Source organism: Triticum urartu, chromosome 7A (assembly GCF_056163025.1).
Source record: "Triticum urartu cultivar PI428250 chromosome 7A, HENAU_Tu73, whole genome shotgun sequence".
NCBI lineage: Eukaryota > Viridiplantae > Streptophyta > Magnoliopsida > Poales > Poaceae > Triticum > Triticum urartu.
Window position 1 is genome coordinate 128,546,730 of NC_141879.1, and position 72,089 is coordinate 128,618,818.

The 72,089-nt window shown below is 44.2% G+C and overlaps 1 protein-coding gene, 2 long non-coding RNA genes and 1 pseudogene across 5 annotated transcripts; 1 reads left to right on the forward strand and 3 right to left on the reverse strand.

The window, feature by feature from the left end:
- The first annotated feature begins 6,949 nt into the window (after nt 1-6,949).
- LOC147958493 (uncharacterized) lies at nt 6,950-7,873 on the forward strand (annotated as a pseudogene).
- A 15,258-nt stretch (nt 7,874-23,131) lies between these two features.
- LOC125522010 (uncharacterized) lies at nt 23,132-26,202 on the reverse strand. Its single transcript, XR_015611945.1, has 5 exons — nt 25,863-26,202; nt 25,589-25,778; nt 24,484-24,599; nt 23,771-23,864; nt 23,132-23,475 (listed from the first exon to the last, which is right to left on the reverse strand). It is a non-coding gene; the product is annotated as an uncharacterized LOC125522010 (long non-coding RNA).
- Nucleotides 26,203-35,656: 9,454 nt separating this feature from the next.
- On the reverse strand, nt 35,657-39,085 carry LOC125521143 (uncharacterized). Of its 3 annotated transcripts, none has more exons than XR_007289069.2 (4): nt 38,659-39,085; nt 37,325-38,547; nt 36,111-36,632; nt 35,657-36,001 (listed from the first exon to the last, which is right to left on the reverse strand). It is a non-coding gene; the product is annotated as an uncharacterized LOC125521143 (long non-coding RNA). The 3 variants fall into 3 exon arrangements; XR_007289068.2 differs by having other exon boundaries at nt 35,657-36,632; nt 37,325-37,502; nt 37,722-38,547; nt 38,659-39,082; XR_007289067.2 differs by having other exon boundaries at nt 35,657-36,632; nt 38,659-39,084.
- Nucleotides 39,086-46,881: 7,796 nt separating this feature from the next.
- On the reverse strand, nt 46,882-47,802 carry LOC147958494 (uncharacterized). Its single transcript, XM_087532164.1, has one exon. The coding sequence runs from the start codon at nt 47,800-47,802 to the stop codon at nt 46,882-46,884; it is 921 nt and encodes a 306-aa protein (XP_087388290.1).
- Nucleotides 47,803-72,089: the final 24,287 nt, after the last annotated feature.

Sequence of the window (72,089 nt, forward strand, 5' to 3'; positions counted from 1 at the left end):
TGTTCTAGAAAATGGTTGAAGTATGTCTTATAGAAATTTGTGTGGACATTTATAAATATATTTGTAACATAGATTGAAATAATGAAAATTCACTCATATAATAGAAAAACATTTAATAAAAAATGAATTTGAAGCTCACTACAATAATTGAATAGATATACATAGAATGATATCAAACTCTTTGAAACTTTTGTGAGCAGTATCATGTGGAACTTTTGGTCTGTCAATACCGAAAGCAAAATGCAGAACACAAAGAGACAGGTAGAAGTACATAATGGTAGCGTGTCGTGATTGGTTCAGACACTCCGCCACCTAGCAGCTTTGTTAGAATTCCTTTTTTGTTTCACTCGCAAAACAAAAGAAAATCCTTTTCTGTCGTGGGTCATTACTCATTAGCCATCTTTGGATGTTTCATGTTATGGTGAGCTGGCTGATCCATATTGTCTTGGTATAGCATGCTCCAAAAGACAAGTAGTAAAAGCAACGAGGAAATAAACATCTAAATATGGGAGTATTATTAGTACTCACCCTCCCCTCCCACTCCGTAATATAATGTCTATAGATTTGTCCAATGTCAAATTGTACAAACTTTGATCAAGTTTATAGTGAAAAATATACAGCTTAAAATACCAAATGCATATCATTAAATACATCATGAGGTATATTTTCATACCGTACATGTTTGACATTGTAGATATAAATATATTTTTAATAAAAGATCAAAGATTACTAAGTTTGCCTTCAAAATAATCTACATGCACTATATTATGGAACAGATGAAGTATTGTGATTCTTTCTTCTGTTCCTTTTCTTTCCTTTTTTTTCTACTTGATTTTGTTTTCGTTTTTTCTTTTTCTTTTTAGGTATTTTTTCCTTTTCTTTTTTTATACATTCCCCCCCTAGAGACGACTACGGAGAAATGCAGAAGACTGGGGCCAACTCAGTCTACAAATCCATTCACTCTCCAGAAACGTAGAAGACGAGTACGACAACGACGACATTGCTAGACACGACTTTGCGTTGTGTGCAATGGAGCACATGAACAGCACACTTGCTGGCAAAAGAAAAAAGAAAAAAAAAAACAGCACACTTGTGTGCAATGCAGGTGCGGTGCTGCTGCTGTCAGTTGCAACTGGGAAATGTTATTGGTAACTGCGATTTGACCCCGAAGCCGCGGAGATTCTCGATCGGATGCTCTACCGGTCGGTACGTACGTACGTCACTGTATAGTGCACCGTGCTGTACTATCGTTGACAAAGCCTATTCTATCCAGATCCTACTCTGTCTTGTGTGAGTAAATTAAAATAATCCTACACGCTTGTTTCTTTTTCTGGATATAAGTAATTCGGACAGTAATCCTACACTGAACCGACGACCGTGTACGTGTGGAGTTCTCTTTTGTCGTGTACAGTATGTGTTGAGTTGTGGATGCACGTTATGCCTTTGATTTTATTTTTCACAGCACCAACTGCAACTCTATGTCAATTTGCCTCAAGATTTGCCGATGTGCTCTCAAAGAATCAAATCATGGTGTGCACCTATGGATAATGAGCGGCTCGTGCACCTTTGAAGAAGCTGAGGTGGGTCAAAGTTATCAAATTTGAAAACTTGATCGGTCAGCTTGTCTCGAAAGAGGAGAGATCAAGCACACACTTTGCATTTAGTTGAGGGACGAGACATGTATTGTTGTTTATGAGCGACGAACCCAACCCACTAGGCCAAGGTGGACCAACAGTGGCAATGGTTCATATAAAACTTGTTTTTTTTAAAAAAAAAGCATTGCAACGAAGGGTGGCTCAATCCCATGGTGGACCGTGGCCCGCCCTGTTCACTCTCTCAATCCGCCATTAGACTCCATGTTATAGGAGAAGGAGCAAGCTTGCCACGGAAGAGAGAGGAAAAGGAGCAAGAAGAAAATGTTATGCGTGGGAGAGGAAAAAGGTGACACACCATGCAAATCACCAACTCAGGTATAGGAGTATAAGGGGATCTGCAACACCGACCCTCAAACAGTTCGTATATGTTCGGACCGCTTTGCCATCCAACACGTGTGTGTTGGTGGAGGGGAGGGGGGGGGGGGGGATTTACGGGCGTCCGAACCGCTTCCACGCTTGCTTCTGACCATCCTGGCCCACCCAAAATCCTTCCCCCTCGCCCACGTGCGTTCCCTCCCAACGCCAGCTCCCCACATTCATGCCGATGTAGAGCGACCGCTCTGTATCGACGCCGGCCCAGAGCGGACGTGACCGCTCACTGGCTCCAGCATTGAAGTGGCGCGCCGGTTGAGGGCACTGCCCGCGACGCGCCCCCGGTGTCTGCGCCTGTTCAAGGCCGAAGACGTATTACTGGACAAGACGGGACTGATATCAACCACATCTGTTCAATGCCACATTCGTTCGTATGCCACCATTAAACATGCTCGCCGGCTGATAAACCCACTCCGGCGCCGCGCATTGACACACCTGGACGCATGGCCTCGCCAGAGTCCGCTATTTAAAGGCGTCCACACTTGGCAACTCCATGCCGCCGCTCAACACCCACCACTCTTGTACCACATCCACCATGACTGCGAGCGGCAATGCTCTGTGGAAGAGTCTATCCATGGAGGTGAAGCACAAGGTGGCCGCCCTTGCGGCCGCCTGGCAGAGCCATCGTGCCAGGCGGATTGAGGCCGACATGCCGGCCAGCTCGCTCAAGGTCTCCGACGACGACGACACCACTATGGACACGGGCTTCACCGAGACCGCACCAATACCGGAGCCCGCACATGTGCATGCTGACTTCACCATGGAGCAGGCGCATGCGCACTTCACAGCCGCCATGGCGGAGGAGCAGCCCGCGTCGGCGCATATGTCGGCGTTCCAGCAGGTGTAGGGGGAACAACAGTACAATATGTTCCTCCTCGAGTAGCACCGGCAGGCGGAGAGCTAAATCGACGGCGAGCGCGCGAGCGAGGATGCTGTGGTGGCCATGGCCGCCGCAAACCCCAACTTTGTTGCGGAGCACCGTGCGCTCTACAAGGCCACCCGCGCTCAAGCCGCCGTTCGCCACGTACTATTAGGCGTGCTAACTGCGCAGGCGATCGCGAACGAGAACAACGCCAGTTGTGCGTACTATGCACCGCCGACAAACTTTTGGGCAGGCCGGTGGGGGGGGGGGGATTTACGGGCGTCCGAACCGCTCCCACGCTTGCTTCTGACCATCCTGACCCACCCAAAATCCTTCCCCCTCGCCCACGTGCGTTCCCTCCCAACGCTAGCTCCCCACATTCATGCCGATGTAGAGCGACCGCTCTGTATCGAGGCCGGCCTAGAGCGGACGTAACTGCTCACTGGCTCCAGCATTGAAGTGGCGCGCCGGTTGAGGGCACTGCCCGCGACGTGCCCCCGGTGTCTGCGCCTGTTCAAGGCCGAAGACGTGTTACTGGACAAGACGGGACTGATATCAACCACATCTGTTCAATGCCCCATTCGTTCGTATGCCACCATTAAACATGCTCGCCGGCTGATAAACCCACTCCGGCGCCGCGCATTGACACACCTGGACGCATGGCCTCGCCGGAGTCCGCTATTTAAAGGCGTCCACACTTGGCAACTCCACGCCGCCACTCAACACCCACCACTCTTGTACCACATCCACCATGACTGCGAGCGGCAATGCTCTGTGGAAGAGTCTATCCACGGAGATGAAGCACAAGGTGGCCGCCCTTGCGGCCGCCTGGCAGAGCCATCGTGCCAGGCGGATTGAGGCCGACATGCCGGCCAGCTCGCTCGAGGTCTCCGATGACGACGACACCACTATGGACACGGGCTTCACCGAGACCGCACCAATACCGGAGCCCGCACATGTGCATGCTGACTTCACCATGGAGCAGGTGCAGGCGCACTTCGCAGCCGCCATGGCGGAGGAGCAGCCCGTGTTGGCGCATATGTCGGCGTTCCAGCAGGTGTAGGGGGAACAACAGTACAACATGTTCCTCCTCGAGTAGCACCGGCAGGCGGAGAGCTAAATCGACGGCGAGCGCGCGAGCGAGGATGCTGTGGTGGCCATGGCCGCGGCAAACCCCAACTTTGTTGCGGAGCACCATGCGCTCTACAAGGCCGCCCGTGCTCAAGCCGCCGTTCGCCACGTACTATTAGGCATGCTAACTGCGCAGGCGATCGTGAACGAGAACAACGCCAGTTGTGCGTACTATGCACCGCCGACAAACTTTTGGGCAGGCCGGTGGTGTGTCGACAGCGCCGGCGCCTCCATTTCCATCGTGGACCTTACGTCCACTAGCGACGGGCATGGCACGACTCCTCCAAGGATGAGTAGGGCATGGGAGGCTGCGGGGCCTGTTGTCCCATGTGGGCTAGCCCGTCTTCCATGGCCTACTATTCTTTGTCGGCGACCAAACCTACACTGCCCGAGTCTTATCGCCGGCGCTCATTGAGACGGTAGATGAAGAACGTGGTCGTCGATGTGGAATACAAAGAAAGTGGACGACGGGCGCCGTAGGATAGATTTAGGTCAGACCGTTTTTGTTTAACGAAAAAATATCCGAATTGTAATGAATGTGCTTCGGTTTGTATGAATAGTTTGAAAAATTGAAAAGTTGTTGAAATATATGCGGGCAGCATTAGATAGCGGCCTTCGACATCATGTCCGTGGACTGATCGGATGCGCGACAAAATTTATGGATCACCGCTAGAGATGCGTTAGGAGAATAAGGTGTTTTATCTTCAAAGTGGAGCGTAAGCCTATTGAGATAGAGAGGGGCAAAAATGTGATGCCCATTCAGAAAGAAGATAAATTAGAAAATACATGTACTGCATGACAAAGATACATAAGTATGTGTCCTTGATGTCGGTGGGAGATTTCTCTGTATTGACGATCATATCTTTAAATGTTTGACCCGAGCAAATTCTAAAACAATGAGAGTGTACACCTATATAATACAGTATATAATGAGTTGTACAAAAATGGAAACATCGAATTTGAACCTGAACGCGCAGAGACGGGAACTCATCGATGGCCACACCCGACAGATGGCCCGAACATCCATTCGCTCCTTCGTTTACTCGCAGCGGCATGTCGCTGTTGCTAATGAGCTTTCTGAATTTTGATTCGTAGCGTGCGTGGCACAGATTGACTTGTTAATTAAAAGTCGTCTTCTCCCCGTACTTTTGTGAGCCAGCTCGACACAGGGACGAGGGACGACTCTGTTAAGTAACAATATAGGGCAGCGACGCTGTCAGTGTTCCTTGCTCGCTTGGTGTTTCTTCCGGGTCTCGAATCATCCGACTTGTACGTATTACGTTGTCCGAGCTGTTGTCGACGGAAAAGACATCATGCCGGTTTCTATTAATTTAGAGTAATAGCTAGTACATCATACAGAAGGATAGAAAAACTCTGGGTCCACTCTGCCACACAACATTGTGGTTCCTCTTAATATGTTTAGCAAGTTCACGAGCTGCCTTATTAGCTTCCTAGGGGCATGACTAAAGGTTACATGAGCAAAGTTACGACAGAGGAACGAACATTCTTCGTAGATCGTTGTGCACTTTCTAAACACTTTTTCTAGAGAAAAAACCGAGCTCATTTATTCATTGATGATAGAAAGTTTTTACATAGCCAGGGTGCTCTGGAAGGCAGGTATGCCGGCCTGGTAGTAGTTGAGGAGAGTTTCTAGCAATACTATGGGCATCTATGTTATCCTATCTTCGTTCATAACAAAACACTGTTTCCTAGCTCCTGTTGCATCCTGCTGATCTACTTGATGTCGATCACACTTGCTCCTCTGCTTCCTTTATCATAGCTTGACAACTTCTAACAGTCTGAAGCGACCACCGCCTTCCGCAGGTTAAGATCCCGAGCAAGACACAACGATTCCTGACAAGCCAAAGCTTCTACACACGAAGGATCGGTAATGCCCCCAAGAAAACATCTCCTTCATTAGGTTAAGATCCCGAGCAAGATACAACGATTCCTGACAAGCCAAAGCTTCTACACACGAAGGATCGGTAATGCCCCCAAGAAAACATCTCCTTCATTTCTATAAATCGCTGCCACCGAGCACCTTCCATTTACACTTGAGACCGCGCCTTCTACATTGCACTTAGAGCATCTCCAGCCGCGCCTCCAACAGGCCTCCTCAAGCCATTTTTTTTACGCCGGCGTCGAAAAAACGGCCCAGTCACGCCCCCAGGACGCCGAAAATCGCCGGTTCGACCCTTTTTTCCGCCCGGCGGTCACAGGCCGAACCCGACGCACTGGGTAGCAGTTGGGGGCTCCGGCGCAAGGGAAAGCGTGGCTGGCCCACACCGTCAGGGGAAAAGTCAAGGTATTCTTCCCCGACTCGCCTCCCACCCCCCCGCGCCCTCGGCCACCAGTAGCTATATCCCGACGCCGCCCGCCGCCCTACACCGCTAGATAGCCATTCCCCGCCGGAAAAATAGCAGTGCTTCGCCGCGGCAGCCCCTCCAACAGCAGCTGGGCGTTTCCGGCCGCGGAGGCGCGGTTTAGCGGTGGGTACACGCCCACCGAGCGCAAGGTGTTCGGCGATTTGCCTGCCTCGGCGATGGACTCGGATGACGAGGAAGCGCTCGCCGCGCTGCTGGAGGAGGAAGCCGAGGCCGGCGTCCAGGAAGAAGAGCATCTCATGGTGCTCGCCGCCCTCGCCCAGCTGATGGCGAGTAATGAAAAGCCGCGGTGAGGTGGCTCGGCGCCTAGGCGGGTGAAAGCAAAGAACCGGTATCGTCTCGAAGGCTACTGCATGCTCTACTCCGACTACTTCGCCGATGCTCCACTTCACGGCGAGAAAACATTTCGGCACCGTTATCGGATGAGCCGAAAGCTCTTCCTCAGGATTGTGAATTCCATCCGGGAGTTCGACAACTACTTCAAGTGCAAGATGGATTGCACCGGCGCTCTTGGATTCACCTCCATCCAGAAGTGCACGACAGCGATGAGGATGCTTGCATACGGAGCTCCCGGTGATTCACTCGACGACTATGGGCGCATGGCCGAGTCCACCAGTATGGAGTGTTTCTACAAGTTCTGTCGGGCAGTGGTGGCAGTGTTTGGACCGCAATACTTGAGAACACCCAATGCGGAAGACACTGCTCGGATCCTAGCACAGAATGCAGCAAGAGTATTTCCTGGGATACTTGGAAGCATCGACTACATGCATTGAAAATGAAAGAATTGCCCATTTGCTTGGCAGGGGGTGTACAAAGGCGCCAAAGGCGGTTGCAGTGTGGTGCTTGAGGCGGTGGCCACACAGGACCTCTGGATTTGGCACTCCTTCTTTGGTATGCCAGGAACTCACAATGATATCAACGTGCTGCAGTGCTCTCCTGTCTTTGCCAAGCTTGTTGAAGGTCATTCTCCTCCGGTGAACTTCGAGATCAATGGGCGGCACTACAATAAGGGGTACTATCTAGCTGATGGCATCTATCCGAGATGGTCGACATTTGTGAAGACGATCTCAAACCCTGTGCCAGGAGGCAAGAACGTTTGGTTTGCGAAGGTTCAGGAGGCTTGCAGGAAGGATGTCGAGCGGGCATTTGGTGTGCTCCAATCTCGATTTGCTGTTGTCCGGTACCCCGCTCAGACCTGGTCGAAAGATCAAATGTGGGAGATTATGACTTGTTGTGTCATCTTGCACAACATGATCATCAAGAGCGAGCAAGAAGACCCAGTGTTTGACACTGAACCATACTACAGGCAGGGTCCTCTAGCCGAAATTGATCATCAGCTACCGGCAACCTGGACTGCCTATCTCAGTATGCGTCAGGAGATCCGAGACCCATAGGTGCATCATCAACTACAGCAAGATCTGATAGAGCATCTATGGAGGCTGAAGGGCGACGCCGGGCGCGACGTGTGATGAAATATGAGTTTTATTTGTTGAACTATATAATTTGTATTGAACTATTTGTTGTTGTACTATTTTATTGAAGTATTTGATATTTTTGTGATAAAATATGTGATAAAAAAATTATGTGCATAATTGAACGTCGAACAAGGGCGAACCACGTCGAATATGGGCCTATTGTCACCCATATGGACTCTTTATTCGCCGAAATGGGGCTGAAAAGTGGACGAATTTCGGCACCTAGGACGACGACTGGGCGCGAAATCGCCCCAGCGCCGATTGCATCGCCGGCTCGCCCCCAGGGGCACTTTTTATGCGTCTTGGGGGCCGAACGGCTGAAGATGCTCTTAGCTACACCATCAGGCAGCAGTACCCATATACACCGGCGGAGCTTCGTAAGGGCAAAAGCGTGCCATAACCCGCCCAGCCGCTAAGGTAAAAATATAACTATATACGTGCAGCCCAGCACACGACAGCCTCGCTCGCATGCTGTCCCGGCCTCGTCAGGCTTCTCTCCTTCGCATCCAGCCTTGGTCGCCCTCGATCATAGGGCACGAGCTACGCGGACAGGGAGAGGTGGGACGGAGCCGAAAAGGTCCAGCTGCCGGTCGCAGCGAGTAGCAGCGCAGAGCGGTGCGGACTGAGGATGCTGGAGGGCGACCCATGCCGCGGTGGCTTGGCCATGCCCCAGGCGGCAGCTAGCAGCGACTGCGCCCAGCCGGGGGACGGCAAGTGCAGACCTAGGCGACGAGCGCTGCTGCACTAGCACATGCCACAGGCACATGCGCACCCCGCAAACTCTCATCTCCCAGGCAGTCTAATTTTCCCATAAAATGTACTAGGCTATAGCACTCTGAAATTTAGTGAATTGATAATACACATCCTAATTTGGGTATACTAGGCTAATCAACGCAAAATCGATTTGGTTTTCAAGTGAAAAAGGGATATACGTTACAGATAAGTTGAGGAAGACTTTTCAGCAGCAGCTCATTATCCTTTCCTTGGGTTGAACTTTTTCGTGTTTTTTTAGATTGGTCCGCCCAGGCTTTTCTTTGTAGCTCCGCCACTGCCCATATAGATGGAACCGAAGTTCTTGTGTGTGGTAGTTCCCTCGGCGTCTAGAGGATAAAACATCTTTCCTGCCCTTCCATATTTCGCACATAGTAATGATCGTCATGCCATATCTTTCTTCTGACAAAACGCCTTCCATCTAAAAAAATCCAATTGTTTGCATGCGGCTCCTCACACTGTCTCACTTCTTTTTTTGAAAAAGAAGGATAAAACTCCTGGACTCTTTATTAATTATTCAATAAAGATCTGATAAGAACATACATCAAGCTACCCGAAACCATCACTCACACCTACAAACTCGATAATGTGGAGTGCTCTCACTCACCATATCTAAAATCGGTGTCGTTGCCGATTCATCCACATAACGTATCGGAACCTACAGCCGGTACAACAAATCTAAAGCGTACATCACATGCACACATTTTAAAAGCCGTCATCATTATCGAACCGCCGACCCATTTTCAGGACAGAGATCCACATCATCTTTGCCAGTCTAGCCATCCGTCGACGCCCAACGACACCACCCCCCGCACGCAAACTGTTGAGCATGTTGCGGTCACCGCCGGTACACCCACACCGTCTCACTTGATCATACAACTCCTTGTCAACTAAAACCCATACACTTCTGGCCATCCAACAAAGAATGTCTCCACGATTCCTCCCTGAATCCATGGATCGTGCATGTACTCTCGACAACCTTGTTTAGATGATGAGCTACGTCTACCACGGGGTGGCTTTGATGAGCCAGCCTCGCGCAAACACCTTTACTTTTGCTGGTACTTTGTGCTTCCATAGTTTAGTCCATGCTCCTCACTTATTGGATTGGAACTTCCCAATCGTACTTCTAGCCCCGTTTCTCGCCTGTTGTGGGTATGGATTAACATGGCGTATGCAAGTCTTGCCGTAAAGTCACAATATTTCTGCCAAAAGCAAGCCCAACAATCATCTAGTTTCATTGCTGGCAATGGAATCTTAGAAATGACATCTAAATCCAACAGCATAAAATCCTCCTCCAAGGTATGCTCATTCCATGCCATCACCGCCGGGTCAATTTAACTCAGAAACCAGTTCTGGCATATTATTTGTTGTGGTGCAATGCGCCTCATCAGGCTCTTCCTCGAAAGCCAATTCTCATTCCAAATATGAGTTGAATGTCCATCCCCAATCCTCTTAATCAAGCCTTGTTTCAGAACCTCCTGGCCATCCAAAATGGACCTATGCATTGCTAATCAATTATCATAATGGGACTACATTGGGCAGTCCAAACGAAATCAGGAAACGGGAAAGGTAAGAAACGAGTTTAACGGACCACCGGGAAACCCATTGCATGTGCTCGCCATCGGAACACGTGCTATGGGACGAAACCTGGCGGCACCAACATAACTATCATACTCAACAAATTGTAAAAACCCAGACATGGGCAACTCGAAAACAAGACAAGAATGTTTTGAGCACCCAGCTGCGCTCATAAAGGGGGGAACCACGCCATCTTCAACCAAAAACCATCAGATGAGGTAGACCACCATCTTCCATCAAAGCACTACCAGTGAGACAAGCCCCAGCTACTACACAACTCAACACAACACAACACAACAAAACGATTGCTTTCAGCTGGGGGTTGAATCACCATCTTATCAGGCAGTACAAATCCTCATCAGTGCTTGAACATGATATGAATCGGCTCTTGTGCACCTTAGATCCCCGTTGCATCCCAATCCTATACATGGTTCGCTAGATCTAACATGTCGGTAGAGATTAAAACTAAGGCGATGCCATTGCAAACATAGTAAGCAACTGTGATCTATAGATACGCTCATCAAGTTCAGTTGCATTCCAAGGTATGCATCACTAGAAACCGAAGCCTATGATAGAATCTCTTGGTTATCTGATACTAGCACATACACTGCAATTTATAGAGTTGCATCAATACATGTGTTGATGCATACAGAGGTGCGTAGAGTGATTGCTACCACTATCTAAAGAACGGTTACTTCTTACCTATTTTATGTACTTCAACTTTAAGCAGGCTCTCATTCATCAGCGTATAATTTCTCTGACACTGTTGTAGATGTAGATTTTGGTACTTGCAATATCAGTTCGGATCAAAGAGTGGGGCAGTGGGCATGCTTTCATTAGCTAGTATTGTTGCTTCAATGTTCAATATATGTCCTAGTATACCCAACTAAGATTCGAGGCTTTTATATATCACTTGCATTATCTTGTGAAAAGAGCATGGACTTATATTTAGGGCCGCTTTGGATTGTAGGATTTTCATAGGAATATTGGAGGATTTAAATGCTAAGAATTTTTTTGATTGTCTTCCTAGCCTTGTTCGTCTAAGCACTTTTTGTTTAAATCTCGAGTATAAGTCTCAGCTCAACTGCCTTTTCTTTCTTTCTACTCCCTCCGTTTCTAAATATTTGTCTTTTTAGAGATTTCAAATACTATATACGGATGTATATAGACATAAGTGTAGATTTACTCATTTTGCTTCATAATATGTAGTTGAAAATCTCTAGAAAAACAAATATTTAGGAACAGAGGGAGTATAAAAGAACTCAATTGCATGTCCAGCAGTCGAGAGAACTCCAGATCATTCATGTACGCCTGCTCCACTTCCAGCCCAACCCATTCCCTTGAAGTAGCGCACGCTCGAAATCACATGGATCGAAACTTCGCCGGAAAACAAATGATGGATAGGGATCCGATCGTTTACTCTGGACTACGGTGTGTGTGTGTGTGTGTGTGTGTGTGTGTGTGTGTGTGTGTGTGTGTGTGTGTGTGTGTGTGTTTTGCGGGGGGCCTTGTGGTTTTCTAGCCAACTGGCTCACACAAACTGGCTTGCTCTGACAGCAACGAAACGTCTCGTCTCTTGTCTAATCCTCCAATTTTTTTCTAGTCCTATGGTTGTTGACAGATCGTCAGGGGCGAAGCTTATTAGTTTGGGCCTAACGAGCACGCACACAGCCAGTTTCTCTTTTTAAAATGTTTTTCTTTTGGATATTTGAGTATCAGTTGTTGTTACTTATATATATCAATCGAGAGTAAATTGGCAAGCACTTATCAGGATTTTGTAGGTAGACTTGTTAGATTAGCTTCTTGTGTGCGGTCTTGTTCAAGTAAGCTCACGATTTGTGAGATTAACCTCTTCTACCATATGAGCAGGGAACTCCAATTCGGCTACATAGGCGCCCGAACTCTTCTACCATGCGCGTGTTGTTTTTTATTTCTTTTTAAAAGTAATTCAGGATTCCAAATATTTCAAGTTCTAAATAACTGTGATTTTTGAATAACAATGTTCAAGAAATCATAAAATAATTGTGAATTCCGAAAAAAACGATCATGATTTTCTGAAAATGTTCACGCATTAAAACAATATTTGTGATTTTTAAAAAATATTCTCATATTCAAAAAATATTCATGATTTTGAAAAACGTTCGTGTATTAAAAAAATGTCCGTGAATTTGAACATAATTTTGTGAATTCAAATAATATTCCTCTTTTTAAAATTTTCATAAAAAATTCAAAATGTTCGTGAATTTAAAAAAACAATCCCAGAAAGTAAATAAAAAAGCATCAGTTCAAAAAATATTCGCTGATTAATAAACTGTTCATGAATTTGAAAAATGTTCACACATTTCATAAAAAGATGTTCATGAATTTCAAAATTTGTTCCAAAATTTCAAAAAATATCCACTGACTCAAAAAATGTGGACGAGTTTCAATAAATGTTTACAATTTCAAACTAGTCCACAAATTGAAAGAAGTTCATCATTTAAAATATGTTCATGAATTTGTAAAAAATGGTCACAAATTAGAAAATGTTCATAAAATTCGGAAAATATTCATGATTAAAAAATATTCATAAATTTGAAATGTGTTCGCAAAAATGAGAAAGAAAATTAAAAGAAAGTATAAAAAATAAAAAAGAAAGGAAATTAAGAAAAGAAAGTGAAAAACAGAAAAGAAGAACAAAAGAAAAAACGTAAAATAAAAATAAAAATAGGTTCAGGGAAGGTTCTAGAACCTTCCCAAAATCGGTGGGGAATAAAGCCTAAATGGGCTGGACCAAAAATTGGCTGGGGCGTTGGAAGGGTGCGCGCTAGGTCGCTCGCGCGACCTACGCGCCAAATAGGGATCGCCATATTAGCAAAGCTTTGATGTTCTTCATGGGCCACCTGCTGGGCTAGACAAGTGGCACCAGCCACCCAACCTCTCCTTTCGAATTTTGCCTGTGCGTTGCAATGGGAAATTGTTTCTAGCGTGTATTAAAACTTATATAATAAAGATATGCACTTCAAAGTACGGTAAACTGCGTCATTCAAGTAAAAGTGTAATTTTGAATTCCAAGTGTTGTAATTTATTAATTATTTCAGTTAGCAAGTATTTCCTCTGTAAACAAATATAAGACCTTTTAGATCACTAACTGTGGAGGGACTACTTGATAGAGAATAAAACCTACCAGCGCATGGATCTAACAACTTGTTGATGTGCATCTAGTCATCTACTATCTGTATCATCAAAGAAAGATAACTTCTAAAATTACAAACAATTTCTATAAGGCATGTATAAAAATTACACGAGCATTAAAAAATGTACACATCTTAATAAGATTACAAAAAAAGCATGAAAACTCTTTAAATTACATAATTATATTTTCCAAAAGGAACAAACACTTTTGAAATATTTATGAATATGTTTTGCTAATACATCAACAATTTTCCTTTTGTTAAACTAATTTTATAAGAGCATTGAAATGTATAAGTGATGTAAAATCAGGACCATGCGATAATAGAGCTGAATGGATTAAATAGATGATTAACTGATATTCATATGGTCAATGAAACCTTGAACAGTGGTAACTATGATTTTGACGCAGGCGAGGCTATCCAATTGACTAAGTGAGTGAGACGTGTTCGTGGCGGTGGAGACGCCGGAGACGATGTTCCAGCGGCGGTCGTATCCTTCCATGATATTTGCCACATCTTTAGATTGCCAAAGCGGATCCAATCATAGAAGCAGCCACAACCATCCATGATATTGTCCTCCATATGGATGGTGCTGGAGCAGATAAGCGCAGAGCCCGTCTAGAATGAAATGGCCTCCACTGATTGACCCTGCCGACATATTTGCTCTGCAAGCTCAATTTCAAACTCTTCTGTTGGCTTTCCATGCAACTCCTGCGCGCTTGTTGCCATGTGCCTTGGCGTTGCCACTGACGCCTCCTTGGTAGTATCCTTGTCGTCTTCGGTCGTAGCACTAGCACTCGTATGTTCATGTGTGGCTGCTTAGTTCATTGAAATCAAGGAGCTGCTCATTCGTCATAACGGTGATGTTGGTGACCCATTGCATCCAAGGGATGAAGGGCGGCCAATGTTATTCCTCCCCTTGATGCCACATGGGAGGCAGTGGAGCTCCAGTACAGAGTCCATGGTGTCTTTCCATGGAGAACTCGTTCAGTTAGCCTAGTCCCCGGTGCCGACGATCTTAGTTACGTAGGAGGATCTCTTTTGGATCCAATTGTGATTTGTAATCAAATGCTGGTGTCCTCCTTTCAAATGTCAGGGACCTATGTGCAATTTTTGTTCTTCCTTGTATCCCGATGTAATGTGTTCTGTACCACACTTAGTAGTTAATGGAGCATTTGGGGCCTTTGCGCCCTTTCCTAGTGTTAAAAAAACTAGGTAATCCTGTCCCATCATCTGAGTTGAACATGCAAAATATTCCCTCCTATCAAGTTGGTTACCACGATAGTATTATGTTTCTCCTGTGTTCCCACCAACCAAGTTAATAGTAAAACTATTTTTACATTTCACCATTTAGTAGATCATCGATCATATGTTTAATCTCAAGTCAATATTAACTAATGATTAGAAATTTCAACCATCCTAGTACATACAAAAATGTTTCTTGTTTGTTTAACATATTACGATGACAAGAAAACTCAATCCAAATTCGAGCATAAGTCAAACTTTTACAGCTTTGGTTAAATTTTGATCAAATTCAGTGTGGAATTTTTAACATGGACTTGACTGGAGTAATGGTCGGATTGAAAAGCCAAACAATTTCAACATTGTTAGATGATATTGAATCGAATAATCCCTTGGGCGTGCAACTCGTTGAGACCCAACAACTCTGGCTCCACTACCCACCCTTCCGTGCCTCTCACAGCCGCGTGCATTCAAAGAGTTTGATTCACGCTTCCAACTAAGAGGTGAGGGGATCGATGCAAAGGCATGTGCTCGCAGGAGGCCGTTCAAGTGGATACGAAGTATGTATTGGTTCTACCTACAAAGATTGGGAAATACACACAAGCAAAATTTGATTTTATCCTCTGGATGAAACAGATACATCATATACTTATTCAGTTGGACATATGGCAAATATACCAAGCTAAACTAGGTGGCCTCGAGAACAAGTCCCCTGGTTCCTCGAGCTAGAGGCTACTTATCCTAGATTAAGAAGATGTTGAGGTGAACAGTAACAACAGGGGAGAAGGACCTGATGACCAAGCTACAAGAAGTTCCCCATGTCTCTCAATCTCACGAGTTGCAATTTCTCTCATCTAAAAGACCCGATGAAAACCATGGAAATTAACTTTCTTTGTCTCTCCTTCTTTTTGCATGTTGCAAAAACTGTAATAGGATCATGTTTGGGCTATGCTACTCTATCCATGTTTTATAACATGGGTTGGTTAGAAGCAAATCCATTGTTCTATTTTTTTTTAATTTGTTCCACTAAATGAAGGATATTAATTATCTATCGTGCCCATGAGAAGGAAGCATGTGGCTCCTTACTAGCACCAGTTTTATTTTCTCTTGTGAAATTTAAGTGCTTGTCTTTATGAAGCTTCAATGCAAGGTAATATGGTGATCATAATCTTAAGAGCTTATGATTTTAGAGGCATGAATTTGTTGGCTCCATGAGACAGACGCGTCTTATATGTCTTCGGCCATTTGGAACTTTTTCATATGTGGACAAGGTTACATGGATTATATCAAAACAAAAATGTTGAATATAGGGGTCTGAAAGAATACCTAACATATATGGTGGTATAGGGCCCCGACCTCAAATAACCCACCAGTGTAAGGGATTGTGATAGTCTTCAATGTGATGTATCACAACCCAAATTTAATGATTTGACACAAGGGGAGTCAAAGAATATTTCTAAACCTTAGCAATTGAGTTGTCAATCCAATCACAGTTGGAAACCAAAAAAAATCTCAAGATAATTTATTAGTAGAAAATATGTCAAGTGTTGATTGTTTGGTTGCAGTAGAGTAACAAAAACATCAATACCCAGTAGATGCCAAGTACAAAGTATCTTAAATAGAGCAACAATTGTCAAAAGCGTAGGCATGAAGATGGATAATGGGAGCAGGGGCGGAGCCAGGGGGACGATCAGGGGCCTGCCCCCCCCCCCCCCCCTCCCCCCTCCTCAACGATCGACAATTTTAGTAGGAGCGACGAGTAATTACCAACGAGATTAGATCAATATATGTACCCCCCCCTCCTCAACGATCGACAATTTTAGTAGGAGCGACGAGTAATATTACCAACGAGATTAGATCAATATATGTACCCCCCCCCTCCTCAACGATCGACAATTTTAGTAGGAGCGACGAGTAATTACCAACGAGATTAGATCAATATATGTACCCTCCCCCCCCCCCCCCCCCCTAATACTCGAATCCTGGCTCCGTCACTGAATGAGAGGTTGGATAGGTAGAACCAATTATGGATAGACATTTGACTTAGAACTAACCCAAAGCTTCAAGTATTTTGTAACAGAGAGAGTAGATAGAAGTCAACTTCTCCCCGTACTTTTATGTGCCAGCTCGAACAGGGACGACTTTGTTAGTGAACATTAGGGCAGGGCGTCCCGTCAGTGTTCCTTGCTCACCTGATGCTTCTTCTGGGTCTCGAATAATCTGATTTGTATTTATTTATTTTCAAGTTGTTGTCGACATTAGGCACTTTTTGTTTTACATCTTGAGTCTCAAGTCTCACAAGTCCAGATCATGTACGCGTTCTCCTGGCCCAGCTCAACTGGTACATGGCCCGTCACTCAAATACTTTCTCGAGCCGTGTGAGTTGATCGATCATTGGAGGGTGAAGATTAGTTACGCTAGAATCCACACAACCAAAATTTCTAATTGAAATTGTTACTACTGAGTATCCTTTTCTTTTAGAAATTAAAATATTGAGTATGGACAGGGAAGAGGATTTGTAGCACTTGAGTACTAGAAAATTCTTTAAAAAAACTAGAATTTTGGGATATGAAACCTGGATGCCCAATCTAATTTCATGTGAAATGTTGTGAAAAGGTATCAGGAAACGTATCCGTGGCAAAAAGACAAAAGAATGTTTGAAAGGATTTTAGTTGAGACTATATTTTTTCACCATGAATATAGTTCATGGTATTTTTCAACGAAACTTCGTATGAAGATAAATTGGGCACCCAAGTTTGAGATCCCAAGATTTTAGTTTTTTTAATTTTCTGTTATTTTTTGAATTTAATTTTGTATAAGGGGGTGGAGCACCTTGATGCTCATGTGTATTCCCGGTATCGTCTGCTGCTACATACACATCAACCAAGAGTAAGTTGGCATGTGCGTATTTATCACGACCAGGGCCGGCCTTGGGGGTATGGCAGAGGGGCAATGGCCCAGGGCCCAGGCTGAGAGGGGGCCCATGATTAGAATACATATTTTATACGGCCCAGCAAAAAATACATAAGAAAAAAACTATACAAGAGAAACGAAAGGACACAATAGTTATGGGCTAGACCCATAGCTAGATGCCCTAGGTAGCGATCGCGAAGCATCACGCCAGCCACACGGCCGCTCGCTTCACTTGTGTGAAACAAATCAATCTAAGATCTGGTCTTGTGCCTTCGTCCCTCGTCGGTTCGTCTTCGTAACTTCACGTCGACCGCCGCTGATTGTTGTCGCTGCGCGCGCTGCTCAGCCATCCGGCATCCGGCAAGACGGCAATACAGTACGTATCCATCCATGTATCATATTCCTGTTCCATCCCCCGATTCCATCCAAAGCTAAACTTCAGCAGTTTCTTTGATTCTTTAGTACGTATTCAACTATTCATCCCTGATCCATCCTAATTTTCTGTCATGTTGTGTACTTCCTCCGTTTCAAATTTGGACTAGAACCATGACGAGTAATTTGGAACGAAGGGAGTACATGTCTAGGTTTCAATCATCTGATGTATAGATTTCTAATTCTTTATATTCTATTTTCTTCATTATTTTAGGACATTAGCCTGCCATTTAACCTAAGAAAAAACATTTGCCAGATGCTGAAAAAATAAGAAAAATAAAAAAAATGATCTAAAAGACAGGGGCCCATGTCGTTGAGTTCGCCTAAGGCCTGCCAAAACACAAGGCCGGCCCTGATCACGACATGCATACCACGATTTGTTAGAGCATACTAGTCTGTTTTCTTGTTTAGGCTCCGTCATTATGATTCGAAGTAAGCTGTTATCATTCCTTCGTCCTTTGCTAGCATTTTGGAGAATCGGGTTGAAGTAGTTCGCTAGAAAAAAAATCCCAGCCATAGCTCTCGGGTCATCCCACGGGCGACTCGGGCGGCAGTGCTACTCTCCTCCCTCCTCGCCCCCAGACCCTCTCTCCCTGCCTCCAACGTCAGCCAAAGCCACCAGGGTAAAGCCTCTCTCACCGGTCGATGGCAAGGCCTTTCTTTGTTGGGGAACGCACTCATTTTAAAAAAAATTCTATACACACGCAAGATCTATTATGGTGATGCATAGCAACAGGAGGAGAGGGTGTGTCTACGTACCCTCGTAGACCGAAAGCGGAAGCGTTTTATCAACGCGGTTGATGTAATCATACACCTTCACAATCCGTCCCGATCAAGTATCGAACATACGGCACCTCCGCGTTCAGCACACGTTTAGTTTGATGATGTCCTCGCCTTCTTGATCCAGCAAGACGGGCGAAATAGTAGATGAGTTCCGATAGCACGACGGCATGGTGACGGTGTTGGTTAAGAACAATCTTCGCAGGGTTTCACCTAAGCACTACGAAAACTATGACGAAGAATAAACTAGAGGGAACGGGGTTGCCGGCACACGGCTTGGTGTTTCTTGATGTGTTTTGAGTGCTAGCCTTACCCCTCTATTTATATGTTGAGCCTTGGGGTCGAAACTTGCAGTAAGAGCCTACACAAAGTCAGTTTCACCTAAGAGGTAAGAGTCTTTCTCGGACTCCAGGACCAGACGCCTGGGATCCCGGCGTCTGGTCTGGCTCCTGGACTCCGCAAAACTTTCTTTTGCTCCTTCCAAAAATCTTGTGGGCTTTCTCCTTTGGCCCAAATAAAGTGTTCTCGTATCCAAACATTTCGGGAAGCATCCGGAACCCCTTCCGATGAATTCCGGAACCCTTTCGGAGACCAAACACTATTATCCCATATATCAATCTTTATCTCCGGGCCATTCCGGAGTTCCTCGTCATGTCCGTGATCTCATCCAGGACTCCGAACAATATTCGGTCACCAACTCATATAGTACTATATCGTCAACGAACGTTAAGCGTGCGGATCCTACGGGTTCGAGAACTATATAGACATGACCGAGACACCTGGAAGATTAACTCCCACTTGATTCAAGAAATTGTAGTACCTAGACAATCTGAGCACATACTCATTGGTTGAGCTATTCTCCTACATCTTGTAGGCAAAGTACTATCAGAGGTCTCATACCTCTCGACACGGGCATGAGTATTAAATACCAATTTCAACTCTTAGAACATCTTATATGCTCTGTGGCATTCAAAACGTTTTTGAAGTCCCGGTTCTAAGCCGTAAATCATGGTGCACTAAACTATTAAGTAGTCATCATACAGAGCTTTGTCAAACGTTCATAACGTGTGCATTTGCTTCTGCAATAGGTCTGTCACCTAGCGGTGCATCAAGGACATAATTTTTCTGTGCAGCAATGAGGATAATCCTCAGATCATGGACCTAGTCCGCATCATTGCTAGTATCATCTTTTAACATAGTTTTTCTCTAGGGACATATCAAAATAAACGGGGAGCTACATTGCGAGCTATTGATCTACAACATAGTTATGCAACTACTATCAGGACTAATTTCATGATAAATTTAAGTTCAATTAATCATATTACTTAAGAACTCCCACTTAGATAAACATTCCTCTAATCACCTAAGTGATCACGTGATCCATATCAACTAAACTATGTCCGGTCATCACGTGAGATGGAGTAGTTTTCAATGGTGAACATCACTATGTTGATCATATCTACTATATGATTCACGATCGACCTTTCGGTCTCAATGTTCCGAGGCCGTATCTGCATATGCTAAGCTCGTCAAGTTTAACCCGAGTATTCCACGTGTGCAAAACTGACTTGCACCCGTTGTATGTGAATGTAGATCTTGTCACACCCGATCATCACTTGGTGTCTCGGCACGAAGAACTGTCGCAACGGTGCATACTCAGGGAGAACACTTATACCTTGAAATTTAGTGAGAGATCATCTTATAATGCTACCGCCGAACTAAGAAAAATAAGATACATAAAGGATAAACATCACATGCAATCAAAATATGTGACATGATATGGCCATCATCATCTTGTGCATTTGATCTCTATCTCCAAAACACCGTCATGATCTCTATCGTCACCGGCATGACACCATGATCTACATCATCTTGATCTCTATCAACGTGTCGTCACATGGTCGTCTCACCAACTATTGCTTTTGTAACTATTGCTATCGCATAGCGATAAAGTAAAGCAATTATATGGCGCTTGCATCTTATGCACTAGAGAGACAACCATAAGGCTCCTGCCAGTTGCCGATAACTTTAACAAAACATAATCATCTCATACAATAATTTATATCTCATCACGTCTTAACCATATCACATCACAACATGCCCTGCAAAAACAAGTTAGACGTCCTCCATTTTGTTGTTGCAAGTTTTACGTGGCTGCTACGGGCTGAGGAAGAACCATTCTTACCTACGCATCAAAAAACCACAACGCGGTATAGTGATTGCTTTTTGATCTTCAGAAAGAACCATGTTCATTGAATCTGATTCAACTAAAGTTGGAGAAATAGATACCCACTAGCCACCTATGTGCGAAGCACGTCGGTAGAACCGGTCTCGCGTAAGCGTACACGTAATGTCGGTCTGAGCCGATTCATCCAACAATACCGCCGAATCAAGAATCAACTAGTGACGGCAAGCAATATGTATATACCCACGCCCACTCCTTTGTGTTCTACTCGTGCATATAACATCTACGCATAGACCTGGCTCGGATGCCACTGTTGGGAAACGCAGTAATTTCAAAAAATTCCTACGCACACGCAAGATCTATCATGGTGATGCATAGCACCGAGAGGGGAGAGTGTGTCTACGTACCCTCGTAGACCAAAAGCGGAAGCGTTTTATCAACACGGTTGATGTAGTCGTACACCTTCACGATCCGTCCCGATCAAGTACGGAACATACAGCACCTCCGCGTTCAGCACACGTTCAACTCGATGACGTCCTCACCTTCTTGATCCAATAAGACGGGCGAAGTAGTAGATTAGTTCCGGCAGCACGACGGCGTGGTGACCGTGTTGGTGAAGAACAATCTTCGCAGGGCTTCGCCTAAGCACTACGAAAACTATGACGGAGGATAAACTAGAGGGGACGGGGTTGCCGGCACACGGCTTGGTGTTTCTTGATGTTTCTTGGGTGCTAGCCCTACCCATCCATTTATATGTTGAGCCTTGGGGTCGAAACTTGGAGTAAAAGCCTACACAAAGTCGGTTTCACCCGGAAGGCAAGAGCCTTGGCGTCTGGCCCCTGGACTCCGCAAAACTTTCTTTTTCTCTTTTCAAAAACCTTGTGGGCTTTCCCCTTTGGCCCAAATAAAATGTTCTCGTACCCAAACATTTTGGGAATCATCCGGAACCCCTTCCGGTGAATTCTGAAACCCTTCCAGAGACCAAACACTATTATCCCATATATCAATCTTTATCTCCGGACCATTCCGGAGTTCCTCGTCATGTTCGTGATCTCATCCGGGACTCCGAACAACATTCGGTCACCAACATACATAACTCATATAGTACTATATCATCAACGAATGTTAAGCGTGCGGACCCTACGGGTTTGAAAACTATGTAGACATGACCGAGACACCTCTTTGGTCAATAACCAATAGCGGAACCTGGATGCCCATATTGGCTCCTACATATTCTACGAAGATCTTTATCGGTCGAACCGCATAACAACATACGTTGTTCCCTTTGTCATTGGTATGTTACTTGCCCGAGATTCGATCGTCGGTATCTCAATACCTAGTTCAATCTCGTTACCGGCAAGTCTCTTTAATCGTTCCGTAATGCTACATCCCGTAACTAACTCATTAGCTACATTGCTTGCAAGGATTATAGTGATGTACATTACCGAGAGGGCCCAGAGATACCTCTCCGACAATCGGAGTGACAAATCCTAATCTTGATTCATGCTAACTCAATAAACACCATCGAAGACACATGTAGAGCACCTTTATAATCACCCAGTTACGTTGTGACGTTTGGTAGCACACAAAGTGTTCCTCCGGTATTCGAGAGTTGCATGATCTCATAGTCATAGGAACATGTATAGTTATGGAGAAAGCAATAGCAACAAACTAAACGATCATCATGGTAAGCTAACGGATGAGTCAAGTCAATCACATCATTCTCTAATGATGTAATCCCATTAATCAAATGACAACTCATGTCTATGATTAGGAAACATAATCATCATTGATTCAACGAGCTAGTCAAGTAAAGGCAAACTAATGACACTCTCACTACTAGAAAAAACACTACTAGTAGCGTAGGTTTTTTGCGTACCAGTAGCGTGGGTATCCGCGCTACTACTACGACGCTACAACTAACTTTTAGCAGTAGCGCGTTTTTTACCCCAGGTTACAGCTAAAAAAGTTAGTAGTAGCACGGCGCTACCCACACTACCACTATTCCACACCTACGCTACTACTAAGTACTAGTAGCGCCCCATTTACACCTACGCTACTACTATCCAAGTGCTAGTAGCGCCACATTTTCCCCCCACGCTACAACTAACTAACTAGATTTTTTTTGAAGTCGGATGCAGTATTCATGGATGGAAATCAAGACACGTCCAATGCAAATAAACTAAGTTCACAGAACCATCTTAGCACTTGCAGCATTCATGGATACAACATTGAACATCTCAACTCGAGATCTCGAGATCCCATTTAACATTAGATGCAAACAATTAGACCACTTCTCTAGATGTATCTACCAAGGCTCGGAGCTCAAACATCGGTGGATCCCAGCACTCCCTCCCGCCGGACGGTAGCGTCGAGGTCCTCCACCTCGGTGACCTCCGGCGTTGCAATGACCTGGATGATCATCTGTGTGGCACGGTCGCCGGGCTTCACGATGAAGTCCGCCTCCGAGTGGTTGAAGAGCATGATGCCCACCAGGCCGCAGTAGTCCACGTCGATCACCCCTGCGCCCACGTTGGAAAGTGAAAACTTGTTAGTTGGCGTCCACATCCAAATCCAGTAGGGTATTTTCTTTCTTTTTAGTACATGCACATGAATCAACAGTAATGCATAATAACAAGAAAAAATAACCATGAATCCTAAAGAAAAAGATCATTGTTTGGGCCAGGTTGATAGTTTTGAGGCACGGGAAAGGATAATATTGGTAAAAGTCTTCATTAACAAGAACAATGGGCTGAGATTTCTCAAATGACATATTTTTCACCAACAATGATTAATGACGAGGCATGTAGGATTTACCTGAGCAGCATCAGCATACCCTTTGGTTCTTGCAAGAACTTGAAGGCCAAGGTTCTTAGCTTCACTGACTAGCACAAGTGCAGCAGCACCGTCGCTGTACATTGAATATATAATAAGAATGTCTTTACAGTTACACATCCAGGCAAACATTGCTTTACATAACTTATATTAACCATGGAGAAAGCCTAAATTTGAGCTACGAAATAATATAGCTTCAGTACACTCTTAAGATGATACATTTACTACTGTAGATATATAGCATAGTTTGACTGCATGCTGCATATACCAAAGGTAATCTGATCATGTAAAAATAAAGCTACAATGCTACACTAAGAAGTACCATAATTCTAAAAGAAATAGTTGAGTTTAGAGGTATTAAACAGACACACTTCAATCACAAAGATCAATATCTACTTGCTTTAATTCAAATGCTTTACTAAAGATTGTGATACCATACTTGACTCTGGCTGCATATTAATTACTCTACAATGTTTAAAGGGAGCACATTGTTTATTCATTAGTGCACAATCTTCAGAATGGGCGAAAAATTCAGAAAAATCACTCACTTAGAACTAGAGGTCATCTTCCAAAAGAAATAAATAATACTCCCTGTAGAGGGAGTGCGAATTAACAGTTCTAGTAATGCTAAAATAATTACTCCGTACATATTTTTTGTTATTCTACACTCAAAAGCATCCTCAGAAAATTCTTACAGCAGAAGTTGCTCTGCTCACCACCTTCAGGCATATGCATCACCACCTTCAGCAAACGCATGCACTAGGACAACCCACGGCCATGGCGCATCGACCAATCAACCAATGCCTGTTTCCTGTATGTCACAGGCTCTCGGTTAACTTCACTAATAATCAGTACATATTTACTCACTTTGAGGGAACGCATGCTATCTTTTGTCTGTACAACTTATAAAAATGTAAATACAAGAAATAAAACACAAGATTATATGCAACTGTGTAATGCTCGGAGCACATCTAGAATGACATACTTTATATGCATATCTGTAATGCCTAGGGCCTACAATAAGAAACAAATCATTAACAGACGGGACTCTTTGGAGATAAGACATTCAAATTTGGCAACAAAACCCCAAGACCCTCTTTTAGTGTTCTGTTAACTACATGTACATTAGGTACATGAGGTTCTACTGGAGCTTAGCTTGGTTCCTGCAGCACCGCAGCAGTAAATTGTAGGCAAAATAAGGCTCAGCGTGTGGGCGTTGTAGCCTGTTGGGCAATGAACATTAAGCAAAACAAATGTGGGACGATTGTGCAGTAATTGGTAACCAAAGGTGTACTCCCTGTCAGTCACCACAAAATAATTAAGCATATGCACATGAACAGAACACGCATGAGTATGAATGTAAAATAAAGATGAAACTGTTGCTCGACACTAACAGTAGGGAAGCAGATAAACAGTGCGCTGAACAAGAAACATTGGTACTTTCTACACAGTAATTAATCACGTCTATCAGACATATACTTTTTCATAAATAAACATCCTAGAACTAGCACAAATCAACTTGGGCCTCAACCAACGTACTAAAATCCGTCGCATCACCATTAGGACCTAGTACAAACCAACGTGGATGTTATTTGTGAACACATTTCATTGTCCAAACTGGGAAGTCCCTTGAATCTATCTCTCTATTAGACGACCATAGCATATTCTAATTGTTCCTAAACACTACTCCTAACTGATATGATGTTACCATCAGAGCTAAGATAGCAAAAACTACATAAAACTCTGCATCATTCCATCATGAGTGCAGTGCTCCAACAGCACAGTTGCGGGATAACAGACCTGCCGTGGTGGGTCATCATGGCCATGCTTGAGCTCGAGCAGGACCTCTTGGTCGCCCTAGGAGTAGACCCCTCCCACCCCTCCTCATCGAGCAGAGCAGGGCTGGCATCTAGGTGCGCCCCTCCTCCTCCTCGATCAGGGCAAGGTCTGTGCCCTCTTGCCATCATTGTCGTCTCTGCACCATGGTGACCTGCAGCAAAGGGACGGATAGGAGGAGAAGGTGAGGTGAGGAGGAAAGGGTGGACCCAAGCAAGGAAGGAGGGGAAGGGCCTACCTGGGCAACACCGCAGACGGATCCCGCAAGCTCCGGCCTCGCCATCGCCGATTGTGGTGGATTCTGGCAAGAACACGAGAGGCGCCCGAAACGCTAGCGGCGGGCAAGGGTGCATCCCTTGAGGCACGGATCTGGAAGGGGGGAGAGAGGGGCGGAGCTTGGGGGCATGTTGCGCGCGGCCGGAGATCACCGGAACCGGCCGACGTGGGTGGCGGCGGCGGCGCGGAGATAGTGGGGGAGAGGAACTGGACCGAGGGTGGGGGTGAGGTTCACGAGAGAGTGTTTTTTTTGAGGGATGCACACGAGAGAGAGAGAGAGAGTTTGGTGCGGTGGGAGTGGATCGGGTGGGTTGGGGTGCAGCAGTGGATGTGTAGTAGGGTGGGGTGTGTCACGTGCACTATAGCTATTCACTTAGCAGTAGCGCAGATTTTATAATCCATGCTACTGCTATGCTCTATCGCTGAGAGATATTTACTAATAGCGTGTTTTTTTGTCATGTGGCTATCTGTAATATTTACTAGTAGCGAGGGGTCAATACAACACGCTACTAATAATTAGCAATAGAGTGGGTCAAAATAACGCGATACTAGTAAGCGTCTATCTATAAGCTATTTCCTAGTAGTGTCTGTTTGTCTATGTATTCACACATGTACTAATTTTGCGGTTAATACAATTCTAGCATGAATAATAAATATTTATCATGATATAAGAAAATAAATAATAACTTCATTATTGCCTCTAGGGCATATTTCCTTCATTCCCTCCATCGCTCGCTAGCTGGCAGGCGCGGGACGGCCTAGCCGGGTGGCAGATATTGTGCTTGTGCGAGGGTCAGCTGTGACATGGATCTCAACCTAAACGGGGTCCTAATATAACAACTTCCTTTAACAGGAAACCCAAAAGTATGTTCCATGAGCAAGAACGGAGGTACCCGAGCTTAAAACAATAACTTATCAGAGTTCTCTACATGTTAACAAGAACGACAAATGAGAGGGTATTGATGACCAAGACACCAGCGAGCCTTCCCTCATGTCTCTCAATCCCCCCATGAGTTGTAATTTTGCTCTCATTCGAGGGCTAGATCAGACTGTGGCAATCGACTTTCTTTGTCTCTCTTCTTTCCTCTCTTCTGCTTTGTAAGGATTATAGTTAGTGGTACCATAATGTTTGATCTATACTACCATATCCATCTTTTATAACATTGTCTAGAAGCAGATGTATTATTCCACTATTTATTTTAGTTTTCTTTTGAAGGTGCACTAAATGAGGCTATTAAATATTTATTGTGGCCATGAGCAGGAAGCTTCCTAACTAGTACCACTTTTATTTATTCTTCTGAAATTTGGGTGCTTGTCCTTATGAAGTTTTATTGAAGGAAATACGATTAGCATAATCCTATAAAGTAGGGACATGATTTTTTGGCTCCTAGAGAGAAGCTACCCTTATATCATCGCGACCACCAAGAACTTTTTGATTTTTGTTGATAAGGTAGTAATTAAATGGGTTGTTGGGAAAAAATATTGAATGTGGGGCAAAATGGAATTATAGCAAAGAAATACCGTGTGGGCATCAGCCTCTTTCAATGGGATGGCCCAGGACAAAATCTCAGCTTGAATCTGTCGCGAAGAGCATCTTTTTGAATTGGCTTGCCTACTTGCAAAGTAAGAGTTAATGAGTCACCTAATTACAATAGTCAAATCTAATGTCCTTTTGCGAAGGCAATTTAAGCAACATGATAGAATAGTCTTCATTCCCTACAAATTGTGCTGAGACTTGAGAGGTTGGTTTTTTCGGTGCAAATGGGACTTGGGAGAGGACCATATTGTTCTTAAAAGATTGTAGAGAGTAGTATGGATATGTTTTAGTCTTGTTTGCCCATATGCAAAGGAGAGGAGAGATAGGGGAAAGTACATAGGAAGAGATCACACGGAAGCAGGAAGAACATTTGTTGCTCTAAAGGAATGAACCTAGAACCAGGGATGAAGGAGACATGCAGGAAATGCAAGAAAAATGTAGCATTGGAATGAAGAGGTGAAAGACCAAAGAGGTACCATGAAGAAAAGTTTCGGGGCACTTGTGTGTGATGGGTTGGCTCTAAGGAAATGATGACAATTATTAGTTATCTCATGGTTAAATTACAACTAACACATAGATGGCTCTAGCACAACATAATGTTATTGTATATTTGTCGAGTCTAGCTGATCCTACCAGAAAATGGTAGATTTGCCTTAGTAAAGGAGTACATGACATTACAATTAATGGATTTTATAACATATAATATAATCAATACATTAAAATAGAAGAACAAAGTGGGAAGGTTGGCAATGGCGAGTAGGAATATGATTATTTGTTTAGATTGGCTCAAGACCAGGAAATGTTTGTGTGTAGACCATGATTCTACTGGCATGGATGGAATGAAATTATGGCTCCATAGATGACATAGGTTCTCCCAGTTCCAAAAGTTGCATCCGCAAGAACGGAACAACAAAGATACCAAAACCTCTTAATCCGGCGACGGATCTAACAACTACATAGAAGAAAGAAGAAGGAATGATACTCCAAGGTGGTGGAACTAGCACATGTTATTGTTGGTTTTTAGGAGGAAGAGAGGATGCGGTATGGGAGAATTTCTAAAGCAATAGAGGTAGAGTGATCGACATGGTTCTTGTTGATAAAGGTCGAGAACATTGGAGAGAATGAGTGGTGGCATCAATTGGAATATATGGCCATTCAAGAGGACCTATCATCTGCTTGTAATAAAGAACACACAAAGATGAGGGATCATACCAAAACTATACTCGCTCTATTTCAAACAATAGTGCATACTAATTTCGTGCAAATTCTAACTTCCAATATTTAACCAAGGTTGATGGAAAAAATCACCATCCATAGCACCAAATCATCCACAATAAATCCATCATGAAATATATTTTTACATTATATTTTTTAATGTAGATGTTGATGTTTTTTTAATAAATTTAATCAAACTTTACAAGATTGACTATGAAAAATACTAGTATGCCCTATTTTGAAATAGAGTAAGTAAATGAAATATATGCCTAGAAATGCATCCTGAGCTTATATCCCAATGTATTAAGAATGGTGTGAACTGAGCCTAGCTCAAATAGTTAGGTTCCTTATGGTGGAGCCATACCACCAGGGTTCAAGTCCTGGACTTGGCATTGGTGCTCGCATTTTCCTGGATTTATTTCAAACTTTCTAGTGATCTTCGTTCAGTGGAAGAAGATGTTCCCGTCGACTACAATGTGCATATGGTGATTCGTCAATCTCAAGTATTTGTCGTCCTAGTCTCTCGGAGGTGCTCATAGGGGTAGGGGTGAGTGTATGTGCGCGTATGTGAGTGTCTTTGAATGTGTTGTGTTCAAACAATTGGAAATGTATTAAGAAGGGTGAGATGTCCTATATGGGTACACGTGGTGCACAAATGCCTTTACTACGGGGCTAGTGCACCTTATTTGCATTGAAAATGGAACACTCTGTGGCAGAATTATTAGGAAGCAAAACAGATAGATTAATTAGATACGAGTGTACATAATTTCTCATTTCCTAAACGGAACATTTCCGCGTATTAAGAAAATATTGCAAACTTCATTGACTGACTTGATTTGCTGAAATGGAGTACAATTTGGAGTTTCATGAATTAAAGGGTAAAATAAACAAATGAAGGGTAGGACATGAATTACAAACTCAATAGATGTGGACTAAGATCAATGACAAATGGGCTGGCATGGTGCCTCGCAAATGCTAAAAAAGTCAATGAAGCATGTGTTTTGTTATTGTGAACTACTTCCTCAATTCTGGTTTATTGGGCGGCTTGTGTTTTGGCTCAAGCTTCGACTATCTATATGACTAACTAAGTATGAAGTGTATGTTGCAAAAAGTATATTATTGGATTTGTATTTGAAATAGGTTTCACCCTGTATCACTAGTAGAAAACAGGGCTTTCGTTCGGCCAGAAAAGAGCATTAATCCCGGTTGCGTTACGAACCGGGACTAATGTGAGCATTAGTCCCGGTTCGAGCGGCGAGGGCACCGTACATGCATTACTCCCGGTTCAAATGGACCTTTAGTCCCGGTTGGTGCCACGAACCGATACAAAGGTTTAATCTTTAGTACCGGTTTGTGCCACGAACCGGTACTAATAAGGTTGAGACCTTTAGTACCGGTTCGTGCCACGAACCAGTACTAATGGTGCAATTTTCAAATCCTACCCCCCCCCCGGTGTATCGCCTTTTCAGTTTTGTAAAAAGCAAAAGAAGATGATAAAAACTTCAAAAGTTAAAATCCTTCGAGATGTAGTTATGTTACCACATCTACTAGTTAGGAAAACTTCAAAACTTAAATTTGGACATGTTTTGCAAAAAGTGCAGGAAAAATGTAAAACGGCTATAACTTTTGCATACGATGTCAGAAAAAAAACGTATAATATATCAAAATGTTCAGCATGAAAATTCGCATCCGATTTTGACAGCATATGGCCTGTTTGCAAATTTTTAGAATTCTCAAATTCTAAAAGGAAAAAAAGTTATGCTCAAATTTTAGTTTTTTTGAATTTTTGTTAAATCTAGTCAAACTATGGTCAAACTACTTATTCAAGAAGTATTAGTGTTACTAAATAATTAGTCATGAATATTAGTGTTACTAAATAATTATTTCAGTTTTTTGAATTTTGGTCAAATCTGGTCAAACTGTGGTCAAACAATGGTCAAACTACTTATTCAAGAAATATTAGTGCTACTAAATAATTATTTTAGTTTTTTTGAATTTTGGTCACTGGTCAAACTGGGGTCAAACTATGGTCAAACTGTGGTCAAACTACTTATTCAAGAAATATTAGTGTTACTAAATAATTATTGTTTTTTAGAACAATAGTTTCAAACTCAAACAGTGAAATGTGTGACTTCATGCTCAAGCTAAATTCCTGAGGGTTGATAGGATTGACATCTTACTATTGTCAGGAAAACAAAAGTGCAGACTTGGAAACGAGGGAGAATAGAACTCGAAAGTTAAGCGTGCTCAGGCTGGAGTAGTGAGAGGATGGGTGACCGTCCGGGAAGTTAGATGATTTGGAATGATGAGGGGTGATTAGAGATTAGAGATTAAATTGAGCAGTGATGAGGGGAGATTAGAGGTTAAAATAATTCAGAAATTTGAAAATAAAAAAATTCAAAAAAAATCATAAAATTTCCTTTAGTACCGGTTGGTGTTACCAACCGGGACTAAAGGTGGACCTCCAGGCAGCGGCCACGTGGAGGACTTTAGTCCTGGTGAGTATAAGAACCGGGACTAAAGGGGGAGGCTTTAGTAATGACCCTTTAGTCCCGGTTCCAGAACCGGGACTAAAGGCCCTTATGAACTGGGACTAAAGGCCTTTTTTCTACTAGTGTATAAACTTTGACATATAATTTACATTATATTAGTTACATTTATGTTCAAACCTTATCCAATATAAGAAGGAGCCTAATAAACCCGGACGAAGGGTAGAAGACGCGATATTATGGGTATTCTACTAGTGCAAAGTGCTAGCATTGAGACAAATATGGCTCAAACTACAACTAAAATAATAAACATGATCCAAAGATCGATTAACTATTCCCTTGATTCTACTATGAGTGTCATTTCTGTTCGACAAAGTTAGTCACTAAGTTAGTATGACCTGATACACTAGTTAGCACTCCAATATTTTCTTGAGGCTAGGGATGATAACAGATGGAAGGGAGTGATGCATTTTTTCAGTTTTTTATGTGGAAGTGAAAGTGGATACATAAACCTAGAAAACTAAAACTAATATTACCAAAATGGACACCCAAAAAATGGTGTAGAGGCTAATATTAAAGCAAACGTCCGCTGGATCTAAAGACTCCTTGAACCATATATAAAAAATACCACTTGTCATGAGTGGTAAGCTATATAAAACACAATGAACAAAAGAACCATATATAAAAACATAAGAAACCAACAAACTTATTCAATTGATAGGACCACAATGTCTTTCAATGGTCTCCTAAGTTTCTGGCCTAACTACGAAACTAGTTGCACTGATGTGGAAGCGCATAGGCGTTGTAGCGTGGATGGGCGGGTGGCGTCGCAGTGGCGGCTGTTGAAATATATTGCCCGCCTCCCTCCATCAGTTCAGACTTTTGGATGAGTTTGGCTGAAACATGAATTCAATATGGTATCCGAGTCAAGAGGTCTTGAGTTCAAGACCCTACCAATGCCGTATTAAATAAACGATTCTGCGGCCTACATCGATCCCACGTCTAAGGACTAAAATAGACTAGACGTGAGGGGGGTGTTGAAATATATTGCTCGCCTCCCTCCATCAGTTCGGACTTTTGAATGAGTTGGCTGAAGCATGAATTCAATAGCGGCCTATGTGTTGGTCGACTGGGGATGGGTGCGTGTGGCATGCTCAAGTGCCCAACTGTTTGATTAGGAATGGTGAAACGTAGATTGGAGGTTTCGGCTGGGGTTGAAGCACCATCTTCCCGGCTAGTACAAATCCTCATTAGCGCTTGAACATGTTATGAATCGGCTCTTGTGTGCCTTAGATCCCTGTTGCATCCCAATCCTATACATGGCTAGCTAGATCTAACATGTTCATAGAGATTAAAATTGGGGCCATGCCAGCATAGTAAGCAAGTGTGATCTATAGATACGCTCGTCAAGTTGAATTACATCGCAAGGTATGCATCGCTAGAAACTGAAACCTACGATAGAATCTCTAGGTTATCTGATATAGCACATACTCCGCAATTTATAGAGATGCATCAATGCATGTGTTGATGCCTACAGAGGTGGGTAGAGTGATTGCTGCCATTATCTAGAGAATGGTTACTTCTTATCTATTTTATGTACTTCAACTTTAAGCAGGCTCTCATTGACCAGCGTATAATGTCTCTGACACGTTGTAGATGAAGATTTTGGTACTTGAAATACCAATTCGGGTCAAAAAGTGAGCTCGGTGGACAGGCGTTCATTACCCGGTATTGTTGATGCAATGTTCAATATATGTTCTAGTATATCCAGCTAAGAGTCAATGCTTTCAAATATCGCTTGCATAAGGTGGACGCACGTTGAAGGTTGTGGGGGCAGCTGCCCCCATTCAATTTTTCCTCGTAGGCCTCGACTGATCATGCCAAGCTACGTGTGCCCCCACTCGGCCCATTACTTTGCCCCCACTCAGTCCAATTTATTGTTTATTTTCAAAAGCCCATGTATTCTAAATCTGTAGAAGCCCACCACAAAGAAACAAGCTACGTTATGGATCAGTGCGGCCCTACACCCCTGATGCACATCCACGCACACTCAAAAAGTAGGGAACACACGATACGGCAGCCGTGCAGCCACCCCAATCCCGCCGCTCGCTGCCGGCAATGAGCGACTTTCCGTCGCCTGTCTCTCGCGCTTGCACGCTGCCTTCGCAACACAGCCTCATCACCAATTCTGCAATTTCAGCGTTCTCATTGACATCAAGTAAGACATATAGTAGATCATTAGGGTTCTTCCTTTTTAAAAAAATTGTTCGTTTGCAATTCCTGTGTATACAAACCATAATAGTATCACCAATTTATGTGTACTGTATAATTTACTGATTTAGATGACTAGATTGGTTCAAACAATTTTCTCGTAAGATTTAAATATTAGTACCAAACTTTGTCTAGACCGAGATACTCAAAATTTCATTCGGATCATCTATTCTTACTAGTTCGGAGCAAGATGATTGCATATTACAGTACCAATCGGCATGAGGAAATCTGCCTTGTCCTAAAAATTTTAAGCAAAAGACAATCGCGACGATCAATCAACATTTTAGTGTCGATTGGTATGAACCATAGTCGTATTTGATTTGTAGAAAAGGGATTGCTAATTTTTTTCCCCCAATGAAGTGATAATCAAATGTTCTCAAGAGGTGAAAAATCACCGTGGGACAAAGTAAAAGGCAATGTGCTAAACGCTCTTTTTCGCTTGTATAAAGGCATTCTTCAATATTTTCATTCTCCCTTCGTTTGTTAAGGATTTTTTTTCCTTCCAGGTTGTTGGTTAGATTGTTAGGCAATGCACCAATGTTCTCTTATGCAACTTCAGAACAAGATATTGACATACCGATGTAACTCATTTTGTTTCAAATTGATAGTTTCTTTTTCTTTCATGAATTTGGTCATCTCATGGAGAATGAAGTGATTGTGCCTAGGTTTCAATTTATATGGATGGCTGCTTTGTTAATTCGAATATGGCCATACATTATTGCCCCCTCTTAATTTTTTTCCTGGGTCCGCCCCTGCTTACATTGTCTTGTTAAAAAGAGGAGGAACTTATATTTAGGGCTTCTTTGATTTATAGGATTTTTATAAGAATATTGGAGGATTTGAATCCTAATGATTTTTTTGATTATCTTCATAGTCTTGTTTGTCTCGGCACTTTTTTATTTAAAATCTCGAGTACGACGAACTCCAGCGGTCGAGAGAACTCCAGATCATCCATGTACGCCTGCTCTTTTTTTTTTTTGCGAAAGATCCATGTACGCCTGCTCCACTCCCGGCCCAGCCCATTCCCTCGAAGTAGCGCACGCTCATCCGAACAACAAAACACTGATCGTTGTCTCAAAAAAAAAACACTGATCGGAACTCGCATGGATCCGTCCGATCGTTCACTATGTACGACGCTAGTGGTTGGGGCCGCCATTGCGGGCCTTCTGAGAGTAAGTTGTGGCGGTGCAAGGTAGGAGCGCGCCCCTTCCACTTTCTTGTTTATTCCATCACACTTAAAGTACATGTATATTAGGACTGGTATGCGCAAGTTTTTAACTGAAACTTTAAGATGGAGCCATGCAAAAACAACACACTTAGAGAATGTATTCTGGAGGTTACATGAACGATGATGGTGGTTCAAAAGTAACGGATAGCACATGGCAGCGTCCAAAAGTAGAGGCATACTTCCTGGTGTCTTAAGTCAGACTTAAAAGGTCTTACAAAGATAGAAATATACCCAGCCCCTACAGCATGATCAGGGCCACCCTGCTTGCTTGCATGGTACCTCATGCACCTGCCGTATGAATGAAGATTAATTCAACTATAAACATGTAAGAACTCCCAATGTGGTTAGATGTACGTAGAGAAGACTGTTGGGTTGAACAAAACAATTAATTATAGATAAAACTGACCAGACAATGACCTTTTGACCGATTTGAGAACATAAGCTGACATGGATAGATTCAGTAAGAGTTGGCTACATAGCAATTAATTTGGGGAATGATTCTCAATTATTAGTATGAAATAGACAATATCAAGAAATTAAGATCAACCTTTATATTTGAGATATCTTGCTCCGTCGCCATGTCGGCTCTTGGCTCAGGAATACATTCAAAGAAGCGCTAGGCACATGTCTTCAAGAAAATGTGCCGATAAACAACAATTTTGAACATAAAAGCTACAACTATACTACCCTAAATGAGAATTATCTGAAGACATTAAATTAGTTTTTCTGTCGCTCTGAAATTCCAGCACCTTTGTTAGGCCAGCCAAGAGCTTTTGTTATAGAAATGGCCAAAAGGAATAAGCTAAGATTTCTCATCTATTTGCATTTTGTGTTTTTTTACTCCATAGGTCACTATATACAATTTTCAGTTTATACCCACGTGTTATAGAAATGCTGCTTTGTTTTTCAATTAGAATGGGCTAATTTTTGTAGAAATGAACTACCATATCAGAAAATCACTTGATCCAGAGTACAATTGAAATTCATATTAACCAACATACGCTTAGTCACCGAACAATCAAGAAAAACTCATCCAAGATTTGGATATCAATGGTATAATGACAATTGAAAAGGTTCACTGTTGACCCACCTACCTGCTAGGCTTCACTGGTGGCTAAATAAAATCCTAGAGATTGTTATAGTGTATTACATAGCTAGAGCAGTCAAAAAGAAGTACCTATCACGTGCAAATATCTAGCTATGGGCCACATCAGGCAAATCCTCATTTGATCTTGAAAAGCTATGTGAATAAGGCAAGATTGAAGCTTCCGGCTTTTGATTTGATTCTGATATGCATGCCCGTGGAAGGTCAACTGGCCCAATATTTTCTTTGTGGAGATCGTCTCTAGATCAGCTGTGACCTATGTACAAGAAGATAACTTAACAAACCAACAAAATTAGTAGGATATTGCATATCTTAGAGAGGAAAATAGGAGGATATCAAAGGATTGCTTTGGATTAGGTACATACAACAATGTGAGGCACTTGCAGTATGCAGTCCACCTCCTGTATGGGTTCTGACTTGGTGATATTAACAAATTACTGGGGATCGGTCTTATTCATTGGGTCTAACACCTAACATAATAATTGTAGATCTACAAGTATGTTGACCAGTTAAAAATATTATACAAAATGTTCAAACATAGGCTGATGAAGTAAGCAAAGCATATATATTAACCAGTTAAATATCTGTGCTAAAGGCAAGGATGTGTTGTTGATACCATGACAAGAGGAAATCCAAGCTAAATATTCCTCTCAGATGATGTTTTTAGCAAGGAATTTAGGATAGTAGATCACTAAACCTGCTTATCGAAATAGGTGGCATCACCAACTTCTTCCAAAATATTTGCCAGAATGTACTTTATGGGGTTGAGTTCCTTCACATAATTCAAAATCAAAAGCATCAAACCCAACTGACACAAGACGGCAGGACCCATGTGTCGGAAAATGCAGCACCGACCTCCTCGTAGAACACCTCCTCGAGCTCATCCACTGCTCAGATGAAAACATGATGAGAAACAATGGTTACGGCAGTAGTATTGAAAGCACCAGTTGTGGTATAAAATTTGTGATGATAATCCACAACAAAGATTTAGCCATACTCTATAAATCCAAAAATTTCTTTGACAACAAGCAAATCGTCCCGAGAACAGAATTCTTTGAGTTGGATAATTCACAGATATTCAGTTATAATGAGGGAAGTAAGGAGTTGAATACATTATAATACAACATCATGACATCTAAAACATTTTAATTCTGTTTTAGAGTCAAGAAAATTCTCAGCTGCAACTGAGAGTCGATAAAAACAGACACCAGCAGCTTGCCTCTGATAAGTACATGATTTTTCCGAACAATGTATGGACAGCAAGCTTAGGCTTGAAACCTTGTTCTCTAAACCCAGATAAGTCCATAACTATTGGACCAGCAATATCATAAAACACAAAATATCCTCAGCGGCCAGTGCTCTAGCAGTGTGCAACCATAATCTTACACATCAAGTTTAGTTGTGAATCAAACTAAATTATCATTCCTACCAAATACAAGGAAATCAATAGTTCACAATAAGAAAGACATAATATTTTGAACGCTATCATGCAGCGTTCACAAAAAACAGAGTCTTTTGAATGGTTAGGAAATACTATGTGTTCTCTAAGAGTAACAGTTCAGAAGAAGAATAACAATACCTTTTTCCCGAACAATTCGTCTTGATATCTGATTCAGAATTTCAGCAACTTAATTATCTTCAAACATTGATGCTTTCCTAAGACGTATGAGATCCAGAACCACATCAGGATTGAATTGTTTTCCATTCAGTGTGTATCGGATGTACATTCTTACTACATCATCCATGTCAAATCCTGTCTGAATACATGGGGGAAAAAGGTTAAAGCGTATCTGTAGCCAGATAGCTTTGCGACCAACAATATAATAAGAAAACCATTAGTCAAACAGCAGTAAGAATGGCCAAAATTAACCTAGACCAGTGACTTTTGTAAGGATAGTAACGAAGACAACAACAAACAATACGTTATCCTGCTAGAAACAACAAGTTGTGGCAGTAAGAAATTCTGTTGGGCATACCAAATGATGGCTGTGGGTTAAGCGCACCAGGATGCATCGTGTGTCCTATGGCCGTTATCTCATACTGGTGGCAGAAGGTGGGGTTTCCCTGTTGCTTTCCTCCCCTGGACTGGGCGGATCAAGTCACCGTCTTCATGTCTTCCTGCTTGCAAGAAGGATGTGTATCTCGGCTTTTTTTTATTGTTTAGGCACACGTTAATCTGCTCGTAGGGATGCATGCAAGCATTATAAAAATGGCATTGTTAATGATGGATTTAGTGCAAAAGGCCCATTATTCTAGCAGAAAAGCGCAGGCGCAAGTACAAGTTAAGCCAATTAATTAATGAAAAAACTGTAGTAAGTAGTACTGTAAGCAGGGAGGCTGCCTCCAATTTGTATACATTGCATTACGAATTCACAGCACAAGGGAGCATGAGATGATACTACAAGCCTAGGAAGGAAATAAGCTTCTTCTATTACGGACGGATGGATAGAAGCTCAGCTTACAGGGACAAGAACAAACCAAGAAAGGAGCCACTTTTGTGATCAGATAATCTAATTAATCCTAAATCACAAGCTTCCATCGGATCCCAAGAACAGATAAAGCTTAGATTTATAGACATCAGAAGGCACCCTTTCTTGGGGTTAATTTCTTAGAACCAATGATCGAAAACCCTAAAGAAAAGTAATGCAATGATAACTGGAAGGAAAGCTAAATATCTTTGTCTTTCTCTTCCCTCTCCTTCTCTGCTCTTAATGAAGAAAATTAAGCAAGCCATCATGTAATTTTTAGAACTTCAGTGACATCAAATCCAGTCGTCGCCGCAACAACAGCTCGAGCTGGAACCTACAGGCGCACGACACAATGATAAGCAACCAAGCACTATTGTTGGATCCAACACAGGACGAAGGGTTGATGGCGGGGAGGAAGGGAGGAACCAGGGGAGGAACACAGTACCTCGACACGGGAAGGGGCTGGGGTCGGGGGGAGGAGGGCGAGGGAGCGCGCGCAGCAGACGGAGCTGAGGAGATTCTCGTCGACGCGGGAGAGGTTCATGCCGCCGCCCTGGATCAGGAGCAGGGCAGGAAGACGAGCGGCGAGGCCCCCGACTCGAAGAGCTCGCCGTCGCCGTAGAGGAGGGAGGGGCAGGGGATGAGAGAAGGCCAAGGGCGCGGTAGGCGGCAGCGCATCGCCCCGCATCTCAGCGGCGCCGTGCTCCCTCGGTGCGGCAGGAGCTGCCGCAGATCCGGCGGCGCCGAGGAAGAGAAAGGAGCAGAGGAGGAGGTTGCGCGTGGAGAAACCTGGGGCAGCTGGCCAATGAAAACGTGTTCCTAATCCGACGAATCGCTTCTCATTTCTTTTTTTGTCGACGACGTGGACATCGCGAGCAGGCGCTCTTTCTCCTCGACGAAGCGAACCTTTTGTCGCATAGTTAATCTGACGTGGAGAGCGCGAGGGCATGCCCATGATGCACACGTTAATGTTTCTCGATGTCGCTGCTGCTTGTGGTTTTCTAGCCAACTGCCTCACACAGACTGGCTTGCTCTAACAGCGGCAAACACGTTTCGTCTCGTGTCAACTGCTCCAACTTTTTCGTCAGGGCCGAAGTTTTTTTCCATGGTAATACGTGTCTCATTTATATAAAATAAAAATCAAATTACAAGGCACGCAAGCATCAACCATACAAGACTGAAAAGATAAAAAAGTCCTATGCAAAATACCAGCGTATGTCCCTCTTCTTCGACACCACCGAAGCGGCCACCAAAGGGTAAAAAGACAGATCACCTCTTCACCCAAGCTCGACGCGGCTCCATTGCTGATCGGCAGCTTTACGGACCTCCAAAGTGGTTTGCCAGAAGCAAAACCATAGCCGTTGAAAGAATCAGACTGGGGCAACATGTCCTCGGACACGTCATCAAACTTCAGAACTGACACCCCCGCATGACGATGACGTCGGAGGAGAAAACCAGAACTGTCAACCTTCAACCACAGACCCAGCACAAGATTCTCCATCTTCCAGCTGTCACTTGCGTAGACAACTGCCTCCGCGTACTCCTGGACGACAAAACCTCCCTGCTCCACCATGACGTCGGAGACAACGCCACAACAACGGGGACAGAGCAGAAGGAGAGACACACCTGATGGAGTCGCCGCCGCCGCCGCCTCGCCAACACCATCCATGAACCCTAACGCTGCCGATATGAAAGGTCGGCAGAGACACGATGCCATCAACTCCGAGACGCCGCCGTGAACGGCATCACCGGTGTGGGAGTGGAGCTAAGACAGATTTATTCGTCCGGACACCGCTCCCACCATCCCAACGACGCAAACCACGATCTATAGATACAAAACCTAACTACAGAGCGAAGGAACGCCCCCCCCCCCCTCTTGCCGCCAGAGCAGCGGCCTAAGGGAGAGGGGGCCAGCGTGCCGGCCGGTGGAGATCGGTGGAAGGAGATCGCCTCCCTAGTGGCCTGGCTATTGACGGCGGCTAGGCTAGGGAAAATGATTCGCGTGTATGCCCACATACAAATGTGCATTCGGGGGAGAAGCTTATTAGTAGGGCCGAACGAGCATGCACCCAGACAGTGTCTCTTAAAACGGTTTTTTTTTGTCACTTGAGTATTAGTTGTTGCTACTTATGCATCAACCGAGAGTAAATTGGCAAGTTTTTATCAGGATTTTGTAGCTAGGCTTGTTAGATCAGCCTCTTGTGTGAGGTCTTGTTCAAGTAAGTCTGTCGATGAGACGGGCGCAGGTTCGGTCCGCTAGTCACGAAGGATCCGCGTGTATGCCTGCGAGGAACCTACGACGTGTTGAACCTATGTATCCTTCCTTGTTGTGCGCGTATTCTCATGATATTTCCATGTATTGCTCGTGTGCTGTAGACTGTAGTCAGATAAATAACGGTTGTCGGTGCCTTGGAGCTAACTTCAATGGAACCGTATTCGATTCTCGTCAGTTCCCGAACAACGACTACCAGTTTTCCTTGGATCTAAATCCATCGGCACCAACGTTGTTCTCGACAATTCCATAAATGACGGTTGTCGGTGCTTTGGAGCTAACTCTAATGGAATCATTTTTGATTCTCGTCAGATCGCGAACAATGACTACCGATCCCTTGGACCTAAATCCATCGGCTCCATCGTTGTTCTCGATGGTTCCATAAATGACGGTTGTCGGTGCTTTGGAGCTAACTCTAATGGATCCGTCTTTGATTCTCGTCAGTTCCTGAACAACGACTACCGGTCCCCTTGGACCTAAATCCATCGGCTCCATCGTCGTTCTCGACAATTCCCTAAATGACGGTTGTCGGTGCTTTGGAGCTAACTCTAACAAATCCGTATTCGATTCTCGTCGGTTGCCGAACAACGACTACCGGTCCCTTGGACCTAAATCCATCGGCTTCGTCGTTGTTCTCGATGCTTCCCTAAATGGCGGCTGTTGGTGCTTTGGAGCTAACTCGAACAGATCCGTCTCCGATTCTCGTTAGTTCTCGAACAACGACTAGCGTCCCCTTGGACCTAAATCCATCGGCTCCATCGTTGTTCTCGACGGTTCCATAAATGGCGGTTATCGGTGCTTTGGAGCTAACGCTAACGAATTCGTCTTCAATTGTTGTCGGTTCTCAAACAACGACTACCAATCCCTTGGACCTGAATCCATTGCCTCAATTGTTGTTCTCGAAGGTTCCATAAGTGGTGGTTGCCGGTGCTTTGGACCTAACTCTAACAGATTTGTCTTCAATTCTCGTCAGTTCTCGAACAACGACTAGCGGTTCCTTGGACCTAAATCCATCGGCTCCATCGTTGTTCTTGACGGTTCCTTAAATGGCGGTTATCGGTGCTTTGAAGCTAACTCTAATGGATCCATCTTTGATTCTTGTTTGTTCCCGAACAATGACTACCGGTCTCTTGGACCTAAATCAAACAGATCCTTCTTTGAGTTTTGGCGGTTCCTGAACGGCGCTTACCGTTCCCTTGGAGCTAAATCAATTGTACTGCTTGATATTAGTTGCTTGAATTTAAATGCCTGGATCATATTTGTGTCTATTGTGGACGACCGGCAGAATATTATCTAATCTTGTATCAAGAGTGTCATTAGAGAAACAGTTAGGACCTGTGTCCAATTAGGATGGCGCAAGTGCAAAGGAAAATAAAAAAAATTGAGGCATACCTTTTCATATCGTCTGTGCACTCTGTCCAGCTTGATAAACCTTGATGATTACATTACTTGTTCTGTCACTTTGAAAATCCAATAAGAGCAGAAATTCGAAATAGACAGTAGTATTTTCACCCGCAAAAAAAAAGACATTCTCGTATTTTGACTAGAGACTGTCTACCTAGTAACCATTACATGACCCCTCTTTCTGAAACCTCAGGGTTCAGTAAGATAGCTCGCAATGATTCATCAAATCGTGGTGGCTCGGATTGATAGGTATCCCCATGCAAATAAAAGTTCAGGTTCCTATTTGGGCATAGCACGACAAACACAACAATAATGTGAAGAACACATGTACTAATTGGTAGTTAGACTAGGGCTTAAATGCCCACAACTTGCTCTGAACAAGAGTGGTAGTAGCTCAAAATCGAGCGTGAACTTTTAGCTGAAAAATGGTGAAACAGTAGCAGTGGATGACACGAGCTGCTCACAGAGGATGTCGCAAAAACTCAAGCAACAGGTCAATATCTTCAGAAGCGCCACGGGCAAAGTACTCGTCACATGACCTCTTACATGTGTCTTCAGCTTGTAGTCGTTTACCATCCTTTTCCATTTTGGCTTCAGGTTCCAAATATGGATGATAAAAAGTAGAAAGTACTGGGAAAAACAATGAAAAAAGACAAAAAAAATAAAAGCGAAGAAACAAAATAAATTAAGGAAAACACAGAAAGAAAAAAAGAAAACAAAAGTTTAAAGAAGAAAAAAGAAAAACAAAAAAACCAGGGGGGGGGGGGGGAACCAGGGAATAAAGAAGAAGAAATAAACCAAAAACTGGCAAAAAACAAAAAAGCTATGAGAAAACAAAATGAAACGAAGAAAAATAGGAACTGAGAAAAGACCTGGAGCGAGCGAATTCTACAGCGATCACTACAAGCTAGAACAATGGGCACCACACGCAGCGCCCGTGCTACAAAGTGGGTTAGCCCGCTATTAGGAATCAGTACGGGCGACATATAGCCCTGGCGAGACCTGCTTCCATCTCGCGTGGGCGCGCCTATGTCTTGCTTGTGCGAGACCAAGGGCCCTAAAGGCAATCACAAAATTTTAAACTTGTACCTAAAAATTGTTCCTGACATGTACAAAATATGTAGGATGTGTATGGAAAAAGTAGAGATCCAAAAATATATGTTTTAAAAAATTAATCATGTATATGGAAAATGGTAAACATGCATATCTAAAAACATTAACATTTATAAAAAAATGTATCTATTAAATAAGAAGAATGCACGATGTGTATAAAAAATAGACATCAAAATTATATTAAAATATATATTTTATTCATATATATGAAAAATGTTAAACATGTATTGAAAGAAATATAGATGTATATCACAGATGTATAGCATGTAAGAAAACAATAGAATCAAAACGAAAATATTTAACATGTATTTGAAAAATGTAAAACATGTACAAACAATATGTTCTTGATGTGTACTAAAATGTACAATGTGTAATAAAAAATGTAGACATGTGCTGTAAAAAGTAGAGGGGAAAACAAAAGAAAACCAAATAAATAAATGAAATGAAACTAAAGAGAAAAAGGAAACAAAAAAGTGATGATAAATATTGCAAAAAAGAAAAGAAACAAAGAGGCCAAAAAAGTTGAGAAATAAACAAAGAAAACCATAAAAAGGGAAAAAGAGAAAAAAAAGGAAAATGTGTATAAACCGTATAAGCAATGAAGAAACCGGTGAAAAACAAAAGAAAATTAAAGTTATACCAAAGAAAACCAGTGAAGAAACAAAATGGCCAAAGAAAAAACTACAACGAACAAACGTCAGGCGAGTCCTAAGCTAATGGGCTGGCCCACTCGCGTTGTTCCTGAAGCGAGAACAATTTCCATTTCGCATGAAGGGAGATATAGCTCTCGTGAAATTAGTCAGCCTTTGGCAACAAATGTCATAAGTACACCTCTTCATGGACCACGAGGTGCGCGAGACAAAGAGGCGTGAGCGACCCAAGTTCATTATTTCCAGCTGGCAAGAGACCACTTTCCTTCCAGGAGCTCTTGTTTGGAAGGAGCAACTAATTAAGGATATCCTTAAGAAAAAAGAAAAAGGGTTTTCCCCCCGCTTTATATTATAAAGCATACCATCAAGCATCCAAAATCACAAAGTCAAGTACAATAAGTCATAGAATCATGCTGGGGGCACAGCAAGACAAGCCCCAAATAAAGCTAAAAGGAGACTCTAATCCGGCTCGGGGGGGGGGGGGGGGGGGGGGGAGGAGGTGGTGGCGGAGCAAAAGACGCTGCCGAGGCAGGAAGACCCGCCATGATGTTGTCGATGACGCCGCGGTCGCTCCGCTTACTAAGCGGTCTCTAGAGCTGCAAGAAGCCACACATTTTGTAGATCACATCAGTCACGCGAGACGGAATCACTCGTTCGATGACTAATTTATTGCGGGTACACCAAAGGGACCAGTCAAGGGTACCTAGCGCGACCCAAATAGGGGCGTGCCTAGACCCGGGGAGCCTAAAGACCTCCCCGGACAAATCTGGGAGGTTGTCATGGCACCACGTGCCCCCAACCACCTCCCGGAAGCAACTCCATAAGAACTGAGCTGCCGGGCACCGGAAGAAGATGTGGTTGCAATCTTCCGGTACCAGACAAATGGGGCATAGACCATCCCCAGGTCCATTACGCTTACGGACCTCAGTGCTTGAGGGGAGGCGTCCTCGAACCCATTGCCATAAAAATATACGGATCTTCAGGGGGAGTTTGATTTCCCAAAGCACCGCTAGCTCCGCTGGACTAGGAGTGGGAACAATCGCGTGGTAAAGAGATCTAGTCGAAAATCTACCACTTGGCTCGAGGTGCCAAGAAAGCGCATCCGGCTCCAGAGTGGGGGAGTGTAGGACAACACACTCAAGTAACTCCTCCCATTGCGCGAGTTCAACCGCCCCGAAGGTGCGGCGGAAGGCAATCGCGCCTAGATTCACTACGGCTGCAGCCACGGAGATCTATGTGCGTACAGAGATAGAGAAAAGCGCAAAAAACGATCTGCAAAGGGGCGGGAACTCACCCATCTGTCCAGCCAAGATAGGGTGGCATCACCGGAGCCTATCTGGATGGAGGTCCCAATGCGCAGGACCGGGAACAGAGGGATCACCGATTGCCAGAATTGGGAACCTCCAGTCCTAGACGCAAACGCAAGCGGTTGACCGCGAAGGTACTTCCCACGGATAATCTGAAGCCACGGGCCACCCTCCTCAGTCTGGATCCGCCAAAGCCATTTGGACAGGAGGGCGATATTCATTCGCTTAGAGGAAATAACCCCCAAGCCTCCCTGGTCCTTCGGTTTACAGATCTCGGACCACTTGACCATGTGGTACTTCTGTTTATTGTTCTCGCCCGCCCAAAAGAATCAGGAGAGTAGTTTGGTAACTTCATGATGGAGGGATTCGTGTAGGCTATAGAATCCCATGATATACATCAATAAGCTAATAAGGGAGGACTTCATTAGAATCACTCGAGCGGCTTTGGAAAGCCACCTCCCTTGCCAAGGCTCCATTCTAGGTTGGAGCTTGGCGATTATTGGACGGAAGTCCTTCTCCTGGAGCCGAGCGTCACTGAGGGGCATGCCAAGATAGGTCATCGGGAAGGACCCCAAGCGGCAGTTCAAACGGTTAGCAATCCGCTGGGCCTCCCCTTGAGAATATCCCAAGACCATTACCTCGCTCTTGGCAAAGTTTATCTTGAGGCCCGACATTTCCTGGAAGCAGAGGAGGAATTTGAGGTTCTGAATATCTTCGTCGAACCCTTCCACCATCATAATGGTGTCATCCGCATATTGGAGGTGGGTCAAACCCCCATGGGCCACCAAATGGGGGCAAATCCCCCTGATGTGACCCGCGCGCTTGGCCAAGTCCAGAATCGAAGCGAGCGCATCAACCACAAGGTTGAAGAGAAATGGGGAGATCGGGTCTCCCTGTCGGACCCCTTAGCCAGTCAAGAAGTAAGGTCCAACCTCCCCATTAATGTTTACAGCCGTCCGGCCACTCATAACTAACTGCATCACCCGGGCCACCCAGTGAGGGTCGAAGCCACGCTTCAGCAACACTTCCCAAAGGAAGGACCAATGAACGGTATCATAGGCTTTATGGAAATCGATCTTGAAGAACACCGCACGGAGGTGTTTGCTCTTAACCTCATGGATAATTTCATGGAGGGCAAGGATCCCATCCAAGATATATCTCCCTTTCGTGAAGGCCGACTGGTTCGGATGATGAATCCGGGGAGCAATAAGGGCCGCCCTAGTGGCGTACCCTTTCGCGAGGATCCGAAATATCACATTGAGCACTATGATAGGGCGGAATTGTCTAATGTCTGCCGCACCCGGAACCTTGGCAATCAAGGAGATAATCCCGTAGTTAAGTCGGGACACGTCGAGGGTTCCCCCAGAAAATTTGCTGAAAAGATCAAGGATGATATCCTTAACCATCGGCCAGAAAGCCTGAAAAAACCGGACCGGCAAGCCATCAGGGCCTGGGGCCGAGATCGAGTTCATAGCTTTGACAAAAGTCTCAACTTCCGCGGCATCGAAGGGGGCAAGCAGGGTCGCATTTTCCTTGGGGGAAACCTGTTGGTCGCGTGACCAGATGTGGTCGGCAAGGGCGACACCATTTCGGGGCCGTCCCTGAAATAGAGACTTGTAAAAGTCGTCAACTAGCAGGCGGATAGCCTGGGGGTCCTGAAACAACTGTCCACCCTCCCAAAGGAGGGGGATGGAACAATGTCGTCTACGGCCATTCGCGATAGTCTGGAAGTAAGCAGTGTTGGCATCCCCAAATAGCACCCAGTTAATGGAGCCGCGTTGGCGCCAAAACTCTTCCTCCTTGGAGTAAATCTCCATGAGGGAATCCTCCAAATTATATCTATGCATCCATTCCTCAGCAGAGATCCCTGCGATATCTGCACGGAGGTCAAGGGCACGGATCTCCTCGAGGAGGGAAGCCTTCTAAATCCGAACATCCCTCCCATTGTTCGCCTCCCATCCCTTCATAAACTGCCGGGATCGTTTGGACAAATGATGCCACTCATCGAGGATCGACATCTGCCTATGGGGCTCAGCACGAGCTGAGACCCAGTGGGTCTGGACGGCTTCCATAAAGCCTGGTGGCCGGAGCCAGAAATTCTCGAAACGGAACTGCGGGGGAGGGCGCGGTCGTTCATCCGTAGAAGCTAAGAGGAGAGGAATGTGGTCCGACCCAATACGGGTAATATCCTGGAGAGATGCCAAAGGGAACCGGAGTTCCCAATCGGGGGAGACAAACACCCGATCAAGCACACTAAGGGTTGGGGAAACCTGTCTATTAGTCCAGGTAAATCTCGGCCCCACCCCGTCTAGCTCAAGGAGACCCAAATCTGCAACCCAATCATTGAAACGACGCATCTCTGCCAAGTCCACCCGAGAGTTATTCTTCTCCTCGGCGGACCGAAGGAGGTTGAAGTCGCTTCCAACCATGACCGGGAGGGTTGCGGAAGAAATCTTGAGATGAAGTTCCACCAAGAAAGCGGCGGACCGACTGTGATCGGTCGGGCCATAGACCACGATGATTTCCCATTTGAAGTTCACGTCGCGTTCCCAGATTTCCATACTAACAAAGTGGGCGCCACGGTCCATGGAGCCCACCTCAAAGGTGGCATCCTTCACACCTAAAAGGATGCCACTGGAGTGACATGTCACCCCACTAGATGGCAGCCAGTGCCAGGAAAAAATATGTCTACTGAGACGCTCAAGTTCTACAAGAGAGAACTCAGTGTGCATTGTCTCTTGGATCGCCACTACATCTATGGCTTCGTCACGCATGTATTCTATGAGCTGCCTGCGGCAGCCATCATGGCCGAAGCCCCGCGGGTTCCAAAATAGAGCGCGCATGATCACTCGCCTAACGGGTCCTCCCTGGACCCAACTGTGGAGGCAGCACTAAGAGCACGGCGTAACTGAGTAGTACGAGATTGAGTCCGGCCACGAACCTCACCTGGGTCAGCCTCAGAGAGGACCCGACCATGGGGACGGCGAGGTGGAGGGGTGGGGGCCTCCGCAACTGCTGTCGCCTCGCGAGCCCTAGTGGCTGCGAGGTGGCCCTATAGGATCTCTTTGGCCTGGAGGGACGCAAGCTGCTCAAGGACCGGTCCCTTCTCGCCACGGAAAACAATAGATGAATCAGCCGCTACCTTGGCAAGGTGACCAAGAGGAACCCTAGCAAGAGCGGAGAAGGACGCATCACAGATATCATCAAAATCAGAACAAGGGGCTTGGGAATTGGACGGACCTGTGTCGAGGTTGCGGATGGCGGCGCGTCGCGAAGCCTTCTCCACCGCGTTCGGGGAGGCCCCGAACAGTCCCGTCGCTGCCCCAAGCTTGGCACTCTTCCGGGCATACGACACCGGGTTAGAGGCCGAACGAGGGCGGCCCCGGGACCTGGGTGACCTGGAGGGAGACGGAGGAAGCGGGGCCACGGAGACCTCCGGAGGCGTCGGTGCCGAGAGGTCCTCCCGGCCTGGCGCCGGAGACACCAGCCGCGGGGAGGACGGAGGGCGAACCTCCATGCTGCTCCGGCTGACCTTGCTCCCCTCCTCTTCAGATACGGACAACGGAGGGAGGAAGGGAGGAGGGAGGGTGGCGGCCTCGTCGAGCATGGCCGTGATGGCCGCAATGTCCTCAGACTCGTCCCCCGGATTGGTGTGGAAGGGGCCATGACCCATGCTGTGAGTGGTCGAGGGGTGAGAGGAGCCAGCAGGAGGAATGTCATCCCCAGAGTCAGTCGAGTCATCGTCAAAGGCCTCAGAGCGGGGAGAGTCGCGACGAGGCTCTCAGGGGGAGCCCGGAGCATCAGCGCCCCCACCTGAACCTGGAGCGGCGCCATCTCCCGCCTCTGGGTTGAGGGGATCGGAGGGAGTCCCACCCTCAATGGAAACGAGCAGGTCATAGCCAACATCGTTGAAGAATATCCGGATCGTCGTCTTGAGCTTGGAAGGATTGGGGGACTTGATCTGCATCCGCACAGTAGGGCCCTTGGGCAGGGAGGCACTGTCGACCGCCATGAACTTGCCCAACAGACGGGACAAGCCGCGGAGGACACCCTCATCGCGAGCCGGCGTAGGAAGCCCGTGAATCTACACCCACACTGTGGACAGGGTGGCCACCGCCAGAGGGTCCACCAATGGGACCGAGATGCGGACTGAGAGCTGGTTGAGGGCGAGCGTGAGTCTGGCGCTGTGGGTGCCATAGCGGAGGCTGACCCGGTCTGGAAAGACCGTCGTGAACTCCCGGTCCGAGATCGGGGTCACCTCCCAATCCCAATCGGGGTTGAACAGGTGGCGAAGCTCCTCAGAGATGATGGCCGGGGAAGCGGTCCGGCCATCCAGGAACGAGATGAGAGCGGTCATGGGCGGGGTGGCCCGGGACTCAGGAAGGTCCATCTGGAAGAAGCCTAAATCATCCAACGCATACCCAAACAACCCAAGTGTCCCAGGGGGCTGGTGCACCGGGCAGAGGACAGCGGGGTGATTTGTCCTCTTGCATAGGTAGCAAGCTGGTGCCTTAGGGCAATCTCCCTGACAGTGACCGACCACCCCACAGTTGAAGCACGTGGCCGCGGACGGGAGAGGAGCCGTCACCACCGAAGGGTTCGTGGCCGAGGACATCGGGCCACCCGGTTGGGGTTGGGCACCCTTCTTCTTCTTCTTAGCAAATGTGCCCCGTCCGTTGCGGTTATTGTTGTTGTTGGAACCCGACGGGGGGAACTGAGCCTGACGCCGATGGGGATCATAGCTCCGCGGGGGCGAGGCTGCCGCCCGGTCAGGCCGAGGAGGAGAGCAAGAGCGGCGAGGAGGGGATCGCCGGTCCCGGTCCCGTTCCCGGTCACGGCCACGACCGCGCTAAGACTCCGGGAAAGGGTCGCGGGTGCGCGTGGAGCGCCAAGGGGCGGCATCGGCCTCGGCCTGGCCAGGACCGCGGAGAAGGTCCTTGCGCAGCTCCGCCTCCCGACGGGATCCATCCGGGGTAGGGCGGCGAGACTCGGTCGGAGCCGCAGGCTCCCGCCCGCCAGCCTGACGCTTGGGGCGGGGGACCCCATCTCCGGCCACCCAGGTCATGGCCGAGACCGCCGCGGGGGAGGAGTGGGTGCTGGTGGAGGGGAGCAGAGGAGCGGTGAGGGGGAGGAGGCGAGACGACGGCGGGGGAGGAGAGGGGTGGGGGGAGGGCGCGGATGGGGGGCACGAGGGGGCAGGCTGTCCCAAAAACCCTAGCGAGGGCGCTGGCAGGCCGTCGGGCGTAGGTGGGGAGGGCCACACAGGCCAGTCCAGGAAGCCTCCAGGGGCCCAACACCTACCCTCGTCCCAGTCGGCCCAACGGGCCTGGTACGGCCCAACCCATCCCGGGGGGGAGGGAGGGAAGGTAGGGTTTCCCGCAACCCGACGGGCGCCGCCGCCACCACAGGCACGCCGGCCGGCGCCACCGACGACGAGCGGAAGGGGCGGAAGCGCGGACCGCGGAGAACCAACGAAGGGGAGGAGGTCGACGGCGGGGTCCAACTTCCCGGAATCGCGTCGGAGAAATGCGCCGGAGAGCGTCGCCACAGTGCCGCCGCGCCCACAACGGACCTTCCAGCCACCCCCCAAGCACGAGCTCGGGACCCACGACCACGGCGTCCGGCCTCCCGGCGCGGAGCCATTGGTGGTGGGGAAGGTGGTGCCTGACGGGCCAATGGCCGCGCCGGCAGAGGAAGGCGGGGCGGGGAAGAAGCGGACAGCGTCGCCGGTAGCCCGAGCACGGGGGCGAGGCACTCAGCAAGGCGGTCCCCAAAGCGGCGAGGGCGGTGAGGCAGGCCCGCCGTGGCCGCCGCAGCCTCGGCCAGGTCCTCCTCAGCCGCCAGATCCGCCCAGCAAGAGCAGTTTGAGGCTGGCAGCAGGAGGAGGGGCGGCGAGCAGGGGAGGGGGGACGCGCCACGGGGGGCGCACCAGCAAAGGAAGTGGGCGGGGAGGGGCCGGCGGGGCGGGGAAGGCCGGCGTCGGCGGCCAGCGCCGAGGCGAGCGACAGCCGAGGCGAGCGCGCAGTCGCCATCCCCTCTCCGGGAACGGTAAGGGTATCCTTTGGAAGGTTTCTATAAAGGTCACTTTTTTATGCATGTGAGTACGCCAAGTTGTGGACCCAGCCGCCATTGCGTGTCACACACTGGGTGCACCGCCGGGATTTCGGTTTTTATTTCATGTGTTGTTAGTGTCTGTTTTGGTTTTTTAGCTTTTGCTTAGTTTTCCCTAGGTTTTGGTGAAAAATACATTTGTAATTTTTTTCGCGAAGCAGTGCTTTACAGTGAGAAGTACAACATGTGCTTCTGCGAGAAGCACAACTGGGCTTTTTGAAAAGAGAAAAAGCGCACATATGCTTCCACGAGAAGCACAACTATGCTTTCCGTAAAGGGAAAAGCACAACTGCGCTTCCTCGAAAAAAGGAAAAGCGCAATATGTACTTTCACGAGAAGCACATTATGATGGTGCAAAATACCATCAGATCCCTCGGTAGGGGTCCAAATGCAGCTGGAAATCTTAGATCGGAGGACACACGAGGATTTTACCGAGGTTCGGGCCTCCGCAGAGTAATACTCTACATCCTGCTTGCTTTGATTATTCATGATGGAGGGGTACCTCGTAAGAAGGGTTACAAATGATGTATGAGATTGCTCCCGAGAGTTTCTACCAGAGATCCGATCATGAATGTTTCCAGACCTCCCCTTATATAGATGGGGAGGGGGGGAGGGGGGCGGGAGGGCTAGGGTTTACAAAGAGGTAGATGTGATCTCCTCCGCCACCACCCTTGTCTTTGCATATAAGAATGTCTTCGGCGCCCTCCTTGGGGTTTCGCCTCCATCTTGGGCTTTGCGGGCCCTGATGGAGCCCGAAGCCGGGCACCCCTCTGGGTCAGCCACCCCCGTGCATAACACCGTCACACTGTGCTTTACAAAAAAGGAAATCAGATATGTGCTTCCTAAAAAAACACAGTATGTGTTCCAAGAGAAGCCCAACTATGCTTCCCGAAAACACAAAAGTAACCGAAAAGGAAAAAGACACATTTGTGCTTCAAAAAGGGGGGGTACTATTGTGCTTTTAGGTTCCTTTTTCTGATTTTAGATTTTACTTGGTTTTTTATCTTTTTTGGTTTTTCATTATTTTGGTTACTTTTTTGGTTTTTATTCTCATTTTCTCTTTTTTTAAACTCCGTCCAAACCTATTAACATGGGTTTTAGCTTCGAAGATCTTGACGTGAGAAATCCAACGCTGAAAACATTTCTTGATTTGGATGCACGGTTCAAGAGATAAATTGTTTGAAAAGAACAAATCTACGAAGGACGGAAAAACTCACAGATTGCGACAAGTGACGCACATGCAATGCGCCACTTATCAGTATCAAAGAAAGTGTGAGTGATCTTTGCAACGGGTACCCCTAATGAGTGATTTCGCTGTTCGGCACCTTTAGAATCAGGGAGTCAACCTGCGACGCGCAGACGCTAAGTCCTTGTACAATGGGAGGTGCTTAGAGAAATAAATCAGACTTTCCTTAAGCACCGGTGCTTATTTGTACAGAGTAGATGCTTAACTAAGCATCTCTCCTGTAGAAATAGCCACCGGTGCTTCAAAAAAACTCGGTTTATTTTTTTTTGAAGTGAAACTAGGGCTTTATTCATCAACCAAAGCAGACGGAATACAGATAATGTCTGGTAAGTTCCCTAGCCACACATGTCGACCAACAGGGAGTGTCGAGGCTGCCTTTGCCAAGGCATGTGCCTCAACATTTGCCTCCCTATTCTCAAAGCGAAAAATCACTTTAACAAAATCTAAAGTTCTAGTTCTAATCTCATCCAAAACAAAAGCATAAGAAGAAGCTGGCGCAGCACCGTTAATATCTGAGACGACTTGCGAGCAATCTAAAGCTATTATCACATGTGATTGTAGGAGATCTTGAGAAAGGGCGAGGGCCTCATTGCATGCTTGAGCTTCCAAACTTGCTGCCTCCACTAGGCCATCAAAAACCACCGCCGACGAACCAATGTAGCTGCCATCTTTATCCCTGCATATTGCCGCGCTTGCCCCCGTCCTTCCTGAGCGGGAAACTGCTCCGTCAACATTGATCTTTACCGCATCTTCTCCTGGGGGTATCCATCTCCGAACTCTTGGTGTTACTTTGCTTGAATGTTTCATTGGTTCTCGTTTTGTGGCTATCTGAAGATCCTCAAGATACCTATTCACAAAACACATAGTAGATAATGGACTCTGAAATTCATCATCATGGATCGCTTTCCTCCGAGCCCACCATATGGCCCACATAGTGATTAAAACCCTAGCAAGATCATGTTGGTTCGTTGAGTCAAAAAGCCAGAAGAGCCATAGGCGTGCATCCTCAGATCTGTTTGATATTATATGCTCCACAAGTTCATCATCACATAGTGCCCATACGCAACATGCCATTCGGCATTCGAACAGAGAGTGGCGCCAAGAGTCATACCCTTCCTGACATAGACCACACTCAGGGGATGTGGCCATATTGCAATAATGGCGGAGGGACCCCGTAGGTAGTGACATCTGGGCTAGTCTCCAAACAAAAACCTTAACCTTTGAAGGTATTTTCACTTTCCAAAGTTGCGACCAGGACTTGCTATCAGCTTCTGTGTTTGAGTGATTCGGCCTATGCTCGAGCCAATCCTCTCGCTGCTGTTTGATTCCATTGATCATTCTGTAGGCTGATTTGACGGTGAAAACTCCTCTTCTATCATAGTGCCAGGCCCAGAAATCGGGTTGTACTCGAGAACTCAGTGGTATGCTCTGAATAACCAACACATCCGGTGCAATAAAATGTTGAACTAGCTTCTGTGTGTTCCATGTTCTGGATGTTTCGTCAATTAGCTCTGCCACAAGCTACGGGGAATCAACAGATATAGAGCATATTGGTTTCAGCTTGTAGTCCCGTGGCAGCCAATTGTCTTCCCAGATGCGCGTGTTCAAACCCGAGCCAATTCTCTTGATCAAACCTAGAGCCAGAATCTCTTTTCCTTCCATCAACGAGCGCCACACTTGAGAAGGGTGTGCGCCCATAGTAGCATCCAAGATGCTGCCGTGTGGGTAATATCTAGCTCGCAAGACTCGAGCGCTAAGAGACTCTGGTTCTTGAAGCAGGCGCCAAACTTGACGTGCTAGCAAAGCCAAGTTAAATAACTCGATATCCCGAAAGCCAATCCCTCCCATATTCTTTGGTTTGCACATGGTTTCCCACGAGACCCATGCCGGTTTTCTCTGACCTTGCCTACTTCCCCACCAAAACTTCCTCAGCAAGCTGTTTATGTGTTCAGTTAGTCCCCGGCAAAGCTTAAAACATGACATTGAATATGTTGGTATAGATTGTGCTACTGATTTGATCAAAACCTCTTTCCCCCTGCTGACAAGCACTTTTCCAACCACCCTTGAATGTGTTTCCATATCCTGTCCTTCAGGTATCTGAAACTACCTTCCTTCTTTCTACCTACATCTGTAGGAAGTCCCAAATATTTTTCTGACAATGATTCGGTGTGTACATCCAAGGCATTCTTGATTTCATCACGCGTTGACTCCGATACACCCTTGCTGAAATAGATGGAGGATTTTTCTGTATTGACACATTGCCCCGACGCATCACAATACCTTCTCAATATATCTCGCACACGCACCACACTCTCACTGTTAGCTTCAAAAAACAGAAGGCTGTCGTCTGCAAAGAGCAAATGATTAACTATCAGGGCTAATGGGTTGCGGCCCAATATGCTCCTCACGTTGGTTGCTTGTGCGATTCGGTCGCCTCACTGCATTCACTCCCGATTTGGTGGCGGGAACTTTGGAGTGAATTGATGACATGGCGCCATCACTCCCCGATTGGCTAGGCACGGTTGAATTCTCCCATGAAAAACATCGGATAACTTTTTTTGGACATTAAAAGAACTTCATGAATTCAAAAGAAGTTCATAAATTTTAAAATGTTTGTTGATTTAAGAAATTCACGAATTCATTTTTTTTAAAATATCCATGAATTCAAAAAAGTTTCTGAAATTGAAAAAAATACATAAATTTGGAAAAAATCACAGATTTGGAAAAGTTCACGGATTCAAAAATGTTAACGAATAAAAAACAAAACAGTTCATGGGTCTAAAAAAGTTTCATTAATTCAAAAGAGTTGACGAATTGGAAATATTCACAAATTTGAAATTTGTTTACCAAAGTAGGAGAAAAAAGAAGAACAAGGAAAAGGAAAAAATGAAAAAAGCAAAGAGTTGTCGGTGTTGGGGTAGCCACACGTGGAGTTGCAGATGCAAGAAGCATCGTATAGTCAGGGAAGCAGTGGTGTGCCAGGAAGAAAATGGTGACACGATCAAGGCAGTCGTCAAGGTGGGTGTCAATGATTAGAGAGGAGGTCGGTGGAATTGTTGTTCTATTGCTGAGCCTCGTGGGTGTCCTTGTTGGAGTACAAGACAAGATAAAAAAATCCTATGATATTCTCTATTTCTTAAATGTCGTGATACTCTAATTTCGTAAGTTAAACATGTGGCCAAGGTTGGAAAAAGCGGTAGGCGTAAGCGAGGCGGTTCGCCTTCGCCTAGTGTCTAGGCGGTGCTTAAGCGCCCTAGACGCAGCCTAGGCAATTATATATATATATTACTATTAGGGTGTATATGTGGTTATTATATGTGTATTTTATTAATTTAGGGCATATAAGAATGTTAACTACCAGCTACTACAATTGGAATATGGCCCTTTTGGCACATCAGTGCAATATGACATGATTTCTCGTTTGGGTAGACAATTTCTTACTTGCTCTGCCTAGACTTCTACTTATGCCCTAGGCGAGGCGTTTGGCCATTGCCTAGCGCCTAGACGTGCCTAAGCGCCTCCTAGGCACTGCCTTTTGCAACAGAGCATGTGGCACAGATCTCAACCTAAACTACATGACCCCATTCCGTAGCTTCCTTTACCCAAAAAGCCAAAAGTATGTACCTTGAGCCAGATGAGATGGCCCCAAGCTTAAAACATCATTTGATCGGAGTTCAGCAGACATGACCAACGACGAGAAAGGAGAAGGTCATGATTACGAAGACATGGGTGAGCCATTCCTCATGTCTCTCAATCCCCCAATGAGTTGCGGGTTTTGCTCTCATTCGAAGGCTAGATCAGACCATGGGAATTGACTTGTTTTTATCTCTTCCTTCCTTTCTTCCGCTTTGCAAGAACTATAGGTGATGGTATCATAATGTTTGTTCTATGCTACCATATCCATCTTTTATAACATGGGCTGTCTAGAAGCAGATGCATTGTTCCCTTGTTTCTTTTATTTTTGTTTTGAAGTCACACTAAATGAAGGTTATTAATTATCTATCATGGCCATGAGCAGGATGCATGTGGTTTCTGACTAGTACCGCTTTTATTTTATCTTTTGAAATTTGGGTGCTTGTTGTTATGAAATTTTAGTGCAAGTCAATACGGCTATCAGAACCTTATAAAGCAGGGACATGGATATTTGGATCCTAGAGACAAGCAACCCTTATATCTGTGCGACCACCAGGAGCTTTGTGTTATCTATTGATAAAGTAGTAATTAAATATATTATCTAGGAAGAAAAGATTGAATACACGATTAATGGAATAATACCAAAGAAATAAAGTGGCACTGGCCTTAGTCTCATTCAATAACACGGGCCGGAACAGAATCTTAGCTTGAGTCGAACATCTTCTTGAATTCGCTCGTCTACTTGCAAAGCAAGATTTAGTTATTCGGAAAAGGGGATCAAGCCTCGACCTCTACATAGAGCAATGCACACAATCATATTAGTAGTATTAGTTATTCAACAAAGATCTCACAAGAACATACATTAAACAAACCGAAGCCTAACAAAGCAAGAGTTAGTGAGTCACCTAACTGATGTAGTTGGGGTTAATGTCATTTATGCGAAGGTAATTTAAGTAACAGGGTGGAATAGTCTTTATTTTGTACCAGCTGTGTTGAGACTTGATAGGTCGGTTGTGTTTTCAATGAAATGGTGACTTGGGCGAGGTCCTTTCTTGTCCTAAGAGAGTGGTATGGGTATGTTTTAGGCCCGGTTACAGATATTTTTTAATAATTATTTTATTAACTTAAATATAGCATTAAACAGATATAAAACATAATGAGCAACACCAGGCCTCTGCATAGCTAAGATAAACACAACCAATATCAATAGTCTAGCGAAAGGAAAAAAGAAAAATCGACATATTGGCAACAAAAGAGTCAGATGACCAATGCTATGTCGAAGGGGGCATGGTTACCGATATGCAAAAGAGAGAAGAGACTGGAGAAAGGAATATAGGAAGAGAGCATGTGGAAGAAGGAAGAGCAATTGTTGCTCTAAAGGAATCTAGAACCAGAGACAAAGAAGAAATGAAGAAAATGCAGGAAAAAATAGCATTTAAATGAAGAGATGAGAGATCAAAGAGATACCATGAAGAAAAGCTTCGGCGCACTGGTGTGTGATGCGCCGGCTCTAAAGGAAATGATGACTAATATTAATTATCTCATGGTAACTAACACGTGGCTCTAGCAGAGTGGAATGTTATTGTATAGTTGTCGACTCCAACGGATATTACTAGCACATGGTAGCTTTAATACATGAGTAGATGATATACCACTAGTTTGCTTTATTACATAATCTAATCAATACACAAAAACAAACAACAAAGTGGGAAGGTTGGCAAAGATGATTTTTTGCTTAGTTTGTCTCTAGACTAGGAGATCTTTGTGTGCCGACCAAGACACTTCTGGAATGGGCGAAATGAAAAGTATGGCTCCATGGATGACACAAGCTCTCCCATTTCCAAAAATTTCATCCCCAATAATGAACAACAAAGAACCCAAAATCTCACATGGGGACGAATCTAGCGACTGCGCAGAAGAAAAGAAAAATAATGTAACTCCACGGACCTGGAACTAGCATGTTTTATTGTTTATTTTTAGGAGGAAGAGAGAATTTTCTATGGGAGAATTGCTTAAGCAATGGAGGAAGAGTCGGTGAATGGTTCTTGCTGACTATGGATGAGAGCGTTGCAGAGCATTGCGTGATGACATTAATTGGAATATGCGGCCATAGAAGAGGACCTAGATTTGTTGTGTAATAAAAAAATACGCAAAGATGCGTTATCATATATTCCAGAAATATACTCACTCTATATCAACAATAGTGCATATGAATTTTGTGTAAAAGCTAACTTTTAACCAATTACCAAGGATTCCAGAAATATACTCACTCTATATCAACAATAGTTCATATTAATTTTGTGTAAAAGCTAACTTTTAACCATTGACCAAGGTTGCTGGAAAAAATCACCATCCATGACAACAAATCAGCATCATTAGATCCATCATGAAAATACATTTTATCATTTTGCAATGCAGATGTTGATATTTTTCTATAAATTTAATCAAAACTAATAAATTTGACTTTGAAAAAATAATATGCACTATATTTAAAAGTAGAGTAAGTATGTGAGATATATGCTTAGAAATGCCTCCTAAGCTTATATCCCAGTGTTTTAAGAAGGGTGAGATATGTTATATGGGAGCACACCGTGCACCAAGGCATTTACAATGGTGCGATTGCATCTTATTACTTGCATTGAAAATGGAGCACCCCGTGTCAAACTTAATTATTAGGAAGAAAACTGATGATTAATTGACACGAGTGTCCAACAATTCTCTTTTCGTAAAAAAGCCATTTTGCACATAATGAAGAAATATTGCAAGCTTCATTGACTAAGTTGGTTTGCTGACATGGAATATAGTTTGGAGTTCATGAGTCAAAGGGTAAAATAAACAAATGAAAGGGTATACATGAATTACAAACTGAACCGATGTGGGTTGATGATAATCCTCAAGTGCAAGGAATCATCGTAACACTTTACAAAGATGGAAGTGGTATGTTGCTACGTCTTGAGCTTGCGTTGGTTTTCCCCGAAGAGGAAGGGATGATGCAGCAGAGTAGCGTAAGTATTTCTCTCAGCTTTTGAGAACCAAGGTATCAATCCAGTAGGAGCCCACGCTCAAGTCCCTCGTACCTGCACAAAGCGATAGCTACTCGCAACCAACGCAATTAGGGGTTGTCAAGCCCTTCACGGTCACTTACGAGAGCAAGATCTGATAGATAGAATATTTTTGGTATTTTTGATATAAGGATGCAAAGTAAAAATTAAAAGCAAAGTAAATAGCAAAATAATATAAAAGTGACAGAGATTGATATGATGAGAATAGACCCGGGGGCCATAGGTTTCACTAGTGGATTCTCTCAAGAGCATAAGTATTCTACGGTGGGTGAACAAATTATTGTTGAGCAATTGATAGAATTGTGCATAATTATGAGAATATCTAGGCATGATCATGTATATAGGCATCACGTTCGTGACAAGTAGATCGAAACGATTCTGCATCTACTACTATTACTCCACTCATCGACCGCTATCCAGCATGCATCTAGAGTATTAAGTTAAAAACAGAGTAACGCCTTAAGCAAGATGACATGATGTAGAGAGATAAATTCATGCAATATGAAATAAACACCATCTTGTTATCCTCGATGGCAACGATACAATGCGTGCCTTGCCGCCTCTTCTGTCACTGGGTAAGGACACCGCAAGATCGAACCCAAAGCTAAGCACTTCTCCCATGGCAAGAACTACCAATCTAGTTGGCCAAACCAAACGGATAATTCGAAGAGACTTGCAAAGATAACCAATCATGCATAAAAGAATTTAGAGAAGATTCAAATATTATTCATAGATAGACTTGATCATAAACCCACAATTCATCGGTCTCAACAAACACACCGCAAAAAAAAAGATTATATCGAATAGATCTCCACAAGAGAGGGGGAGAACTTTGTATTGAGATTCAAAGAGAGAGAAGAAGCCATCTAGCTACTAACTATGGACCCGAAGGTCTGAGGTAAACTACTCACACTTCATCGGAGGGGCTAGGATGATGTAGAAGCCCTCCGTGATGACGGCCCTCTTCCGGCGGAGCTCCGGAACAGGCCCCAAGATGGGATCTCGTGGATACAGAAAGTTGCGGCGGTGCAATTAGGGTTTTGGCTCCTGTTCTGATCGTTTGGGGGTACGTGTGTATATATAGGAGGAAGGAGTACGTCGGTGGAGCACCGAGGGGCCCACGAGGTAGGGGGGCGCGCCCTAGGGGGGGCACCCTCGTGACCACCTCTTTGATCCCTTGTAGTAGGGTCCAAGTCTCCTGGATCACGTTCGGTGAGAAAATCACGTTTCCAAAGATTTTATTCCGTTTGGACTCCGTTTGATATTCTGTTTATCCGAAACACTGAAATAGGTAAAAAAAAACAGCAATTCTGGGCTAGGCCTCCGGTTAATAGGTTAGTCCCAAAAATAATATAAAAGTGAAAAATAAAGCCCAATATAGTCCAAAACAGTAGATAATATAGCATGGAGCAATCAAAAATTATAGATACGTGTATCAGGCATCCCCAAGCTTAATTCATGCTCGTCCTCGAGTAGGTAAATGATAAAAAGAGAATTTTTGATGCGGAGTGCTACTTGGCATAATTTCAATGCAAATCTTCTTAATTGTGATATGAATATTCAGATTAGAAAGATTCAAGACAAAAGTTTATATTGACATAAAAAATAATAATACTTCAAGCATACTAACAAAGCAATTATGTCTTCTCAAAATAACATGGCCAAAGAAAGTTATCCCTACAAAATCATATAGTCTGGCTATGCTCCATCTTCCCCACACAAAGTATTTAAATCATGCACAACCCCGATGACAAGCCAAGCAATTGTTTCATACTCTAACTTTGTCAAAACTTTTTCAATCTTCACGCAATACATGAGCGTGAGCCATGGATATAGCACTATAGGTGGAATAGAATGGTGGTTGTGGAGAAGACAAAAAGGAGAAGATAGTCTCACATCGACTAGGCGTATCAACGGGCTATGGAGATGCCCATCAATAGATATCAATGTGAGTGAGTAGGGATTGCCATGCAACGGATGCACTAAAGCTATAAATGTATGAAAGCTCAACAAAAGAAACTAGTGGGTGTGCATCCAACTTGCTTGCTCACGAAGACCTAGGGCAATTTGAGGAAGCCCATCATTGGAATATACAAGCCAAGTTCTATAACGTAAAATTCCCACTAGTATATGAAAGTGACAACATATGAGACTCTCTATATGAAGAACATGGTGCTACTTTGAAGCACAATATATGAGACTTGCTATATCATGGTGCTACTTTGAAGCACAAGTGTGGAAAAAAGGATAGTAGCATTGCCCCTTTTTTTGGGCCTTCTTTTTTCTTTGGCCTTTCCCTTTTTTGGGACAATGCTCTATTGAATGATGATCATCACACTTCTATTTATTTACAACTCAATGATTACAACTCGATACTAAAACAAAGTATGACTCTATATGAATGCCGAATCAAGAGTGACAAGTATGAAAGAATTATGAACGGTGGCTTTGCTACAAATACTATGTCAACTACATGATCATGCTAAGCAATATGACAATGATGGATGTGTCATGATGAACTAGATGGTGGAAAGTTGCATGGCAATATATCTCGGAATGGCTATGGAAATGCCATAATAGGTAGGTATGGTGACTGTTTTGAGGAAGATATATAGTAGGTGTATGATACCGGCGAAAGGTGCGCGGTATTAGAGAGGCTAGCAAGGGTGGAAGGGTGAGAGTGCGTATAATCCATGGACTCAACATTAGTCATAAAGAACTCATATACTTATTGCAAAAATTTAGAAGTTATCAAAGCAAAGTATTACGTGCATGCTCCTAGGGGGATAGATTGGTAGGAAAAGACCATCGCTCGTCCCCGACCGCTACTCATAAGGAAGACAATCAATAAATAAATCATGCTCCGACTTCATCACATAATGGTTCACCATACGTGCATGCTACGGGAATCACAAACTTCAACACAAGTATTCTTTAAATTCACAACTACTCAACTAGCATGACTTTAATATTATCACCTCCATATCTCAAAACAATTATCATGTTTAAATCTTTTCTTAGTATTCAACACACTCAAAAAGAAAGTTTCACAAATCTTGAATACCAAGCATATTATTATTAGGCAAATTACCATGCTATTAAGAGACTCTCAAATTAATTTAAGTGACGCATGAGAGATCAATAGTTTCTTTAAAACGAATCCACCACCGTGCTCTAAAAGATCTAAGTGAAGCACATAGAGCAAAATTATAACGCTCAAAAGATATAAGTGAAGCACATAGAGCAAAATTATCTAGCTCAAAAGATATAAGTGAAGCACATAGAGCGAAATTATCTAGCTCAAAAGATATAAGTGAAGCACATAGAGTATTCTATCAAATTTTAATTCATGTATGGCTCTCTCAAAAGGTGTGTACAGCAAGGATGATTGTGGCATACTAACAAAAAAAGACACAAATAATACAAGACGCTCCAAGCAAAACACATATCATGTTGGTGAATAAAAATATAGCTCCAAGTAAATTAGCGATGGAAGTGGACGAAAGAGGGGATGCCTTCCGGGGCATCCCCAAGCTTTGACTTTTTGGTGTCCTTGGATTATCTTGGGGGTGCCATGGGCATCCCCAAGCTTAGGCTCTTGCCACTCCTTGTTCCATGATCCATCAAAAGAATTCACCCAAAACTTGAAAACTTCACAACACAAAACTCAAAATAGAAAACTCGTGAGCTCCGTTAGCGAAAGAAAACAAAAGACCACTTAAAGGTACTGTAATGAACTCATTCTTTATTTATATTGGTGTTAAACTACTGTATTCCAACTTCTCTATGGATTATAAACTATGTTACTAGCCATAGATTCATCAAAATAAGCAAACAACACACGAAAAACAGAATCTGTCAAAAACAGAACAGTCTGTAGTAATATGTAGCTAGCGCAAAATCTGGAACCCCAAAAATTCTAAAATAAATTGCTGGACGTGAGTAATTTATCTATTAATCATCTGCAAAAAGAATTAACTAAATAGCACTCTTCAAATAAAAATTACAGCAGTTCTCGTGAGCGCTAAAGTTTCTGTTTTTTTACAGCAAGTTCAACAAGACTTTTCCCAAGTCTTCCCAACGGTTCTACTTGGCACAAACACTAATTAAACACAAAAAACACAACCAAAACAGAGGCTAAATAATTTATTTATTACTAAACAGGAGCAAAAAGCAAGGAATAAAAATAAAATTGGGTTGCCTCCCAACAAGCGCTATCGTTTAACGCCCCTAGCTAGGCATAACAAGCAAGGGTAGATTTAAGTATTGCCATAGTAATAAGATAGATTGGTGAAACTCATTTCATATTCTCTACGTTCGGCAGCAAGTTTTCTTTGAGGCAAGCAAAAGTAATCAAAAGGATTAAATTTAACGGGACAAAAGTCCCCAAGATCAACCTTGTGAGGTATAGGTTCCTCCTTTGGTCCTTCATAATGCACCACCAATTCATCATTATAAGCATTCTTTTGACAGAACTTTGTAGCCTATATTCAAGAGAATATCCTAGTTCATTATTTCGAATAGCCAAATCATCATTAATATCAGAAATTCTATCAACTAAAACATTGGTATGAACCTTTCTTCTAAGATTTTCATTGAAAGCAACATAATCTAGAGATTGAAAACGCATTATTTCTTCTTGATCAAAGAGGATAGCCTCTATGGGAGGACGGAAAGCGTCCACCCTATAGTGCGCAAAGATTTCGGAAGGCACACGAGGTGCTCACGAGGTAGGGGGCGCGCCCACCACCCTCGTGGGGCACTCGTGTCCTTCCCGGACTGATACTTATTCTTCTATTTTTCTAAATATTCCAAAACGGAGAAATATTGCCTTAAAAATTGTTTTGGAGTCGGTTTACTTACCGTACCACATACCTATTCCTTTTCGGAGTCTGAAATGTTCCGGAAAGTGTCCCTTATGTATTCCTCCGGGGTTACGGTTTCGATAATATTGGTTTCAACATTTATGGGATTACCTGAGATATAATGTTTAATTCTTTGACCGTTTACCACCTTCGGATTTGTGCCCTCAAAGTTGTTGATTTTTATGGCACCGGAACGATAGACCTCTTCGATAACATAGGGGCCTTCCCATTTAGAGAGAAGTTTTCTTGCAAAAAATCTTAAACGAGAGTTGTATAGCAATACATAATCACCTACATTAAACTCACGCTTTTGTATCCTTTTGTCATGCCATCTTTTAACTTTTTCTTTAAACAACTTGGCATTTTCATAAGCTTGGGTTCTCCATTCATCAAGTGAGCTAATATCAAATAACGTCTTTTCACCGGCAAGTTTAAAATCATAGTTAAGCTCTTTAATAGCCCAATATGCCTTATGTTCTAGTTCAAGAGGTAAGTGACATGCTTTTCCATAAACCATTTTATACGGAGACATACCCATAGGATTTTTATATGCAGCTCTATAAGCCCATAATGCATCATCAAGTTTTTTGGACCAATTCTTTCTAGACCTATTAACAGTCTTTTGCAAAATTAATTTGAGCTCTCTATTGCTCAACTCTACTTGACCACTAGACTGGGGGTGATAAGGAGATGCAATTCTATGATTAACATCATATTTAGCAAGCATTTTACGGAAAGCACCATGAATAAAGTATGAACCACCATCAGTCATTAAATATCTAGGGACTCCAAACCTCAGGAAAATAACTTCTTTAAGCATTTTAATAGAAGTGTTATGATCAGCACTACTAGTTGGAATAGCTTCTACCCACTTAGTAACGTAATCAACAGCAACTAGAATATGTGTGTATCCATTGGAGGCAGGAAAAAGTCCCATATAATCAAAGCCCCAAACATCAAATGGTTCAATAACAAGTGAATAATTCATAGGCATTTCTTGACGTCTACTAATATTACCAATTCTTTGACATTCATCACAAGACAAGACAAACTTACGGGCATCCTTGAAGAGAGTAGGCCAATAAAAACCAGATTGCAATACCTTATGTGCAGTTCTATCTCCAGCGTGGTGTCCTCCATAAGATTCGGAATGACACTTGCCTAGGATATGTTCCTGTTCATGCTCAGGTACACAACGTCTAATAACACCATATACTCCTTCTTTATAAAGATGTGGGTCATCCCAAAAGTAATGTCTTCAATCATAGAAGAACTTTTTCTTTTGCTGGTATGTGAAGCTAGGTGGTATAAATTTAGCAACAATATAATTAGCATAATCAGCATACCATGGAGTACTACAAGAAGTACTTATAACATTTAATTGTTCATCAGGAAAGCTATCATTAATAGGTAGTGGGTCATCAAGAATATTTTCTAACCTAGACAGGTTGTCTGCAACGGGGTTCTCAGCTCCCTTTCTATCAACAATATGCAAATCAAATTCTTGAAGCAAGAGAGCCCATCTAATAAGTCTAGGTTTAGCATCTTTCTTTTCCATAAGATATTTAATAGCAGCATGATCAGTTTGAATAGTTACTTTAGAATCAACAATATAAGATCTGAACTTATCACAAGCAAATACAACTGCTAAGAGTTCTTTTTCAGTAGTAGCATAATTTCTTTGAGCATTGTCTAGAGTCTTACTAGCATAATGAATAACATTTGATTTCTTATCAACTCTTTGCCCTAGAACAGCACCTACAGCATAATCACTAGCATCACACATAATTTCAAAGGGTAAATTCCAATCAGGTGGCTGAACAACAGGTGCAGAGACTAATGCTTTCTTAAGTATTTCAAATGCTTCTGCACAATCATCATCAAAGACAAATGGTATATCTTTTTGCAATAAATTAGTCAGAGGCCGAGAAATTTTTGAGAAGTCCTTAATGAACCTCCTGTAAAATCCGGCGTGACCAAGGAAACTTCTTATACCTTTGATGTCCTTGGGACATGGCATCTTTTCAATAGCATCAACCTTGGCTTTATCAACTTCAATACCTCTTTCAAAAACTTTGTGCCCCAAGACAATACCTTCATTAACCATAAAGTGGCACTTTTCCCAATTTAAGACAAGATTAGTTTCTTCACATCTCTGCAAAACTCGATCAAGATTGCTCAAGCAATCATCAAAAGAGGAACCATAGACGGAAAAGTCGTCCATGAAAACCTCACAAATCTTTTCACAAAAGTCAGGGAATATAGCCATCATGCATCTTTGAAAGGTAGCAGGTGCATTACATAAACCAAAAGGCATACGTCTATAAGCAAAAGTACCAAAAGGGCATGTAAAAGTAGTCTTTGATTGATCTCTAGCCGACACAGGTATTTGAGAGAAACCAGAATAACCATCTAGAAAGCAATAGTGTGTATGTTTGCATAATCTTTCTAGCATTTGATCAATAAAAGGTTAAGGGGTAATGATCTTTCTTAGTAGCTTTATTTAATTTGCGGAGATCAATTACCATCCTATAACCTGTGATAATTCTTTGTGGAATCAATTCATCTTTATCACTAGGAACAACAGTAATACCTCCCTTCTTAGGGACACAATGGACAAGACATACCCACTCACTATCAGCAACGAGATAGATTATACCTGCCTCCAGAAGCTTTAGTATTTCTTTTCTTACCACTTTTTTCATTTTAGGATTCAAACGTCATTGAGGATCACGAACTGGTTTGGCATCTGCTTCCAAATTTATTTTATATTGACATAGAGTGGGACTAATGCCCTTAAGATCATCAAGAGTATATCCAATAGCAGCACGATGCTTCTTCAGAGTTTTCAATAATCTTTCTTCTTCATGCTCTGAAAGGTTAGCACTAATAATAACAGGATATATCTTCTTTTCATCAAGATAAGTATATTTAAGATTATCAGGCAAAGGTTTAAGCTCAAACACAGGATCACCCTTGGGTGGAGGGGGATCTCCTAAAATTTCAACAGGCAAAGTGTGATGCAGAATAGGTTCCTGTTTAAAGAATACTTCATCTATTTCCCTTCTTTCATTCATGAACATATCATTTTCATGGTCTAGCAAATAGTGTTCTGAAGGATCACTAGGAGGTACGACAATAGAAGCAAGACCAATAATTTCATCCTTACTAGGTAATTCTTCCTCACGATGTTGTTTACTAAATTTAGAGAAATTAAACTCATGAACCATATCGTCCAAGCCAATAGTAACAATATTCTTAGTGCAGTCTATGGTAGCATTGACAGTATTTAAGAAGGGTCTACCAAATATAATTGGACAAAAGCTATCTTGCGGAGAAGTAAGAACAAGAGAATCAGCGGGATATTTAGTTTTCCCACACAAGACTTCAACATCTCTAACAATTCCAATTAGTGCAATAGTATCTCTATTAGCAAGTTTAATAGTAACATCAATATCTTCTAACTCAACAGGTGCAATTTCATTCTTAATTTCTTTGTATAAAGTATGCGGTATAACACTAGAACTTGCACCCATATCACATAAGCCATGATAACAATGATCTCCTATTTTAACAGAAATAACAGGCACGCCTACCACAGGTCTATGTTTATCCTTATCACAAGGTTTAGCAATTCTAGCAGTTTCACCTTCGAACTGAATAACATGCCCATCAATATTATCAGACAAGAGATCTTTAACAATAGCAATATTAGGTTCTACTTTAACTTGTTCAGGAGGTGTATAAGTTCTAATATTGCTTTTACGAACAACAGTTGAAGCTTTAGCATGATCCTTTATTCTAACAGAGAAAGGTGGTTTCTCAATATAAGAAGTAGGAACAATAGGATCATTATAAGTGACAGTCTTTTCTTCAACTTTAATAGGTGCAGCTACTTTTACTTCTATGGGAGGATGATATTTAAACCACTTCTTTGGGAGATCAACATAAGTAGCAAAAGATTCACAGAAAGAAGCTACTATCTCAGAGTCAAGTCCATATTTAGTGCTAAACTTACGAAAAATATCGGTGTCCATAAAAGATTTAACACAACCAAACTTAGGTGTCATACCTGACTCCTTACCTTCGTCGAGGTCCCAATCTTCAGAGTTGAATTCTATCCAATAAATTCCATCTGAATTCAATAGTCTTCATCATAAAAGAGCCAGCACAAGAAGTATCGAGCATGGTGCGATTGTTTTTAGAAAGACGAGCATAAAAACTTTGCATAATTATTTCTCTTGAGAGCTCATGATTGGGGCATGAATATAACATTGATTTAAGCCTCCCCCAGGCTTGAGCGATGCTTTCTCCTTCGCGAGGCCAGAAATTATATATATAATTGCGATCACGATAAACATGATGCATAGGGTAATACTTTTGATGAAATTCCAACTTCAATCTTCTATAGTCCCATGATCTCATATCATCACATAGCCTATACCATATCAATGCGTCTCCCTTCAAAGATAAAGGGAAGACCTTCTTCTTAGCAACATCATCGGGTATACCTGCAAGCTTAAATAATCCACTGTAACACCCCGGATATGTTTTACCCAATATGTAATCCAACTCTTGCCGTTTCCGGCCTTAAGTTATTTTATTTTTCTCGGGTTCGGGTTTTGTCTCCGTGTGTTGTTGTCGTTGTCATGCATCTCATATCATGTCATCATGTGCATTGCATTTGCATACATGTTCGTCTCATGCATGCGAGCATTTTCCCCGTTGTCCGTTTTGCATTCCGGCGCTCCGTTATCCTCCGGTGATCATTTCTACCTTTCTTTCGTGTGTGGGGATTAAACATTTCCGAATTGGACCGAGACTTGTCAAGCGGCCTTGGTTTACTACCGGTAGACCGCCTGTCAAGTTTCGTACCATTTGGACTTCGTTTGATGCTGCAACGGTTAACCGAGGGACCGAGAAGGCCTCGTGTGTGTTGCAGCCCAACACACCTCCAATTTGGCCCAAAACCCACCAAAACCCCCTCCATCATCTAGAGCGTTCGATCACGATCGCGTGGCCGAAAACCGCACCTCATTTGGACACTCCTAGCTCCCTCTATGCCTATAAATACACCACCCTCCCGAAATTCGCGGTTCCCCTTGTCCGAAACCCTAGATCCACCTCTCTCCGCGCGGCCGGACACGTCCAACGGCCGCCGGACACGTCCGCCGCCGCCCGCAGCCAACCGCGGCTTGCCACGTGGCGCCCGAGCCCACATCGCCGCCTTCCTCCGCCTCCGGCCCGGGAAGCCCACCCCGGGCCCCCGAGGCCCAGACGCCGCGCCACGCCGCCCGTTTGTCGTCCGCCGGCCGCGCCTACCCTTCCCCGACGCCGGCAGGCCCCTTCGACGCCGGCGGCCGTGGTCGCCATCGCCGGCCGCCGCCGCCTCGCCCGGCCACCGCTCCGTCCGCACCGCCCCACCGCGGCAGCGCCGCCCCGCGCCACCATCGTCCTCCGCCCCGGCTTCCTCACTCCGGCGCCGACCTCCCTCTCTCCGGCCGCCCTCGTCTACTCCGGCGCCAACCCCCGGCGAACCTCGTTTCTCGCGCATGCTCGATCTGGATCCGGATCCGGGTGAACAGTAACCCTAGATCCGGAGGGTATATTTTCTCTAAGTCCCCAGTTTCTCAGATTTTTGGCTAACTTTGATGCAACGTAACTCCGCATCCGTAGCTCCGTTTTGGGCATATAGCATATCAAAATGTTCGTCTCAGAGAGCAAATCATTTCATCTCATTACATCATTTTCATTTGAGTTCATCTTGATGCCCGAAATGCTGTTGGAAGAGTGCTATTTGAGTTAATTGTCAGATCTGCTGCTCCAAATAGCTATTTGTCATTTTTGCCATGATTATTGTGTGCATGATATGCCCTTGAGCTCTACATGTGTTTTGTTATATGCTTTGTCATCTTTCCAGTGGTGCCATCCATGTAATTTTGTGATGTGTGTGGTGACTAGCTCAAGCTTGCAAAGTGGTGCATTCGTTAATGCTGATTTCAGGGACTTAGCAATTCCACTAAGTCCTTGGACTGATTTTATCGATATGCCATATGTTCATGTCGTTTCCTAGTGATCCGTGCCTCTTTTGAGGATGATCGGTAACGATGATTTGTTAATCTTGTAGTGCTCTATCCATCCATGTCTTTGTTTGCAATTATGGAGCACCCTAGCTTGCGTCAATCGAGCTCTACTTTTGCTATTTCGTGAATCTGGGCAGATCGTCTACTTGTTAGCGATTTTGCCGAGGATGCTGTAGTTGATCCGTGCATGCTATGTTATTGTTCTTGCCATGTCTAGCTTGTATAATGTGTATTCTTGATGGGTGTATGCTTAGATTGTCATGACTTGCTCTGTAGTGAGTGCATCGAGCTCGTAAAGATGCCTACTTGATGTCTGATTTGCATGCTCCAGTTTTTCACTAAGTCTGTGATCTGCTTTTGTTTTTGCCATGTTCACATGCTTGCAAATGTATTTTCTGATCCCTTTTGGCTCAAGGTCACTAAGGGACTTTTGTTAAGCTCTTTGAGTAGCTCCATGCCATGCTTTACTTTGCCATGTTCAGGCCCTGTAGCATATAGTTTTCATGCTTCAAAGTGTGCTATCTGATATGAAATTCCAGACAAGTGTTAATTTCACCAAGTCTGAGATTTGTTTACCAATTGCACTTTTGCCATGCTTGTTTGAACCTGTTAATGGATGAATTGGCCGTAGCTCAGTGTTCATCTTTTGTTAAGAATCATGAATGGATCCCTTCCATGTATTTTGTTGCCATGTTTGATTGCTGTAGCATGTTCATCTTGTTGCATTTAGATGGCTACTTGCTGTATATCGCAGACCGTTGTCATATTTGAATTGCTTGCCATTTCCAAACCGTGACTCCGATTCCGGCGTTCTTTATATCGTTTTCAAGCGAAATCATCTTACCCTTCCAGTGGCACACTTGGATTTCCATGTTGAGGCCAGGTTCATTCATTCTTTGTCAAATCTTGCATATGCATCACATATCGCATCCCGCATAGCATACCATGATTGCATCATGTTGTTTGAGTTTGCACGTGGTTGATTGTGTTCCGTTTTCTTGTTTGTCTTGTTTGGGTAGAGCCGGGAGACGAGTTCGCTAACGAGGAGCCCATTGAGTTTGCTTTTGAGGATCCAGTCAACTCTGACAACTTTGCAGGCAAGATGATCATACCCTCGAAATCACTTCTATCTTTGCTTTGCTAGATGCTCGCTCTTTTGCTATGCCTATGCTACGATGCCTACCACTTGCTTATCATGCCTCCCAAATTTCCATGTCAAACCTCTAACCCACCATGTCCTAGCAAACCGTTGATTGGCTATCTTACCGCTTTGCTCAGCCCCTCTTATAGCGTTGCTAGTTGCAGGTGAAGATTGGAGACCGTTCCTTGTTGGAACATTATTTACTTGTTGGGATATCATTATATTATCTTGTTATCTTAATGCATCTATATACTTGGTAAAGGGTGGAAGGCTCGGCCTCTCGCCTAGTGTTTTGTTCCACTCTTGCCGCCCTAGTTTCCGTCATATCGGTGTTATGTTCCCGGATTTTTGCGTTCCTTACATGGTTGGGTGATAATGGGAACCCCTTGATAGTTCGCCTTGAATAAAGCTTTTCCAGCAATGCCCAACCATGGTTTTACCATTTGCCACCTAGCCTCTTCTTCCCTTGGGTTTCCGGAGCCCAAGGGTCATCTTATTTAAACCCCCCCGGGCCAGTGCTCCTCTGAGCGTTGGTCCACCTGTCAGCTGCCGGTGGCCACCAGGGGCAACTCTGGGCTGGCCTACCCGTACCTAGGACAATCTGAGTGTGCCCTAAGAAAGAGATATGTGCAGCTCCTATCGGGATTAGTCGGCACATTCGGGCGGTGTTGCTGGATTGGTTTTAACTTGTCGAAATGTCTTGTAGAACCGGGATGCCGAGTCTGATCGGAATGTCTCGGGAGAAGGTCTATTCCTTCATTGACCGTGAGAGCTTGTCATGGGCTAAGTTGGGAATCCCCTGCAGGGATTTGAACTTTCGAAAGCCGTGCCCGCGGTTATGGGCAGATGGGAATTTGTTAATGTCCGGTTGTAGATAACTTGAACCTAAACTTAATTAAAATGAAACAACTATGTGAGTTACCGTGATGGTCTCTTCTCGACGGAGTCCGGGAAGTGAACATGGTGTTGGAGTAATGCTTGCCGCAGGT

Bases quoted from the DNA above. Each gene is read 5' to 3' on its own strand.
- LOC147958494 (XM_087532164.1), bottom strand. From the start codon at position 47,802: ATGCGCGCTCTATTTTGGAACCCGCGGGGCTTCGGCCATGATGGCTGC.